Source organism: Cavia porcellus, unplaced genomic scaffold (genome assembly GCF_034190915.1).
Source record: "Cavia porcellus strain 051 isolate PalLab524CR breed Dunkin Hartley unplaced genomic scaffold, mCavPor4.1 scaffold_136, whole genome shotgun sequence".
In the NCBI taxonomy this organism is placed as follows: domain Eukaryota; kingdom Metazoa; phylum Chordata; class Mammalia; order Rodentia; family Caviidae; genus Cavia; species Cavia porcellus.
This window is the reverse complement of record NW_026947619.1, coordinates 563,643-635,731: the sequence shown is the minus strand read 5'-3', so window position 1 is coordinate 635,731 and position 72,089 is coordinate 563,643. Positions and strand designations below refer to the sequence as shown.

The 72,089-nt window shown below is 43.0% G+C and overlaps 1 long non-coding RNA gene across 1 annotated transcript; it reads right to left on the bottom strand.

Moving 5' to 3' along the window:
• Positions 1-36,850: 36,850 nt before the first annotated feature.
• On the bottom strand, positions 36,851-43,274 carry LOC134475141 (uncharacterized). Its single transcript, XR_010046107.1, has 3 exons — positions 42,984-43,274; positions 37,715-38,355; positions 36,851-37,112 (listed from the first exon to the last, which is right to left on the bottom strand). It is a non-coding gene; the product is annotated as an uncharacterized LOC134475141 (long non-coding RNA).
• Positions 43,275-72,089: the final 28,815 nt, after the last annotated feature.

The window sequence follows — 72,089 nt, the reverse complement described above, 5'->3', positions numbered from 1 at the left end:
CAACTGATTCTTATTTTTTCCTATGATAGTATTAATGTTACCAACAACTGTAAAAATCACCTTTTGACTTTACATAATAGTCTAGATATTTCTTGTTATTCAAATTCTTTAATAAATCTTTTTTTACTATTCTACTTCATTTTAACTTGTGTTCCACTTGCCCTTTTCAATCATTTTTGTTATGATAAATTTTTTCAGGTCATTAAATTTCACTATTTTCTAATGTATCCCATTATGTTTTTTCTGCTTTAAGAATTAGTGTCCTTTAAATATGCTGTCCTTTATATATATATATATATATATCCTTTAAATATACTCAATTTTATTTTCATATTTGGTTTTGCATTTCCTTTCTTACAAATCCCTGTTAATACTTATGATATCAAATGCTCATATTTAAAAGGGCAATGAACTGAGTTTATGTGTTAAATTCAGGAAAATTCTGTAGAGTAGTACAGTGAATTTTTATAGCAGTACTTATTGAAATCTTTCTATTTATCTTCTTTAAATCTCATTTTCTAACATGAGACTTATCAATATGTCTTTCTCTTGGTTTTTATTTATTATTATTCACAATATTTTTCTACTGATATTTACACCTGAGCTTTTAGAACTTATTGTTAATGTCAAAACTAATAATTTTGTCTAAAATATTTTAATCCACTCAGTGTTTTATAAGACAGCATTACTTGTTGAATCAAATGACCAAATTTTTGGATCCATACTTGTGTTTTTGAATCCATTATATTTTTATGCATATGATTTGTGATTTTTCACTTGCCTTCTCTATCTTTTGTTTATTTGAGGTTTTCATCATACTGACAACATGCTGTTTTGTTGAAAGATGATCCAGTTCTTGTTGTGAATTCTGCAGAATTTTCATCAGTTCATGGTCAATCTATTTCTTGCCTAGTAATAATTTTGCACACTTATAAATTTAGAAATTTTATTAATACTTAATATTGATTACCATAATGTAATAGCTTAATTGTTCATATTGTGCTGTGTCCACAGTTTTCTTTTTAAAAACAACTTTGAGCATATTTTAATTTAATGTTTCCATATATTATCAGTGAATTTATGAATAGTATTTGTTAACAGTTCCATTCTTGTTGGAGTTTTAACTTTCATACACACTCAGCATTATTTCTGAAATGGAAGGAGGAAATAGATGAAGGAGGTCACTGAATTATTTCATGATTCCTTGTAGTTTTTAAGAGATCTTTCCTTTAAAGATTGCTAGCTGTAATTTTATCTTCAAGGTCTGAAAGTCTGTCTTCAGAATCTTTCAAGCAGTTTTGCCAGCTTTCATTCAAATTTTTAATTTCCTGGATAGTTTTTTGAAGCTTTTTCATGCATTATATACGCTTCCTGTATTGTTCTTTCAAGGTTTGCATGACTTTCCTATACTTCTCTTTTTATCCACCTATTCTTTAGATATGCTCAGTGTTTATTTAAATATGTTTATGACTTCTTTTTTACCTGACACAGTATTCTGATCTCAATACATTTATAGTCTCATGACATTGTTTCTCTACTACACTTGCTCTCCTCTTAGACATTTCATGTATGTGACTTCCACTTTCTTTGATTACTATATCTCCCAGAGTTGTTGTTTGCGGGTTAGATGTCTGACATTGCCTTTTGCTCCTTTGTATTTACCTTCTTCTATGTTCATCCCAAAAGGCTAACTGTGAAGCTCCAGGCAATTCACATACTGGCTGCTGTTCCACAGTGTAGAGGAACGGGACAGGTACTGTGTTTCTCTGATCATAAGCTCCACCGGAGGAATCAAGGTGTGGACAGGCTTTTCCCTATACATACTGCTACACTGAAGTGTGTGGTGGCAGGATTGCTGCCCCTCCCCTCTCTCAGCCTTTGTTTCTACACTGGGAATCCCTTGATGGTGGCAGAGACACAAGAGTGTGTATATCTGATTCTCCTTGTGGTTGATGGCTGGACAAAGGAAGCAAGCATCTCCAGTGGCAACTTTCAGGCACTGGGAATATCTGGCTGCATCTCCTTGCCCTTGCTGGCTATGTGCAGGAAGCAAGCCTTCCAGTGGTGGTGGCTGGTGTGCAGGGGTGGATCTGGTTGTCTGTCCTTGCTTGCCCAGGCATTCTGTCTCCAGGAAACAGGCCTTCTGATTATTCCAGCAGGATCCGAGGGGTGTATCTGGCTGTGTCTCCATGTGCACTGGTAGGCTACAGGAAGACTGCTTGATGTTTTTCATCAGCCACGTCCTGACTGTCCTGCCACAGTTCAACATTTTCTTGAGGAGAAAGAGTAGAAGCAGTCATTGGTAAGACCAGGAGGGTAATTTCTGTCTTCTATTTTTAGCTGTGTTCCAACAAAAGCTTTTATTTTCTTCATCAGTGAACATATCTGTAAAACAATGACCCCCCCCTTCAGAATTTATAAGTTCTGACTCTGTGAGATACTTAACATTACTTGCACCAATATGCACAGATGCATCAATCAGCATCAGTGACATCAAGATGTACATAAACAGGTAGCACTGTTTCATTAATGATTCTCTCATAAACTTACTCAGGGTTGCTTATTTAATAAAGTATATTACTCTCCCTTCTTGCAAAGAAATTTTTAAAAATCACCAGGTATGGGTATGGTGAAACATTCCTGTAATTCCAGCACTTAGGAAGCTAAGAAAGGAGAATCGCCAGGAGTTCCAAGTCAACCTGGGCTATATGTGAGTTCAAGCCAGCCTGGAATACATTCAAGACCCTGTTTTAAAACACCACAATAAACAAATAAAGATTTTTAAGATAGGCCAAGAGTTGAGCTCAACACAAAGCTTTGCTTTCAGTCCCCATACCATAAAGAAACACACAACTATCTTCAGTGGTGTTTTGAATGAAAGCATCCATACTCCATTTTGAAACAACATGGAGAATTTCAGTTTTTTACAGAAAGTAGATATTATCTCACATTATTATTTCAAATATCCTCAATTCACATAATCATATTATGGTTTTAGTTATAAAAGCTAAATGTCCATTTTGATTTTTTTGGGGGGGAGACACAGAAGATGAATCTAGGGCCTCATACGCACCAAGCAGGTGTTCTACCACTGAGCTGTAACTCACCAGTCACTCCTTACTTGTAAGAAATGTGAACTGGGCGTGCTGGACTACACCAGGACTACACATTTCCAGCATTTGAGAGACTGAAGCAAGAAGATTGCTGCAAGTTTGAGGCCAGCTCAGGCTACATAGTGACTCTGAGGCCAGCTTGAACTTTATAATGAGACCCCATTCTCCAAAATACAAACAAAAAATGAATACCAATTATTTAACAGTGAAACATCATATCTGCAATTTATTTTCAATGTTTTAACAGTTCACAATAAAATGTATTTATGGGGGAACCAAGATATATAAAATGTCAAACATAAATGAATATACTATGATGAGCATTCATTGTTATAGGTGTTCAAATTACCTGTAGGTTTAAGAATTTACAAAAGAAAAATGTGTGAAGAAAAACAACACAACAACCTTATTAATGGTGAATTCAATTTTTCAGAGTCATGGGCTGGAGATACAGGTCAGTGGTAAGGCACTTGCCCAGTCCACACACAAAACTGTGTAGAGGAGTTTAATAAAGTCTGTGCTTGTTCTTTCTTTCTGGAGGCTCCATGTTTATTTTGGAGGTAGAGTCTCACTATGCAGGCTGGTCTTGAATTCACTATGCAGCCCAAGCCAGCCTCTAACTTGCAGTGATGTTTCTGCCTCATGCTGCTCAGTATTGGTAGTGCAGGTGTATGGTCAACCATTTTGGAATTCTATGGTGGGGGTAATAGTTGTGGTATAGAGGCCTAGGAACTTCAGATAAAGGAAAAAGCTGAGTATGGCTTCTTTCTCTTTAGTAGAAACATTTGAGGTCTACAACTATATATTATAGTATGCAAACAGAAGAACACTCCCACCATTGTGCCTATAAAATGACCTTTATCTCCATACACCATGTGGCAAACATCAGTATAAGACTAGCAAAGCCAAAATAGAACTGTTGGCATGAGCGGGTTAAGAAAAACCCTCTCCAACGCTCAGCAAAAGCGATTGGAACTGTCAGGTCCTTGAAGCTGAGGGATGCATGCTGAATTCAAGGTGATTAGACTTCTGAAAGTTTTTCTTCTGTGAAAGAAGGGTTTGCAGGAGGGGTTAAATTTTGCTTTTTAGTTTTTGTTTTTGTTTTGCTTTGCTTTTTTGAGTGGTTGGGTGGAACCCTGATTTCATGCATGCTAGATAAAGGCTCTAATAAGGAGCTGCACCCTGATGCTCTGGGAGGCTTTGAAGGTTGGAAGCCCATGGATGCAGGTAGTGGAGGAGGGCACAGGTATAAAGATCACAGCTTAGTGACACCACCACCCCAACTTCTTGAGGGGAACCAGGCCTCCACTGATCCTGCCAGGCTGCTCTGTGGAGACTAGAAGCTCATGGAATCAGTCTTGTCCTTTGTAGCCTCCCAGCCAGACCCGAACCCCCTGCTTCACTTGAGGATCTCAAAGAAAAAACCCACTGGCCCACCCAGGCAAAGCGATCCTTTGACTCTTCAGCTGCTGAAGTGACCAAAGTGATCTCAATGTCACTTCTGGTCTCCTGGAGTTCAGTTTAGAAAGGGGGAGGGGTGAAAACTCTGTTTTCTTTTGGTTAATGGGACCTTGGGACTGGTATGCCACAGGAGTGGAAAGAAACTGGCCAGGGAGTAGAGCTTTAAGATAGAAATAGTTGTGGGAGACAGAAGGGGACAGGCCTGGGCTACACTGGGCAGCTGGGAGATCCATTAGGGGTATTGTACTCTAAGAAAAATAGCTTCATTATATTTGTATTATAGCAAATTACCTGTAATATGACCATACCGTGTATGTTTTCCTTCTCCCTTTGGGTGACCTAATTGATATGTTAATCAATGCCCTCCTCTGTAAAGAATTGCAAAATCTTACCTAATTGATATGTTAACCATTGTTGCCCTCTACAAATAACAGATGTGGTGCTAAAATAAGCTAACAGGTTTTGGTAATTACTGTTAGACTTCTCTATTTTCTGCTGAGGAAACCAGGATGTTTTCCTAATTTAAACTTGTTTGAAGGGTAACTTGCTTGTATGCAGGGAGACTTGCTTGTTAGCACAACCCTTACTTGATCTTGTTCTCCTCCCCTCAAAAGTAATCTCGCCAAGCACTTGGAAACTGAGTCAGGTTATGAAACAAGATAAATTTAGATTGCTAGATTTGGAAGACTTGATTTTAAAATTTTAAAAAAGAAGAGAATGTAAGATATTTGAATAAAAGAATTGATCACATATTAAATAAAAATCAAAGCTTTTCTATAGTTCCTGATCAATTTATCAGCCAGACTTGCAAACCGGCCCAGAATCAAAATGTGAAACACAGTGCTAAAACCATAGCTGTGATGACCGGCCATACTAGCTCAGGAGAGAAAGACAAGTACGATGACCACGACTTACCCCTAGAAACACACTGAAACCCTAGGGGGTGTGGCTCAGTGGTAGAACACTTGTCTAGGTAGCCAAGGCCCTGGGTTCTCCTTCCAGCCTTGAAAAATGAAAAAAAAAAAAAAAAAAAAAAAAAAAAAAGGAGAAGCCTAGGCTGGCCTCAATTGAATAAGTGGAACCTGGTGAATATGGGTGTGAATTCTATCTGCAATCTGCTGTGTGTGTGTGTGTGTGTGTGTGTGTGTGTGTGTGTGTGTGTGTTTTACTGTGGTTTCCATGTAGAGCTCCACACTGAACTAAATTTACAGGTCATTTTAATTTTATCTTGAGAGACAAGACACAGCTAAATTATCAAGTTGGCCAGGCTGAGTTCAAACTTGCAATCCTTCTGCTCAGGCTCCAATCATGCTGGGATTAAAGGTGTGTGCCACCACACTCAGCACCCTAAATTCTTTTCCAAAGAGAGGTCTCTAGTTTCCTTTCCTTTTGTTTCTTGCTGACCTTGTGAGAGAGTTTCCCTTGCTTGCTTTATATGTGTGTGTATGTATGTATGCACTTACATTGGGCACGCTTATATGTGTGCAGGGGATTGAACCTAAGATCTTACACAGGCTAAGCATGCACTTTACCTCTGAGCTATAATTCTATCCTCTTGGAATATGTCTGGAAAAACCTATTGACATTTTCCACCGAATGCAATCCTATATACAACCTATACAAAAAAATCTATGCTCATTAAGAAAAAGACTATTCATAGAAGCTTGATTTGAAAATATCTTTCAGGGAAAAAATCCAAATCACCCTCAAGGAAAGAAAATTAAATTATCCTTATTTAATGAACTATTCTTTGGCAAAGAAAAGCAATCATTTACAGATTGTAACAGTTGCCACTAACTTGGTGGGTTAAAAATAACACACTGAGCTGGGGATGTGGCTCCGTGGTTAAAGACTTTCCTAACATGTGGGAGGCCTTGGATTTGATTCTTGGTGCTACAAGCAAAACAGCAACTTATTCAGTTTCTAAGGATTGCAAATGTGGGCACAGTTTAGCAAAATTCTCTGCTAAGAATACCGTGAGGCTAAAATTACACACAGAACAGGCTATAATATCATCTTTTCTGTCCCTTTTCCATTACAGTGCTGGATCAAATCCAGGGCTTTGTGTGTGTTAGGCAAATGCCCTGACACTGAGCTATACCCAAACCCCACATTCTAACCTTGAGGCTCAAACAATAAAGGATTTCTTTCTAATCTCCTTCAGTGGTTGACAAAATTTATTTCTGTATGACTGGAATTCTGGGCTGCTTATTTCATCAAAGCCAGTAAAAGAAGCTGGGTACCACAAGGTATATTTCTAATCCTAGCTACTGCCTGAATCAGGAGGATAGGGGCCAGTCTGGGCAGCAGACTGAGATCCCATTTACCAAGGGGTAACAAAAACTAGCAATAGAGAGAGTGAACTTGCTGCATTGAGTCTCTGACCCCTATGCCCAATTTTCAGGGCTCACTCCACTGTGTCAGGCCCTCCGCAGGATTGCCTCCTGTCTGATTAAAAATTCAGAGTCCAATGATTAGGAACCCTAATACCATCTGTAAAAGTCTTTTTTTTTGCCATATAGTGTAACCAAAGGAGTGACATCCATCACTTTTGTCCTATTCTGTTACTTACAAAGAAGTTATAAAACCCAATGATGAACTAGGTGTGGTGGCTCATAACTGTAACCATAGCACTTGGAAAGCTGAGGCTGGAGGATCGCTGTGAGTTCAAGACCAACCTGGGCTACAAAGTGAGCTCAATGCCAGCCTTAACTGTGTAGGCAGGCCTTGTCTCAGAAAGACTAAATAAAATAAATAAAATCCACCTACATTCTGCAGGATTAGAGTACACAAAATGTACTGGAGAAAAACAGCAATAATCATTTCCCAATTGTACCTTCTATTCATATGTATGCAGTCAGATAGATAAATCTCATAAATATAATGTAGCATAAGATAACAAACAGATATCTGGGCATAGTAGTATGATTTGTGATCCCAGAACTCATGAGGCTGAGACAGGAGAAACACCATGGATTTGAGGTCAGCCTGGATTACATGATTAATTCAAGACCAACCTGGACTGTCCAGGGAGAGAGACCTTGCCTCCATCAAACCCTAAGATAAAACAAAACAGAACAGAACAGTGAAAACAAAAAAAGAAATTAGATATAGAAAAAGATATTTATTGACAAGATTTCAGTATGTTGCCCAGGTTGTTTTGAAATGAATAGGATCAAACAATACTCCTACCACAGTTTCCTGAATAATTAGACCTACACAAAGCACACCAGGTCCAGCTTACATGATTTTTTAAAATTAATTTTTGAAAAGCAGGCAAAATCATTTCCAGGTTGGGGAAAGGTGTAGCAAGCACATTTTTCAGGTCAGTCTCACTGAACTCAGAATATATGGAGAAATCTGTGTGTGGTGCTGTACACCTCTAATTCCAGTGCACTGGAAAGCTGAGACAAGAGGATCACAAATTCCAGGCAAGTCTGGGCAATTTAGGTGGCTTAGTGAGAACTTGTCTAAAAATAAAATTAAAAGGGTTAGGGATGTAAATCAGTGTTAAGGCACTGGGTTTCCTCTCCAGTGCCCACACACAAAAGAAAGCAAGAGACGGAGAGGGGGGGGGGGAGAAAGAAAGAGAGAGGGAGGGAGGGAGAGAGAGACAGAGACAGAGAGAGAGACACACAGAGAGAGAGAGAGAGACAGACAGAGAGAGAGAGAGAGAAAGGAAGAAAGAAAAAGAAAGAAAGAAAGAAAGAAAGAAAGAAAGAAAGAAAGAAAGAAAGAAAGAAAGAAAGAAAGAAAGAAAGTCTGGGACAGAATACAAACAGCTAAACAGGCATGGTAGTGCACAAATGTAATCCGAGAACCTGGGAGGCTGAGGCAAGAGGGTTGCCGTGAGTTAGGTAGGCTTGAACTTCGTAGTGAGACCCTATCACAAACAAACAAACAAAAATACATGTGGCAGAGGGCCAGGGATATAGCCCAGTGGCACAGTACCTGCCTGGCAAGTGGGTGCCCGCACAACCACGGGAGTTGATCAGGGATACAGTGCCAGGCATGGACCTCCGGTGTGCTCATCTGACTGGCCCACTCTAGGTACAGAATTATTAATAGGAACCTGTGGGCCTTGGGTTAGATCCTGACCTCTCACCCCTAGAGACTGTGCATCTCCATCTAACACTGCAGCTGCAGGTGTGTGATTGGTCACACTACATTCAGTCTTGTGTGATGATTGGTGCAAACACAAGCTGAGCAATATAGTTGTCCTAACTGGTCTAGAACATGCAAAGCTTCTGTATAACGCCCACTGATTGGTCCAAATTTGACTCCTCTGACTGAAGGAAATTCAAACCCACTGTGTCAGGATAGAGTTCTTCCAGGGTGGGGTAGGGCTCATAACAACTCAAATTATGGGCCGTGCTGGACAGCTGTGGTTTCTTGAAAAATGGCAGAAGGAAACGGTACACTTTGAAAAAGACTGGCTGTCTAACATTTTATCAGGCTTGGGGAGTTTGAGATGTTAGTGCTCGGCCCTGTCCCTCCCTGTGCCAGAGACTGGATGGTTGGCTGCACTTCCATCTGAGCCCCGACCCACAAAGGTGCTGGCCATGGGGTGCAGGCCACTCCCTTTCCCATAGATCCCTTCCTGGCTCTGTCCAGAAACCTGTCAGGTCCAGAAACCTGTCAGGTCCAGAACCATGGTCTGCAGTGATGTGCCCGAGTCAGCTATGGGCTCCTAGCTGTAGTTCGGAGCTGTGTATTAGAAGACAGAGCTGCTGCACAGAAGTATGGAGCAGCTACAGCTCCTATTGGTGCCCAAGGTTTCTGCAAGCAGCTCACTCCCGGTGGGCAGTTCCAGGCCAAGTGGCCTCTGCATGCTGCTCCACCTCTGCGCCTCCACACCCCTCAGTGCTGCTTCCCTCTCTTGGTCTGCACCTTCTGCAGGTTCACGCTGCCCAGTTCTGCCCTCCTTGCACACTTGGCCCTCAGGACCCTCAAAGGCGCTGCCTGAAAGAGGAAGCACTGGTGCCTTGCTGGGCAGCAAGCAAGTGTGGCACTTCCTCACGCTTGACTCCTAGGCAGTTTTGGTACTCGAGCTAGGCAGAGTGGCCAAGGGGACCCATCCTGACATTGTACTGGTCAGTGTGGACCCAAGGCAGGTACTGGACAAATCTAGAGCCATGCTGTCACAAGAGTAGAGGTCTTGGGGACAATTCAGCTCCCAGGGTCCCTTGCCATCCAGTCCAATAGAACTTTGTGGCCCAGTACTCAATTTAGCCACCTCTGAGGAAAAGATCGTGGGCCTCCGTCCCGCACCCTCCTGGGCATATGAGGCCCAATGAAGTGCACAGGCTACAGTTGCATCAGATGCCCTGGAAGAACATGAGAAGATCCTGGACAGTGCTTACACATCTCTGTAGTCTAGTTGCAAGTCAGGGATTATGATTTGTGGCCTAGAGCTATTTTTGTTTTTCTAAGTGGCTTCTGGTTCCAAATGAATTTCAGGATTTTTTTTCTCTATTTCTGTGAGCTTTACTAATAGCATCTTGATTGTCATTGCATTAAATCTGTAGAAGTTCTTTGTGAGTTTAGCCATTTTCATTGTGTTGGTGATTCCTATCCAACAGCAAGGGAATATATTTCCATTTGCTGATATCCTCCTGAATCTCCTTTTGCAAAAGGTTGTGCTTTTCAGTGTAGAGGTCTTCTACTTCCTTTGCTCAATTGATTCCAAATATATTTGTGGATGTTATTGTGAAGATGGTTGTTTCCCTAATTTCTCACATTGACTTTGTTATCTGTGCACAGGAATGTCTTTGACTTTTAAATGTTGACTTTGTATCAAGCTATGTGTCTCAACTGGATTATTAAATCTACAACTCTTCTTGTAGAGTTTTTGGCAATGTCTAACAGAGAGCCATTCCCAGACTTTATTTGGGGAATTTATATTTGTAATCCATGGAAAATTTACTGAAATAAGCACTTTCAGTGCTACCCACAATGAGAATAAAGACACTAAAGCATATCCACAGATGTGGGGAGTTGAGGGGTTCCTAAGTTCACCTAGAGTGATGGTTAACCTGAAAAAAAGGCCTCCACTCAGGGATGAAGCCAGATTTTCTTTATTCATAGAGAGAAGTGTGGCTTGAAGATCTGTGACTGTGAGAATGGACCATCCATGCGTTGCTGTGATGAATACTACTAGATCATGGTGAATAATCTTCTTCATTTATTGCATTCTGCTTTCCAGTATCTTATTCGCTACTTCTGTGTGTGTGTCAACATTCAGTATGGAGACTGTTTTATAGTTCTCTTTTTTGTTTGGGTCTTTGTGTGGTTTTGGTATCTTCTTGCTTCGAGGAGTGTCTTCAGTAGTAATATATCTCTTTCACTTTCGTAAAAGATTTTGAGGAATATTGGCATTAGATCTCCAAATTCCTGTGGAATTCAGTTGTGTATCCTGCTTTTTTGTTGGTAAATTTTTAATTGTATCTTCAACTTCAATGATTGATATTGGTTATGTAGAATTTTTAAAATCTTCTTGATTCAGTTTGGCAATTCATATTTATCTACAATCAGTTTCTGATGTTTTAATCTTCTTGAGAGTAAAGGTTCTCAAAGGAGGTATTGATGATTTTCTGGATTTTCCCAGGATTTGTTGTAATTTAACCTTTTCATTCTTAATTGTATAAATTTTTATGTATTTTTCCTTTTGATTTTGTTGGTTAAGGGCTTATCATTTCATTCAGTATTTCAAAAAAGTATCTTCAATTCACTGATTCTTTGTATTTTGTTTTTCTTTGCACTAATTTTTTCTCTCTTTGTAATTTGCTTCCTCCTGGAAGCTTTGATTTTGACTTTTGAACATAATGTTCTAGAAGTTTGAAGTCCAAAATTGGGTTGTTCATTTAAGTGTGTTTGGTTTTCCTTATGTGAAAATTCACTGCTCTACATTTCCAGCTTAAGACTGATTTCACAGTGTACCCTAAATTCTGGTATGTTGCATTAGATTTGTCTTTTGATTGTAAATACTCTTTTGTTTCTTTTAATTTCATGTGTGTCACATTGTGTATTCAAAATGGCTTTGTTTAATTTGTAGCTGTTTATGTAATTTTTTGTTTCTTTTACTTTTGATTACCAATTTTATTGACCTTTGGTTACATTATATGCAATGGAACACTTTGAATTAATTTGCGTTTTCTTAAGAATGTTGCATGGTCTAATATGTGGTCTATTTAGGAGATTGTCCTATGCAAAAATCAGAAGAATGTGTGTTCTGATGTGTGGTGTAACACTGTAGGTACCTACTGAGTCTGCTTGTTCACAGATATGGTTTGGTTCTGATATTTCTTTGTTGATTTATTGACTACTTGACCTATTTGTGACAGTGGAATACTGAGATCCCTACTAGAATTGTGTGTCATTGCTCTTTTAACTTTCCATGTCCATTAGTATTTGTTTTTGTTGGTTGCACCAGTATCTGATATATATATATATATATATATATACATATATATATATATATATATATATTGGTGAATTGAGATCATTTACATCGATGCCTATAACTGGTTTGTAGTGATATATTCCATGCCATATTATTGTCCTGTTCTTGGCATCATGTCTCTCCCTTCTTTGTAATTGCCCTGCCATATGGCTTTGTTCTATTGGTGTTCTTGGAAGTGTGGTCTGCTGAGCTGGATTGAAAGCTGATGGTCAACTTAAATATCAGGTGAACTTAATCAGTGTGGTGCTCGTGTAGTTGGCTTACCTAAGGACTGTGGCCAGTATAAAAAGGAGGCCTGGAGAGGAAGCATACTGTTATTGTTTGAGGTGTTGGTTCTTTTGGAACTGTTGGCTCTCCTAGAAGAGCTTGTCATGTTGGCATTCCCTTATATGAACTCAGCTATTATCCTGGGAGGAGCGTGGCACCTTGTTGCTGACAATGACTGTGGTTCAGGTATGGAGAGTTCTTATCCATTCTTTGAGAATTGTTTCCTGGATTTGGAGGGGGAGTCTTGTGCTGTTCAATCTCCACAGAGAAGCTTGTCACAATGGCTTCCTGCTATGAACTATAGTATTCTCATATTTGGAGAAAATTGGGACTTCATTATTGCTGAAGATGGCAGTGGTATTTTTTGGGGAGCCCTGGTCCTTATTTTGAGTGTCACTTCTTGCTATTATTTCAGAACCCTCAGACTATTAGTACAGATCCTTCTCTCCATTGGCATAGACTTTCTGGCCTCTATTGCTGACCTTTGGGCCTTCCTAGCAGATCTGTGAAACAGATTGTATGTGTTATTATCATGGACTCTATGTCTCCAGTTGGACATGATGGGGGCATCGTCAGGGGTCTAGTTATTCAGCTGCAATTATGAATGACATTGATGTGGGATCCAGGCCCTCACCTGGATTCTCCAGTTCTTTACTGTGTGGAACTTTTGCTGCACTTTTTTTTTGGCTTCTTGGTTATATATAGCATTATATATACTGCTATAAATTATTTGTCCTATATTGCACTCCTCTTTCTTGCTATCCTCTTACAACATCACCTTAAATTTTCTCTCTCTAGAATATACGTTAGATCAAATAGCTGCTTGAAGAGCTGGTGTGATGGCAATGAATCTTATTTGTTGTTTTTCATGAAACTATTTTTCTGCATTAATTTTGAAAGGATTGTGCATCAATCTGAGTTGGGGATATTTTTATTTTACATCTTGAAATGGTTTGCTCCAAGTTGTTATTGACTTGAGGATCTGTGTTGAGAAATCTGCCTCAATTTTTATAGGATTTTCTTTATCCATGATTAATTTCTTTTGTCTAAATATTTTAATATTTTGTTCTTGTGCTGAATTTCTGAAATCTTGTTCACTATATGCCTTAGCATAGATTTATTTTGATCATGGCTCAATGGAGGTCTATAATGCCTTACTTATTTCTAAGTCAAACCCTTTTTCCATGTTTGGTAAGTTTTCTGCCATTACTTCTCTAAATAGTTTTTTACAATGGCATTCATACTCCCTCAACTTCCTCACTGATTCTCAAACTTACGCTGTTCTTTTTTGCTTTGTCTTGTAGCTGTTAGATTGTTTGATCTCCTGAATAGCTTTTTCATGGCTTTCATTTTTTTCTATGTTGGTCATTCTGGGTTTCATCATTTCCCTAAGTTCATGAATTTATCTTTATCCTGTGGAAACTGTGAATTGGTTGTGAATGTTCTTCATTTTGATCACTGATTTTTTTTTTTACCCGAGAGGTCATTTTTTCTATATCCAGCTCCATTTGTGTTTACTTCAGCTACTGTCATCTCAGAAAGTACCAGCTTTTGGCGTCTGATTTCTCTCTCATTTTGCTCTGTATTTGTTCTGGGTCAGCAGGAGGCCTGCGGTTTCATTTTTCTTCTACGTCCTGTCATTCTCTCTTTTTAAATTTCATTTTATTTTCCATATTGGTGCTTGTAGATTGGTTATGGCAGATAGCTTTATCATCAATACTGTGGCTTCCCAGACAATGTCTATTCTACTGAGAAGTATTCTAGTGTAATTAGTTGTTGTTCTTTGTGTGTATCCTGAGAACTTACCCTTCCAATTTACTAAAGATGGAAGATTGAAATCTATTTGGCTCAGCACTCTGTTCCTTCCTACTGGACTGTGGTTATGGTTATATACCCAGATAATCACAGTATTGTCATTGGCAGTAGAGAAACTTATTAGGACATGTATGACATCTTGGCTAAAGTAGAACAATTAGCAATAACAATAATATCTACCACGGCCTAGGCACTGATCACCTGTGGTAACAATGTGCCACTTTTAACCATAGGTGCTAACTCTATGTAGTTGTATAACAAAATCCAACATACAACAGGAACTTGTATGCAATGAGTTTTCCCTTGTGGATTTCTTTTCACCTGCTGGCTCAGTGAGGCCCTCAGGAAACAGCATCCTGTCGTTTCTGAGACACTGTCCCAAGTTCCCCAGGCACTGCTGGGTTGTGCATGGCTGAGCCAGCTCCTACTGGAATACTTTGTTGCACTGGACTGTGGTGGCTCCCACTTGAGCCTCAGTTAATGCTGGGCCACACATTGGTCACACTGGGCCAGTGTGGTCTTCCCCAGTGCTGGAGGTGATGCTGGGTAGAGTTGGACTGGAATGCCACCCACCAGTGTCCTGTGTTCTGCTGGGTTCTGCTGAGCTGAGGCAGCTTCTGCCGACATCCCTAGTGCTGTTAGGTCATGCTGCTTGTGGTCACTTATTTCACTTTTTATGTTCATTGATATTTGTTTTATTTATTTGGTTGCACCTGTATTTTGTGCATATATATTTAGGACAGTTATCTCCTTGGAATTTTCTCTTAACAAGTATGAACTCACTTTCTCTGCCACTTTTTTTCATTCTTGGTTTGAAGTGGGCTTTTCAGCAATTAGAATAGATACTCTGTTAATTTTTGTTTTCTTGTCACCAGAAGTATTGTTTTGCATCCTTTGACTTTTAGTCTATGAATATTTTTTGAGTTAAATGTGTTTCTGTGATAAGAAGGTTAACATGGAAACAAGCTTAGAAAATAGGGAGGGGAAGAGGGATTGAGGAGAGTGGATATTGTTGGAAAACAGAAGAATCCAGATATGTACAGTACTAGCTCCCTATGACAAAATGATATCTAAATCTATCTGTATCTATATCTTTATCATCTATGTCTATATCTATATATAAGTTGTTCTAAGAAACTTACTAAAATATCATTTACATATGCAGCATATTGTTGGATCATATTTTTGATCCATTCTGCATTCAATTTCTGGATCCATTATTTGAACCATTCTGCATTATGATTCTGAAATCTTGTTTATATGCCATGTTGTGAATTTATTTTGGCCATGAATAATTGGAATTGTACATACCTCAATTATGTAAAATTGTCTTCCATACTTTGAAAGTTTTCTGCCGTTACTTTTGTAAACACATTTTTATATAGTTTTGCTGACGCCTGCTTTTTCATTGACTTTGATAAATTTTATGTTGTTATTCCTTGCATCATCTTGTAGGTGTTGGACTTCTTTCTCATGATTCCTTGATATTTGAATGAGATCTCTTTTTTTAGCTTTTTCACTCCACACGTTCTTTTAAATTTTATTTAAAGAAAAAAAAGGGTCAAAACAATACATAATTTCAGAAAAATAAACAGTAGGAAATCACTATTTGATAAATTGCATACTGTCGTCTTAGAAATAGTTGTTCAAGTTTTAAAAGTAAAGCATAAAACAGCAAGACTACAAACACTTCTGTTCAACTATCCAACAAAAACTTAGTAATATGATTATCAATCCTACACGCTTAAACATACATGTAGTTATATACTTTAGAGCATTTCTTTTCCTCTGGTTTTTTACAGTCACAATTACACATTTTGGGTTTTTTTACTCCTACCTTTCTTATTATTTTTTACACTAGAGAAATAATGTGATATTTATAAATATGGTTCTTATTTCACTAATGAGGATAATCTCAAGTTTGCCTATGTAGGCCTCAAAATCGTCATTTTTATAACTGAGTAATATTTCATTTTATAAAAATACCACATCTTTTTTATCCACTCTGTGGTTGATGGGTATCTTGGTTGTTTTCAAGATTTAGCTATTACAAATTGTGCTGCTACGAACATGGGTTCACATATATCTGAAATGACATTTTCAGTCTCTCTTGGAAAATATCCAGGAGGGGAATAGCTGGATGGACTGGAACTTCCAATCCTAGTTTTCTAAGAATTCTCCATACTGATTTTCATAGTGGTTGCACCACTATGTACTCTCTACCAAGATATGATTCTGTACTCTCACCAACAGTGGAAAAGTGTTCGCTTTTCTCCACAGCCTCGCCAACATTTTTTATCATTTGATTTCTTGATAGCAGCTATTCTTGCCAGAGTAAGATGAAATCTCAATGCTGTTTTAATTTGCATTGCATGAATGACCAGTGACGATAAACATTTCTTCATGTATTTATTTGCCATTTGTACGTCTTCACCTGAGAATTGTGTGTTCATCTCAGATGCCCATTTTTGGTCTTTGAATTTGTGGGACTTGATGTTTTTCAGTTCTTTATATGTTCTGGATAGAAGTCCTTTGTCTGGTATGTTGGTGGCTAAAATTCTTTTCCATTATGAGTTTTCTTTTCACTCAGTTGGTGATTTCTTTGGAAGTGCAGAATATTTTCAAAAATAGGAGATACCAGACATTGATTTTTTTGAACTGTTTCACGTGCAGGCTATGTTGTGTTAAAGAATTCTCTGCCTACCCCTACGTCTCTAAGGCTTCTACCTACATTTTCTTTCAGTAGATTTAGTGTTTCTGTTTTAATATTTAGGTATTAGGTCCATATAAACTTTAGTATGTGCAAAGTGATAGGCATGGATCTAGTTTCAGTCATCAGCATGCAGAGAGCCAGTTTTTCCTTTTTTTTTTTTTTTTTTTTTTTTTGTCTTTTTCCTTTTTATCGATACCAGGGATTGAACTCGCGACTGCCTGCTTGCAAGGCAGGTGCTTATGCCGCTGAACTAAATCCCCAGCACTGAGAGCCAGTTTTGCAACACCATTTATTAAACAGGCTATCCTTCCAGTGAACATGTTTAGCCCCTTGCTCAAATATCAGGTGGTGTCTTTGTAGTTGTGCTTGTATCTTCTAATATGTTCCATCGGTCCTCAGGTATATTTCTTTGCCAGTACCATGCTGATTTTATCATTTTGGCTTTGTAGTTTAGTTTCAAGTCAGGAATTGAAATGCCAACTGCCTTGCCTTTTTTACCCAGAATTGCCTTTTCTGTTCAAGGTTTCTTCTGTTTCCAAATGAATTTTAGGAGTGTTTTATTTAGGATTGAATTAAATCTGTATAACAGTTTTGGGAGTATGGCCATTTTCACAATGTTGGCGCTTCATAGCCAAGAGCAAGCAATGCCTTTCTATTTTATAATATCCTGTTCAATCTCCTTTTTTGGCATAGCATAATATTCAGCATATAGGTATCTTACATTCATAGTTAGGTGATTCCTATTTCATTTTTTTAGATGGTATTGTGAAGGATGATGTTTCCATAATTTATCTCCTGGTGAGTTTTTTGTTTGTGCTCAGGAATGCTATTGATTTTTGAGCATTGACTTTATATGCAGCTACATGCTGAATTTGTTTATTAACTCTAGTAGTCTTTTAATCAATTTTTTGTGTCTTCTGTGTAGAGTATCATGTCATCTGCTATAGTGATAATTAAAATTCCTCCTGTGATATCTTTATTTTTTTATTTCTCTCTTTTGTCTGATTTCCCTGAATAGTTTTTCCAGAACTGTATTAAATAAGTGATACTGGACATCTTTGTCTTGTTCTTGACTTTAGAGTGAAAGCTTTCAGTTTCTATCCATTTAGTATAATGTTGGTTGTTCATTTGTTGTAGATGTCTTTTATAAAACTGAGGTAGACACTGTGCATTCAGAGTTTGTGAAGGATTTTTATCATGAACATGTGTTGGACTTTAGTGAAAGATTTTCTGCACCTATTTAGATGACAATGTGGTTTTTGTTTTTATCTCTGTTGATATGCTGCACTACATTTATTGATTTGCATATATTCTGCATTTCTGGAATGAATTCCAGTTGGTCATGATGTGTAATCTTCTTGATAATATGTTGCATTCTATTTGTCAGGATTTTATTGAGAATCTTAGCATCAATGTTCATTTGTGTGATTGGTCTATACTTATCCTTTTTGGATGTGTCTTTCTCTGATTTAAGTATCAGAGTAATACTTGCCTCCAGGAATGACTTAGGGAGGATTGCTTCCTTTTCAATTTTATTGAAGTGTTTAAGGATCATTGACATCAAATCTTCTCTAACTTTCTTTAGAATTCTTCTCTAGAATTCAGTCATGAATCCACCAGGACCTGGACGTTTCTTTGTTGGTAAGATTTAATTACATTTTCAATTTCAATAACTGATATTGGGTAATTTAAAATTGCTATGTCTTCTTGTTGAGCTTTGACAGTTCATATGTTTTTAGAAATATGTCCATTTCCTCTGGGTTTTCCACTCTGCGAGTAGAAATGTTCAAAGTAGGTATTCATGGTCTTTTGAATTTCCATGAGATCTGCAGTAATTTCTCCCTTTTCAGTCCTTACTGCATGAATTTGGGTTTTTTATTTCTTTTTCTTTATAAGGATAACTAGAGGTTTGTCAATTTTGTTTATTCTTTCAAAAAACAGCATTTTGATTCATTCATTCTTTGTATTTTTTTTAATTGATGTCAATTGCATTGATTTCTATTCTAATCTTTACAATTTCCTCTCTTCTATGTGCTTTGGGTTTCACTTGTTCTTTTTTAGAACCTTGAGATGAAGCATTAGGATGCTTATTTGTGCTCTTTCTGTTTTTTTGATATGACAGTTTATAGCTGTATATTTCCCTCTTAAGACCACTTTCATTCCACAGATTACAGTATGTTGTTTCCACATTTTCACTGAGTTGTAGGTATTGCTTTATTTCATCTCTAATTTCATCTGTAGGCCACTGGTTATTCAAAAGGTAACTTAAATTCCATGTATTTCTGCAGGTTTTACAATTGCTTTTGCCACTGATTTCCAATTTCAGTGCACTATGGTCAGATGCAAGTCATGGGATATTTTCAATTCCTTTGCAGTTACTTAAGAATATTTTATGGGATAATATATGGTTTATTTTGGAGAATGTCCCATGTGCAGCTGAGAAGAATGTTCATTCCGATGTGTTTGGGTGGAACACTCTGTAAATATCTACTAAAGTCTAATTGCTAACAGGTATTATTAAGTTCTATTATTTCTTTGCTGACTTTTTATCTGGTTGATCTATCTCTTTGTGACAATTGCTGCTAACATACCCTATTATAACTGAGTCCTTGTGTATTGGATATTTCATGTCCATTACTGTCTGTCTTTTATAATTGGGTGCTCCTATATTTGTTGCATATAGATTTAAAATTGTTAGTTTTTCCTCTTTAATTTTTCCACTAATGAGCGTGTAGTGACCGTTTTTTATCTCTTTTAATCATTTTAGTTTTGAAGTTCACGTTGTCTGCAACTAGAATAGTTACCTCTGCTTTTTTCTAGATTCTTGTTTTATGGAATACTGTTTTCCATCTTTTGGGTCAGATGTGTTTCTTGTATACAGCATATTGTGGGACCATGCTTCTTGATCCATTCCATGAACCTATATCTTTTGATAGGTCAATTGAGAATATTTATATTTATGGGTATCAGTGATACACACCAGCTCATTGCCATGTTATGTTCCAGTTGTGAATCCTTATATACTTCCCAATCAGATGTGGAAGTGTAGAAAAGAGCTATCCCCACATTGGTGATCCAAAATACCTAGGAAGCTCAAAGACCTGGAATTCACAGTAGTGTCACACACAGATGCATCTCACAAGGGCCAAAAGTCTTCAGTGGAACCAGGGGTTTACAAGTAAGAATGGAGATAAAAACTAGGGCCTCTCAGGAAAGAAAAAAAAAAGCATGGAAACAAATGAACATAAACAAACAAAAACCCCAGAAGTGAATTTTTTTTCTTTATTACCCTTTTATTCCATTCAGGCTGAAAACCCATTGGTTGGTACCAGTTACAAACAGGGTGCCTCTGCCATCTTCAGCAAATCCCTTCAGCTTCACCCAGAACTATGGTAATCTGATTAGTTGGGTTTTTATTACTCAAATTGACACAATCAGTTAATTATCACAATTTTATGTAACACATACTGTTCTCAAGCCACTGCATTAATTCAATTATGAAAATTTTATTGATGCTAATCCTAAACGTGGCAGATTCTGTTACAGCCAAGAAGATATGGTATATGAACAAAAACACACAGAAAGTAATTCTGGATCATGAGTCAATCCCAGGAGAAAAAAATTCTGAAACCACCATTTGATTTACATCATTTATGTTCCTAATGAATCTGATGAAAAAAAGACAAATTGAAAACAAAATAAACTCTTTTAATAGAAGCAAAATTGCCTGGAAACATGGTAGATATAAAAAATTTGCTCTACAATTGCTGTCCACAAGTTGTGAGGATACGGACCATCTGCCTCTGATATAGCAAATAATCAAGGGGATGTCATCTGGTCACAGCTAGTGGAAGCCACAAGATCCATGGGGCTGAGGAAGTGGCTCAAGGGAAGACATGTCAGACAGAGGGAGTCGTATGTCTGGCATGCTGTCTGGCATAAGACAATGCACTGGGGATGAAAAGCAACTGAAGGAAGTGGGGCCAATGGCTTGTGGTCAACAGGAAACAGATACTGAGAGAAGGCTGGGGCTAGACAGCAGGACTCTCTACTTTTGTGCCAGGAAGTGGTGGAGAGACCCAAATGGGCGGTGGAGAGAGTGCAGGCAGGTGCCTGTTAGTAGAGAGAAGAGAGAGCCAAGTGCGGTAGTGCAAACTTGTTACCACAGCACTCAGGAGGCTGAGGCAGGAGGAACACCTCAAATTTGCAGCCAACCTGGACTGCACAATGAGACCCTGCTTCAAGGAATAGAAATAAAGACTAGAGTTGCAAGAAAGGAAGACCCTACCTCCAGGGTGGGCTGCCCCAGGGGAGGTGACAGTTGGACACAGCAATCCCAGCCCCATGGGTACATCGTGCATAGCCCATTACTTTGAGTGGTGCAGCCACTTCTCACAGACACAGCCAGACTCAAGCTCTAGGCCTGACCCAGCCAGGTAGGATGAGGGCCCCAGAGGCCATTGGTCTGCTGCCTAGAAGTGGTCTCCAGGGCTGGTTTCCATTAGGGACCAGAGAGGGGAGAGGTGGCTATGTGGATCCCAGGGACACAGGCAAGTGAGTGGGCAGGAGGCCACCATCTCGGGCCAGGGCTGGGGCTACGTGGAAGGAACATATTTGTGTTCCCCTGGCAGTGCCTCTCTCCTAGCTCCTGGTCCACAGTGGCCTCTGGCAGGGCAGGGTGGTGCCTCCAGGGCTGCTTCTGGAGCTTCAAGTAGCCTTGCTGGGTGGGGGGGGGCTGCCTCCCCCTCCCTTTCACATCAGCATCTCCCGTCCTCTCTGCCACTCCCACCTCCCATCCCACCCTGAACATCCAGTGTGTGTGAAGGGGATATCCTGACTGCTAGCCTGGCTCCAGGCCCTTCAGGGATCCCTGAGTAGGTGCAGGAGGGTGACACGCTGAGAGGAGGAAGACAGGCTGCCAGCACTGCAGAACTGGAGACTGCAAGCAGCCTAGAAGGCGGCATGGATACCTGAATTTTCGGGAGGAGCAGCCCTGCGGCCTACACCTTCTGCCTTTCTAGAAGTTTGGAGAGGAAAATGATTGGCTCTGGAGCCAGGCTAGCAGTCAGGATATCCCCTTCACCTAGCCCAACTGTTCTATCAGCAGCACATTCTCAGGCTCTGATGTTGGGACAGGGACATTTTTGGGGGCCACTGCTCCACCCAGCACCTGCCTGGTTTGTATAGTAGGAGAATGAAGCCTGCAAAGCTAGGGCAAGAACCCTGAAGAGAACAGCTCACCAATGAAGGCTGGAGGGTGCATGGGAGTGCCCCGTGGAGGAGGATCACAGGTGATGGTGCAGTAGTAGGGCTCTGGGGCATCCCTCATAGTGGTCCAGTATCTGAGAAGTCAGGGCCCCTTGTGTGGTTGCTGTGCAGGCATGAGGAGGAGGCCAGCCCTGTGTTGGGGCCAGAGGGCCAGGGAAACCAACATAGCACATCCCACTGATTCTCAGGTGGGGTGAAGTGCAGATGTACTGAGGGACATGGCCCTGCACGGCTCTATGATCAGGGAACAGGGGTGTCATCCATCCAGGGGTTGTGTGGGGCAACACAGCTCTTCCTCGGGTCCAAACACAATGATCTCCCCCTTCCTCAAAGACCCCATCCTACATATCATTTTGACTCCTGCTATGAACTATCAGAGTGGAGTTTTATGCTAGAAACTTCACATAAGCATTTTGGTGGCAGGTTAGGATTACTGCAGGGCCCAAGCAGAGGCAGGGCTACCAGAATCTAGCCATTGGAGGGTAGGATGATGCAATGTCTCTGTCCCACTGAAGTCTTTTAGACCTTTCATCTGAGTGCCCACAAACCCATGCTTCACCATTTGAGTCAGGAGATCCAAATTTTGTTGGGTAGATCTCAGAGGTGGTAGGGCCTCAAGTCTCCCAGGCACATGTGCAGGGAAAGATACAAAGTAAGTGGTGGCTTTGTGGAATGTCCCTGAGGGACTTGCCAGGGACAGGGAATGACAGTGGAGTGAGGACCCCACTGCTCCTGCCGAGCTGGCTGAGATGGGCATGCCAAGGCTTTCCTGGTCTTGTGTCACTGCCATGGCTTTCCCGTTTTTTGTGATCCGGTGGCAGGGGCTGCTGACTGTGGGTTGACCAAGGATGGTCCCTCACCGGGTGGCTCTGTGTATCCAGCTGGTTACAGGGGAAATAATGGTTCTCTGAGAATTACCAATTAATTGGCTTTTATTTATGGAACAGCTTGGACCATCACCACCTATTAGGGTGCAGTGTCCCTCACTCCTGTCTTATGCACCCATGTGTTCTGAGTAGCAGGAGACCTCAGGAGGGCTACAAGCCAGAGGCCCCTCTCCAGGAACCCCTCTGAGTACCTTGCCTCCCACAGGAAGGTTGTGGAAGGACCACCAAGGACAGGGACTCTGCAATCATGGTGGGGTCTCTGCTAGGGCTTCTGGAGCCAAGTTATTTCTTGCTGTGGTGGGGCCCTGAAGATACACCAGTTCACCATCTTCCCCCTGGAACCTGAAGAAGACATGTCTTGGGGTACTCAGGGGTGCTCATGAGTAGTTTCTGTACTTTGATACCAGCTGCATGTCCCTGCGAGCTGCAGCCACTGGGGAGTCTTGGGGGGAGGATGTCTAGGGTCACATGTGACTTGTGTCTCCAAATGGAATGAAGGCTCCCAGGGAGACTGGGCCCTGGGGCTCACAGTGGCTTGTGTGGCCAGTGGCCCAGGTGGAGCTCAGTGCATGGGCAGGGCCAGGACCCACTGCTAGGACTCCAGTGTCAACCTGTGAACTCCCAAGCACAGCACCACTCACAGCACACATTTGACACCTGGGCCTGAGCCCCAAGGAAGGTGGCCTCTGTGCTGAGCTCCCTGGAAGCTTGAGGGGGGCACCAACCCGACAGGAAGCAAGCTCCAAGTTGCCTGCTCCTCTACTCGCTTGAGACCTCCATCCCCAGAGAGGCCCCAATGGTGGTGATCAGCTTTGGGACCAGGGTAGCAGAAGCTAACATGTAGGGGCCAGGGCTGTGTGCAGAGAATCCAGTGCCTACCATGGAGTGTGCATTCCTCTGGTTCTGGTGGGGAAGACTGATGGTCAGGAGTGGCCTTCTACAGGACCAGAGTGTCTCTGCAGGCTGGGACTTCTGGCCTCAGCAGTAACCCCAGACCCCTAGCATCCTGGGTGCTTTAGAAACATGGCCTCCCAACCATGTCAGGCCTGCTGTGCAGGCTATGCCCTCCAAAGAGGTGTGGTCTTGCATTTGTCCAAGCAGAGAGAGTGGAACTGTGCATGAAGCAAGTGGCCCTGCCTCGTGAGCTGTAAGCTGCATATGGTGGGTAGAAGGGTCAGGTGAGGGCAAAGGGATCCCTGCGCCCATCTTCCCCCAGTGCCTCATGGGAGGGCTGAGCACCACTTGCCCAGTGCACCTGTCCTGGGTGCTCCCCCTCTGGGTCCCAGGACCTTGCAGGACAGAACTGCAGGGTTCAACTGTGAGCTTCACAGCACATTGCTTCAAATGCAGTCTCCAGCATGGAGCCCCCTTCCCCTGTGGCCAGATGTCTTGAAAGCCCAGTGTTTTGGAGCATCCTGGGGCTGTGCTGGCCAAAGCTATAGGTGTGGAATCTGGCATCCTTGCAGGAGGAGAAGCCAGGTGGCCCCCTCCCTGCTTCAGACCCCAGAATCCTGACCACCACCCCTCTCCCTACAGAGGATGTCAGGGTCAAGCTGCGGCCAGCCAACCTCAGGGGCGAGTGGAAGAAGAAGGGAGTGCCCACTCCCTGCAGCTGCCACTCCAGCTCCTGTGTGCCCACTCACCCCTTTACCCACCCAGGAGGCCCTAAGGCTGCTGCCTCCCCAGAGATCCTGGCTGCCTAGGAGGGCTCCCCCTGCCTACACCCCTAAACATGGTGCCTCTTGAGGTACCTGATGAGAAGCAGGAGGCCAAGCCACGGCCCATCATTCCCATGATGTAAGTGGTGCCCTGGGATTCCAAGCATGACCAGAAGCTTCCATGGGCTGCCCCTATGGAGCTGGCTGGGTCCAAGGATGATGCCAAGTCCTGTGATATCAAGGTGCAGGTAGCAATGGGATCACCTGCTGGACCCTCGCTGACACCACCCTGAAGTGAGCTGTGCTGCCTCAGGCCTCATAAGGGTGCAGTCTGTGTCCCAGGCCCCATCCACCTTCTCCAAGCTAAAGATGGAGATCAAGAGAAGCTGGCACCATTCCTTGGCCAGCCAGCCATGACCTCCCCATTGTCAGTGTTCAAGCAGGAGGCCTCCAGTGAAGAGGGTGTCCATCACTGTCCCCACTTCTTGGCCCTATACCTACCCCTTGGCTCCATTTCTACACCCAGCTCTTGTTGGACCCAGGCCTCCAACACCAAAAGTGCTGTGTCTGGGTGACTCAGTGCCTATGCCTGTTCCCCTCTGAGGATGTCAGGACATACAGGAGTTGGAAGCCTGAATGCCAGGGAGGTATTGAGGGGGCCTTGGGAAGGTGGCTGTAGCCTGTCACCCCTGGTCTGCAGTACTGCAGGGATCCTCTCTTGGCCATTATGGCAGGTCTGCACTGTGCACTCCTGTGCTGGTTAGCCATGGGCAGCAGTGTGGCTACTTGTTCTGGTGTAGAGCTGAGCATAACAGAGCTTGCAACTAAGGCCCTATGGTCCCCATGTCTCCAGGATCATTCCCATGGAAATGGGCCCCTGCCCTGCCCCACTCATCAGCAGAAGGAAACCAGCTCCAAGGCTACCCCAAGGCAATATTCAAAAGCCAGCTAGAGAAAAATTTCTGGGATCCCCCTGGGTGGCCTTGTCAGAGCCACCTCTGGCCTATGCTGCCACCATGAGGCAGACTGTGGAGTTTGCACCTTACATGCCAGGCTGACTGAAAGATGCAGGAGAAAGGATTCTGGAAGTCAAGGCGGGAGTGTGGCACCTTAGCCGAGGGCCCTTTCCAGAAAATATTGCCAGGGTCTCTGGGGGCTGGCAGTGCCATGCCTTACACTGCAGGTCATCTAGGGGTGAGGGCATGGCTCCTCGCTCCTCGGGGCCTGGCCTGGTTCAAGATGGCCAGATTACAGGGCCTGAGTGTTAAACAGGGCACTCTCAGTCCCAAAGCACCCTAAGGCTCCCAGAGGGCCCTTCTAGGACCCCAGACCCAGGACCCAGGCTGTAATGGGGGCTGTTTGGAGGAGGGTTGACCTCGGGAAAAAGAACTCGGCTTCGTAGCCACAGCACCCTAAGTCTGTAGGGCCTGTTGGAGGGTGGAGGGATACTGGAACGGCATCCATCTGGGGACATTGTATAGGAGGAGTGTGTGAGCTGAGGTCTGGGAACTTCAGGAACCATGGGTTGGTCTCTGTCTCCTCCCCAAGTTCCCACTATGTCCCAGCAGCTCCATCAGGCTCAGGGACCTTGGGAGATTTGCAGCTGACTCTAGATGCCCAGTGCTGGTATTAGGAAGTCTGTGCTGGGCTCAGCTTTGGCCTTGGCAGGTTTGTGGGTATGGAGTTTCCATGGGCCCTTGGTGTAGTGATCCAAAAAATGATGGACTCCAAAATTAAAAAAGAAATGCTTTAGTAGTTGAACTCACTCGCAACACAGTCCCAGGAGGCAGTCAGGGAAGTGTGCCCTGAACCAGGAGCTGTAGGGAACTATAAAGCAATAAACTGCAAGGGGAAAAGTTAGGAGGGGTGAGAGTCTTAGGATCAGTTTGTGTCCATAAAAGGTAATTAGGTTTCCTTTTATAGGAATCAAGGGGGGTGGAACATGCAGTTAGAAGAAATAGGAAGATGGGGAGGTGTTACATATGGGCATGCCATAAAATTGAAATTTAACTGGCACTTATACAAGTTTTTAGGAAAAAGTCATTGTTTCACAGGAATAGAATAAGTCGTGAAGGAACACTGAATAATAAGTACAGCATACTGTGGGTTTTTAAGCTCACAACGTTTTCCACTGCTTTTGGTCATTAAGTCAAATCTTTGACTGTCCCATGGTCATATGAAGGTAACTGGTTGTATCCTTTTTCTCTAAGTACAAACATTTTAACAGCTTGGAGTTGGTCCTGTGTGTGATTTAAGAGGCACTTTACAATGCATGGCCTAGTGTTTAAAGCAAGTAGGAAGAGGATTGTTGGTCCTATCAGAGCAGAGAGCAGGGTGGTCAGCCAAGAGGACAGTGAGAACAGTTTTGAAACCAACTCTGGTCAATTTGTCATTGCTGCTCTTGCTCATGGAGTCTTTTTTAAAGCTTGTTTATGTCATCTCCCATGTCTCTAGAACGAGTGGCATGTAAACAGCAAGGCTCTCCTAAAGCTATGCATAAACCACATTTTTTGTTAATAACAGGTCTAAGACCCTATGTTTCTGGAGAACTATTTCTGCTTGCGACCCTAGTGATACTTCCAATTTGGATACAGAATTTTTTAGTGTTACCAAATCTCTGTCTAACAGGGCACTTAGTTTTTGGTGGTTTTGGTCACCAATTATTAAGCTTGTAGCTCCCAATGTTGTGGCGTTAAAGAAACCTAGTCTCATCAAAATTGTTATTAACACAGGGACTGCTTGAACTGTCATAAAGAGGTCAAATTTTAAATTTAAGTATTTTTTTGCTAGTACTAGAATATCAGTAAACTTGGGGAAGTACATGTGAAGAATAAATAGTAAGCCTAGTAATTATAACAATCATGACACAAGGAGTTACACTTGAAATACAAACAAACCAAGATCTTTTAGGGGCTTCCAGGTGTTGACTCACCATGTAAGAGACATTATTTATTAAAATAGAATCAGAGCATAAGTTTGCATAGGAGCTGCAGTTGAGATTATAAGATCTGACACAAGTTTTACTAACTTGAACATTTTCTAAGGTAAGGATGGTTTTTTTTTGTCCACATCAAAAAGGAAAGGAGTCTCCCAAGAAGGAGGAATTTTTAATGTGAAAAGAGGTGTTGGAACCATGAATGCAGTCTGGGCCAAACCTATATGAAAAGGGAGCTTTGGGCCTAAACCCAAAAGAGCAGTCATGTGTGATACTGGGATTACTATGACTGAGTAATTGGAACATTATACTTAGGGGACTATATAAGTCAGAGACAGGCTGATGAGGTCGCAGTAAGGGGTTATCTAAGTTGGTTGCAGGAGTGGTATCAGGAGGATTAGCTCTAGGAGCTCTGGGAGTTTTTCTAAGGGGGGGAGCAGAGAGACTCAGTGGTGCAATGGCTGGTCCAGTAGGGCGGCTCATGGCCCATTCATTATAGATGTGGAAACTTGTCAGGGTCATACCAGGTACATAGTCAAATGCCTCAAGATATTCCCCTGCACCAAGAGTGGTGATGAAGTTGGTTAGTAAGTGTGAGGGGGTTACATTATGAGTCTGTGCAACTAGTGGATTTTGAGGATCTTTTAAGATCTATAAAAAGGTCATTATTTCCCCACAGAGAAATAGATTCACAACTGCAAAAGGCACATGTCATTTGTTATAGACCACGTTATCGCCAAAGTCTCTAGAGGACTGTATTTGGGGTCAAATATAAAATTTTATGTTCTGTAAGGCTTATATTTTATTTTGGGTGTAATAGGCATAGGGGCCAACATATTGGGGCTGGGTCAGTGTACTACTATTTTTTCCTAAGGGTGAAGTTAAATCAATTGATAAAAACGGGGGGTAAGGGGCTGATAATTTCAGGAGGTGGCACAGATCTCTATTTAGGACAGCACGAAGAGTGGTCTTTTTGCTATAACTTCACTGAAAATGCATTAGTTAATTTCCAGGTATAAAGAGTTGGATTATGACTAACTAACAAAGCAATCTGTATGTGATAAGAAAAGAAGATTTTCAAGATCATTTTGACAATATAAGTTTAAGGGGGTTCTCAGTTCATGAGACTGTCTATTTATCTATTTTCTGGGCATCCAGTGAGATAAACTTGATGTGAGAGTGAAGTATTCAAGTAGGTTTTTTTTTTTACTACTTTAACAGCCATAGGGATGATGAGGACAGCATTGTATGGTCCAATCCAGTGAGGTTTAAGAGAAGAGTAGAAGGAAAATGCTTAAGTAGTGCTTGATCTCCCAGATTAGCAAACAGGTAGAGTTTCTATTGTGGGTAGAGATTTGACTCGGTGGTCTTGGAAGAGTTGGAGAATAGAAGTCAGCATAGGTTGAACACCTCAAGAGACTTAAATAAACTGTGGTTAGCAGTCTCTGCTAAATGAGTACTATCAAGATGGGGAATGAAGGGTGGCATAGACTGCCTCAAAAGAGGTTATTCCATTTATATATGGAGTACAAAATGCACACAGGAGGGCAAAAAGGAGAATCACCCAGTTTCTTCCAGACTCTAAGATTAAATTGCTAAGCATTTCTTTCAGAGTTTGGTTTATCCTTTTAACTTGACCTGAACTTTGGGGATGGTATGCACAATGAAATTTCTAATCAATCTGTAATAACTGAGCAACCTTATAAGTGATTGAAACTGTGAAAGCTTGGCCAGTATCAGACCCCATAGATAATGGAAGGCTGAATCTAGAAATTATCTCATATAAAAGTTTTTTTGTCAAAAATTGTGGAAGATTTAGGCTTTGTTGATATGCCTCAGTCCAGTGAAGGTGTCTACCAGAACCAGGAAATACTTATGTCCAAGTAGTCTTGGTTTTTCTATTTCTGGGAAATCAAATTTTCGGTGTTCTCCAGGAAAAGTCCCTCAGTATCTAGTTCTATTTCTGAAATAGCAGTGGTTTTTACATTTACTTGCAGACAGTGTGGACATCTTTGACTGGTTTCCTTTGCCAATTGAGTCATCTTAGAAATGAAGTACTTGTTATGAAGTAATTCAGACAGTTTTTAGTCTCCTAGGTGTGAAGCCTGGTCGATTTAAAGAATCAAGTCACTTTCCATGGCATCAGATATTAAAATTTGTTTGTCTTGCAGTTGCAGTCAATTTTTGGGAGGTTCTTGTTCGCTCTCAGTTGTCTAGTTAGCTCTTGATCTGACTTATAGTATACCAGTTGGGGCAAACAATGGGCTGGGAGTACTGGCAGCTAATGGACCATAGACTGTACAGATGACTTTAGAGCTGCCTCCAAGCACTCCTGTTAGCAAGTGTTTCCTATCAAGATTAGATCTTTTCCCATTTGATGGCCCCTACGATGTACCACTGCTATAGATTTGGGGAGCCAGTTAGCAGCTAACAAGTCCAGGATAAAAAGAGCATTCTTAATATTTGAACCAATAGAGATTAGGAGACCCTCTCTTGGTAGATTTCCCCACGTACATGAATGGTAGTAACAGCATAATGGCCATCTGTGTAGATAGTTGCTTTTAGGTCCTTAGCCAACTTTAGGGCCTCCATGAGAAAAATAAGCTCTGCCCTTTGATTGGAGGTGACTTGATCCAGGGTTTGGGCCCAAATTACTTGTGTTTGAGTGGTTGTAGCCACCCTTGCCACCGTTCACCTTGAAAGAGGAAGCTGCTATCATCAGTGAAATATTTATCATCTGGATTCTCTAATGGATGATCAGTAAGGTCTTGACAGAGATTGGCAGTGGCAGAGAGCAAGTCCATGCAATCATGGATGGATACCTGTGGGTCATCATCTGACAGCAGGGTTGCTGGGTTTAGTACAGTAGTCTCCTTGAATTCAGTAAGGTCAGAGTTAAGCAAGAGGGCCTGATACTGTACAATCCTCACATTTGAGAGCTATCTGTTGGTTTGGGTCCTGAGGAGGATTTTGATTGCACATGGCGCCACAATTTGGACTGTCTGCCCAAAGGTTAACTTATAGGCCTCTTTTACTATCAAGGCAGTGGCTATGATGGCTTGAAGGTAATTTGGCCAGCCCACGGAGACTGAGTCTAGTCTTTCTGAAAGATAAGCAAATGGGCGGCACCATGGCCACAGCATCTGAGGCAGTATCCCCTTTGCTATTCCACACTGCTCTGCAATGAACAGCAGGAAGAGTTAGGTCAAATCTGGCTAAGTCAATGTGGGAGTTTGGGCAAGAGCCAATTTTAGTTTTTGAAATTCTTGGCTTTCCCTTTCAGTCCAGATGTGAATCAGAAGGAGTTCCACCAGTGGCAGCAGGAGGCATGTGCCGACTCAGTGAAGCCCAGTATCCAAAGGTGGCAGTAGTCTGTGGATTCTAAAAACTCCCAAATCCACCTTTTAGTCTGAAATTTAGAAATTTAGAGGATGGCCTGAAATCTTTTATTTGAAATTAGGCAATTTTCTTTAACAAGGATATATCCTAGGTAAGTCACATCTTGAGCATAAAGTTGGGCCTTTTCAGCTGAAACATGGTTAGCCTAGGTATCCAAGCATCTGTAGCAAATCTCAGATGGCCTGTAGACAACCTTTTCAGTTAGGGACGGCCAGCAGCATGTCATCAACATATTGTAACACTGTGACTCCTAGGTGTTCACTACAATATCTCTGGAGGCCCTTGTTCAAGGCCTCATCAAACAAGGTAGGAGTATTTTTGAACTACTGTGGGAGCCTAGTATGAGAACTAGGTGAGAACACCCAATGTCTGAGTCTGTCCATTCAAAGGCAAAACTAGGTAGGTTGACTTACTGGCACAACTGAAAGAGTAAAGAAGGCATCTGTAAGATCTAGAACTGAATACCAAGTCTGGTCTGGAGGCAAAAGACTTAAGATTGTATAAGTATTCAGGATCTTGGTGTGAAGAGTAACAACATGCTTGTTCACCTCTCTCAGGTCCTAGACTGGATGACAGTCTGTAGTTCCAGGCTTTTTGACGGAGACCAGTCTTGTATTCCAGGCTGAAGTACAAAGCATTAGAAAATTTGCTTCTTTTAACCTCCATATGTTTTGAGATCCCCAGTCGAGATTGGAGATTGAGCAGATACTGGCACAGCCTGATGGGAGTCACATGAGGCAAAAGTTTTATCACTAAATGTACATGGTTAATAGCCAGTCTAGTAGGATTAGTCTCATCCCTCATGCATAAAGAGGGCTAACAATTTGGCCCCAAGCTCTGAAGTTACTTTTGGTGGCTCAGCTATCAGTAGGTGTCCCTCAGTAATGGGGCAGGTTATCAGGAGACTTATGGGAGAGTTTCCAGTAGTTTCTGTGCCCTCAAGGTGAACAAGGGAATGTTAATGCTCACCTGAAGCTTATGTGAAGTAAGTCTCAGCCAAGCAGGGGCTAGGGTATTTAGCCACCAGTAGGAAAGAGTGAGTTAAAGTCTGATTTCCTAAGTGGGTGATCTTAGTCCAAGTCCATGGGTAGTACCAGATGTTACCTGTGGACCCTTGAATAGCTAGAGTATTCTTGGACATCTTCCCAAGAGGACACCGTAACACTGAGTAACTTGCTGCAGTACTGACCAGGAAATCTATTAACCAGGGATCAGGGGGAGTTGATGAACCCTGAAAGTGTCAATCTTTTTCCAATAGGACCAAAGGGGAGGTTTCCCCTTCTCCAGTTTGACCTTTAACTTTGGACAATTCTTTTTCCAATGTCCCAATTCTTTAAAAGATGCACATTGATTCTTGTCTAGCAAGTTTTTTTTGTGGTCTTTTCTCTTTCTGCTTTGAGTATGCCCCTCCACCAGTACAGCCAAGATCTTGGTAATTGCTTCTCTTGTAGATCTTCCTGTTGTCAGAAATCTTTTGGGCTATCTCTATTAACTCACCTATCATCATTCCTTCAAAACCCTCTAATTTTTGCAATTTTCTCTTAATATCAGGGGCTGACTGAGAGACAAAAGCTGTATTAATAGTCTGTTTTCTGGTGCCTCCAGATCTACAGGTATACATCTATACCTATATCTATACCTATATCTATATCTATATCCGTATCCGTATCCGTATCCGTATCCGTATCCGTATCCATATCCATATCCATATCTATATCTATATCTATATCTATATCTATATCTATATCTATATCTATATCTATATCTATATCACCTCTAGTAGATGCTAAGCAAAACCAATGGAAACACAGAAGCCATTTGTCTTACCTCAGTTATCTTTGATAGATTAGTCAGCTTCTAGGCAGCAGCTCAGAGTGCCATAAGAAGAGTCTGGAGATACCAATCGAGAGGCTTCTTACCTCCATCTTTTTTGGAGTCCTAGTTAGGTCGGGTCAAAGGAAAAACATCAAGCTTCATTAGATCCGAAGTGGGTTCCCAATTAGTGTCAAGGAAAGATTGACACACCATGATGTGGATTTGTTTGCATTCCTCAGGTGTGAAGAGAGTCTGGAAAAGCTGTTTGCAGTCATCCCAGGTTGGCTGATAGGTGAAACAAAAGGTCTCAAGGAGAGATATTAGAGCCTGAGAGTACTTAGAGAAAGGTGGATTCTGTAATTTACAGTTGTACAAATCCCTGGTAGAGAAAGGGACAGAGATGAAGAAATACCCTTGGAAGAAGTCTGATGGAGGGACTTCTCAAAAAAGCAGAATGGAGGGTAACTCATGGGAGTCAGGGCTGGGTGCAGAAGAGAGTGGTAGGGGACAACAGCTGCAAGTATGAGGTTGACTAGAAAGGGCAGGAGTCTGTGTAGAGGTTTCTGATGAGCTTGAGGAATCAGGGTGATAAGGAGGGGGTCCAGAAAGAGGAGGGGAATCATGAGGAAGGGGTAGGTCACATCTTAGTTTTAATCATTGCCATGAGAGAACATTGCATCTCCCATGGTCCTTCTTATAGGAGTTTTCTTATCCATGAGGGTGGATTCTGCATCAAGTAAATCCAAACTTTGATATAGATGACTTGGTCAGGTTGCATGGCCAGCTTATGAGGAATATGAAAATGACTTGATTGAACTATTCAGAGACTTGTAATTAAGTTCCCTGTGAAGGTCACCTGACAAAAAAGGAAGGCCATTCAAGTTCATAAAATGTTCTTAGCTTCTTAAGATAGACAAGATCTCTGTATCTGCAGCTCAATCCATAAACTCCTTAAAATGATTAAGAACGGGTTGCAGGGATGACAAAGAGGAGAAAACCATCTGACTCAGTGGTAGACATGCAAGACAAGGGTACAGTTAAAAGACAAAGGCAAGATGGTGGAATCCCACCACAAAGATAAAGAATCACCCAAAGAATCACCAAGAATGGCTACAGAGACTGGAGAAGGTCCTCGATTTTGCAAACAAGAGCTGGTTAAAATCACCAGGTGTCCATTTTCCTGTTTGTCTACTGCAGACTGTAAAACTTTTCAATTTAGTAATCCCAATAACCCCACAAAATTATTGAATTTAGTTAACTCGAGTTAGTCATGTATTAAAAAAACCCTAGAAAGTGGTTAAAATTTGCAAGAATTCTCTGTAATGGATGAATCAGGAATATAACAAGAAGACAACAGTGTATTAGATCTAAGTCAAGACTTTGGCAACATCTCACCCAAATGGGATCAAGGTTGAAAACTTGACTCCCCAAGTATATTCAATTCAATGGAAGTCAATTCCTCTCTCAAACAGCAGTAACTGGCCATAATTTTGGTGACATCTTGCCCAAATGGCAACGAGCCTGAAAACTTGACCCAGGTCATAGAAGAGGAAACAATCATGGAGAGAAAATGAAAATAATAAGTACCTCCTAATATAAGGAAGCCACATTCAAAAAGATCCTGATGTCCTCCAAAGTGTAGGAGTCCTGGGACGTTAGGAGCCACAAGGGGGGGTGGTAAATCCTGTGAAAGGTGTAGTCCAAAAGTAGCCCCCAAAATGTAATAATCAGAAAAATTACAGATTCCAAAAAAATTTTTTAAAAAGTGCTTTATTAGCTGAGCTCAGCAGGGACACAGTCCCACAAGAAGTCAGTGAAGTGCGCCCTGAGCCAGGGACTGCAGGGAGCTATAAAGCAATAAGCCACAAGGGGGGGGGTTTAAGAAGGGTTAGGGTCTTAGGATCAGTTTGACTCCATAAAAGGTAATTAGGTTTAGTTTTAGAGGAATCAAGAGGGTGGAACAAGCAGTAACAAGAAACAGGGATGTAGGCAGGGAGTTGCACAAGGATATGCCATAAAATGGTAATTTAACTGGCACTTAAACAAGGTTGCAAGAAGAGGTCATTGTTTCACAGGAATAGAATAAGTCATAAAGGCACATTGAGAATAAGTACAGCACATTGTGGGTTTTTAAGCTTACAACACTTGTCTTGCAGGGCCCTAGCCAAGTGAGCCAGTTTACATGTCCAGGAAGGCCCCTGAGAACAAGGGGGGCCTGAGACCCACAGCTTTGTGGGCACTGGGAGGCCTGGTGTGAACAGGGCTCACCTTGCTGGTGTGAACAGGGCTCACCTTGCTGGTGTGGCCTTACAGAAGACTTGCCCTTCTCCGGTATAGAACAGAACATGAGTGGCCCCAAGGACCTGGGTTCCCTGCTGTCTCTGCAGAGGAAGAACAAGATGGCCAGCTTCCAGGCCAAGCAGTCCCTGAGGTGAGGTTCCTGAACCTGATTGAATGCCACCCCATGGACATGAGTGACATCACTAAGCAGCTGGATGCTGTTAGGTCCTGAGATCCCTCTGGGCAGGGCACCCAGCTCCTGCAAATTTGGTGGTGGGGCTTCTCAGAGCTCTCCAAAAGCATCAGGTATGGAGGCCAGGGACATAAAGGGTGCAATGACCACCATGTTCCTGCTTGGGGGGCTCTGTACAATCTTGCACCCACATGGCAGCAGTATGCATGTGCACAGTGTGCTTGGCATCATGCCAGCCACTTCATTCCCTTCTTGTCATCCCTGCCCCTGTGTATTCATCTGGTGGGAGTTGGGCCAGGGAGTGCTTGGCCCTTGTTTTTGTTTTTTTTTTTTTTTTTTTTTTTTTGCAACGTGGGCAAGCACTCATCATTGTGCAACATGTCTGGCCCTTTTATTTTTATCTTGAGACAAGATTTTTCTAGGCTGCCCAGTCTGGATACCACATGGCACCCTTCTGCCTCAGCCTTGTGGGCTCCTGGTAGGACAGGTTTTGGCCAGTACCCATGAAGATCACTCTCTTTCTGATGGCCAGCATCCTGGCTTGTGGTGGGGCCACATTTTCTTGATCAATTCCTCAGCTGACAGGCACTTGAGGCATCTCTGCACTGGGCTGTGGTGAATGGTGCCCGGGGAGCAGGGAGAATTGCCAGCAGTGAGATCACTGTGGCATGGTTGGAGTGGAGGTTGATTTTCCCAGGCAGCAGTGCAGCATTTCTGTGAGATGGGGCCTTGTATTCCTGTGTCCCAATTCCCATACTCCTTCTGTCCTCTCTGAGTGGACATTCCAGATTGCCACGACGCCATCCCATTATGGTTGAGATTTTCCCTCCCCAGGTGTGACTTGTGTCATCAGCCTTTCATCTTTCTGTTGCCTCTCTGTGTGTCTCTGGGAATGTGTCTCTCCCATCCACTGCTCCTCACAGAGCCAGTGGTCGATCTCTGGCAGGCTCCCTGGGCTCTCAGGTGAGGTTGTCTGGAGGTGGCCCATGGAGCAGCACCACAGCTGCTGTCATGCTGGGTGGCCCTGGGAAGATTCCTGACCACTCTGTGCATTGGCCTTGCTATCCAGGCAGTGGCCAATGAAAGTGCCCCACCCAGACCCCATGTGCACCTGGGCCTCTCTGTGAGCCCCAGCAGCACTGTCTGAGAGCCTGCTTGCCACAGCCCATCCCCCTAGACACCACCACCCTCTGTGTCACTACTTTTCAGCCATGAGAGCTGGTGCTAGGAGGCCTGGAAGCCTGGGGTAAGAACCATGCAATCCAAGCCCACAGGTGTAGAGCCACCTGGATGGGTGTGCCTGTGGCCCTGGTGGCCCATTCACAGGCATGTGGCCACCAGCCCAGCCAGCACAGATGGCAGCTCAGTGTTGTGGATTATGTAGGTGGCCCCCAGGCCTCATGCATTTACATTATGCATCTGTGTTTGGTTCATTGTGTAGTCCTTGGATTGATGGTGTCAGTGCTACACCCACATAGGGGTGGAGTCAGTATATAATGTAATGCCAGAAAGAAGGTGTATCTCGCTCTGTTGTTGTGATAGCTCGGACCCCAGTACAAAATCCAAGGAAGCAAGAGACTGAAATTTGGGGAGCAAAGGCTTTATTTAGGCCAGGCCTGGCGACAAGTCTCCAGGAGCCAATTTGGAGACTGCACGCCAGAGATTGGAGAAGGGGATTTAAAAAGCAGGAGGTGGGGGGACAAAAGAAATCCGCAGAGCCATTAAACTGTTGACCCAAATCTGGAAACTGTAAAGCTGTCCACTTAGTTCTGACAACCTTGGGAGCCTTTGGTGCCTTTCAAGTTACTCCCGTCCTGCAGATAAGCATTATCTTGGAATTGCACATCTGCAATAACATTTGGAAAAGAAAGTAGAAAGTTAATTATCTTAGGAAAGCTCATCACTAACAGGTGCGAAGGGCTTGAAAGTTACAAGAAGCTGAAACCTAAGTTTTTACAAGGATTTGAAACTTAGAAATTTTGATGCATACAGAACAAAATGAGAGCATGGTTGGGGTTTGATCCGGCCTGCAGATCAATCCATGGAGAACTCCTGAAGGGGGATCGGGGATTAAATAAAAGACATGGGGGGAGACAAAGAGAGATGAAAGCAAGTTGAAATAATCCAATCAAGCTTCCATTTATTCAGGAAATGGTCACACCTTTTATAGGCCAAGGGCGGGAGGTGGGACAGGAAGAGGTTAAGGGGTGAATACAACAGGGGCACTGTCACATCCGGATACGTGACATAAGCAGGAGAGGATTATGGTTAATGTAGGCAGACGCAGTGCCCATAGGAGAGAGAGGCAGGGAGGCAGCAATGGGCTGTCACTCAGCTCCCTACATCTCCTCCCTTTTTATATTATTTAATCAAGAGTATGGCAGGCCCTGTCAGACAGCGTCTGTCTTAGGTCAAGGACCTCATTGCATGGACCCAACCAGGCCTTACCTGTCATGGGCTTGCAGAACAACAGTTGGTCCTGTGCCTGTCTTAGGTGGCCATTGGAATTAACATGCATGTCCTAGTTGCCCATCTCTGACTGCCTGTCCATTGCCCCAGGGCAGTTAGGCCACATTGTCATATGGGCCACTCGTGGGAAATCCTTCCTGGTAAGTTTGTTGATCTGCCATCTCCAGCTGACGATAGTGTACCTGAATGGGCTTTGCCATAAATGCATCTATCCAGTTATTAATGAGCATCATAAAATACAAGGACTCTGAAAAATACAAGGACTCACAGAAAGGAGAAGCAATAGGGCAGCTAGGGGACCCAAAAGTGGCACTAGGTAAGGGAAAAACTCCCCCCCCACACTCATATCGAGGAGAAGGGGTTGACAGCCATTTGTCAGTGTCTCTGTTGAAGTCATTCTCCTATGTCTTGGAGCATGCCTTGCATAACATTGGACACAGGCTATTTGGCTGGTGTATGTTCCTCCAGACCAAGAAGAGCCTCTTCCACAGTCACGGGGTTCTATGCATGGCTGTCAGCAGTTGTAGTCTGTTTGGCAGGGGTCGAAATCCACCATGGGTGTGGTATGGCTCAAGAAGAAGGCTGACTAGGCAGCATAAGACTCCAGGGAGTTGTGTCACCTGTAAGAGAACACAGGGGATTGTGCCTCAGGAAATGACATTATTCCTAGGCATTGCATGGGGTCTTTGAAGAACTGTCTACTTGTTTTATGAGGCATTCAGGTAGCCATCTAGCTTCTCTATCTTGTTGAGAGTAAACACATACTAAACCGTGTCCCCAGATAAGGACTGGGTCAGGGCCATTCCACATATTGGTTAGTGGGTCTCTCCATAAAACAGATGCAAACCATGTTTGAGTTTGAGTATGCCAAAATCAAGATGCTGCAGAGCAGCCTGAAGCATCCAGGGTCAGAAAATTTAAAATAAAAAGAGCATGTGAAAGGACATTTCTAGGGGACCCCCGGGTGGGGTACCATGTCTCCCTTTTTATTTTATCTATGGTGAATTTAATGGAATGGTGTGCACATTCAACAATGCCTTGTCCCTGAGGATTATAAGGTATACCTGTGGTATGGAGGATATTAAGACTCTTGCAAAATAGAGCGAAGGAGGTGCTGGTATAGCCAGGGCCATTATCAGTCTTTAGCTGTTGAGGACATCTCAGAACTGAGAAGGCTGACAGCATATGGGCTATAATGTGTCTACCAGCTTCTCCAGTCTGGAGAGTGGCAAAAATGAAGCCACTATATGTGTCAATAATGACATGTACATATTTTAGATTGCCGAACTCATTGAAATGAGTAATGTCCATTTGCCATAAGGCGTTAGGGATTAAACCTCTTGGGTTGACTCCTAGGTGTTGGACAGGTAAGTGGATAGCGCAAGAGGGGCAATTTTTTACAATTTGTCTGGCTTGCTCACGGGTAATTTTGTAGAGGAGGAGGAGGGTGTGAGCATTGAGGTGGTGTAGCTGATGGGCCTGTTGGGCCTCAGACACCTTGGAATCATGAGTCATAAAAATCTGTGCTCGTACAGCAACATCAGCCAAATGATTTCCTCGGGGAAGAGGTCCAGGGAGGTTGGAATGGGCCCACAGATGACCAATAAAGAACTTATGATGGCAAAGCTGTATGAAGCATTGTAATCATTTGAACAGATTTGAAGCCAGGGAAGCATGACAGATGGTATCAACAGTCTCCAATAATGGAACAGACTGAGCAAGGTAAGCACTGTCAGTATACAAATTAAAGAGTCGGTTGAAGTAAGCAGCAAAGGCTGCAAGAATAGCTTGTAACTCTGCTAATTGGGCAGAGGAAGTGTCTGCCTGGAGGGTAGAAACATTGTCTTGGGATACATAAGCGGCCCTTCCAGAGGATGAGCCATCAGTGAATAACACCAGGGCGCCTGGAAGGGGTTATGAAGCTGTGACCTTAGGGAATATAAATGGGTGGCAATTAGCAAAGCTTATTTGGAGGGTTGTGATTGTCAATAGTCCCTGAAAAGGAAGCTAAGGCAATAGGCCACACTTCTGTAGTCTGAAATAGCCAATCTATTTGGTCTTTTGTAAAAGGTTGAATGATAATATCTGGTTCTTGGCCAAAGTAACATTTTCCTTGCTTTCTACCCTGAATTGTTAGGTCTGAAACAGCCTGGAAATAAGGCAGGAGTGTTCTTTTTGGGAGACTGATAAATGGACCCATATGAGGGGAGCTTGTTGCCGGAACACTGCTGTGGGACAAAGCTTTGTATTAAAAATGAGAAACTGTAAAGGCTCATTGTAGCCCATAAAGGAAACAGTTTGTTGAGCAATAGCCTCTTCTACTTTACTGAGCGCTCTCCTGGCATCAGGTATAAGCTCTCGGGGGGAGATTGGATCTATGTCTCCCTGAAGCAGTGCATAAAGGGGCTGTAAATCATGTTTAGTTAGTTTTAAAAATGGTATGAGCCAATTAATGTCTCCCAATAGTTTTTGGAAGTCATGAAGTGTTTTGAGCCCATCAAGCCTCAGCTGGGGCCTTGGAGAGAGTATTTGAGTGCCACGTAATTGAAAACCCAAGTATGTATATGGATCAGTAAGCTATACTTTATCAGGGGCTATTTGAAGTCCAGCCTCTTGTAAGGCAACCTGTAAGTCCTGGTAGCACTTTAGGGTGTGGTTTTGATCATCTCCTGCCAAGAGAATATCGTCCATATAATGAATAATATAGATATGTGGCCAATGATCTCTGACTGGCTGTATTGCAGTGGCTACAAAAGACTGGCATAGCATGGGGGAGTTAGCCATACCTTGTGGCAAAATGCACCATTGAAATCTCTGCATAGGGGCTTTAAAATTAATTGACGGGAGACTGAAGGCAAAACGCTTTTGGTCATTTGGATGTAAAGGAATAGAGAAAAAGCAATCTTTAAGATCTATGGCAATTTAAAAAAATCCCAGGGGAATGGCACTGGGTGAGGGGAGGCCTGGCTGTAGGGGCCCCATTAAGACAATTGTCTTATTTGTTAGACATTTGAGACAAAGGCAATAGCAGCAATTGAGCAAGGCGTTCCCCTGTCCTAACTGGTATGATCCCGACAAGGGGAGAAACCATGACTTTTATTTCTCCTGTGTAATCACTATCTACTATCCCAGGCAGAACTTGTAATCCTTTAAGTGCAGTGCTACTAGGTCCAATAATAAGTGCAAAAGTCCCGGGGGGAGGGGGCCCATAGATTCCCGAGGGCATGATCTGGACACCCATGTCAGGGGTTAATACTGTGTTGGAGGTGGAACAGAAGTCCAACCCTGCACTCCCTGGGGTTGCCCTGAAGAGGTCTGAAATGGATTGTTTTGTGCTGGGACAAACCTTGGACCCCAAGGGTTTGTCCGAAATTGGGGGCCTGGGGCTGGCCCTGTAACCCATTTCCCTGTGGAGGAAGAGGGTTACCATGAACATCTCTTTTGGATCTGCACTCATTAGCCCAGTGGTCTCCTTGCTTACATCTAGGACATAGCCCTGATTTTTTTGTAGAGGACTGATTTTGATTTTTTCTTTTGCAATCACGAGCCGTGTGGCCACTTTGGCCACGTTTGAAACAAGTGGCATCTTTTTTAGAATGAGAGAGGGGTTGTGTAACCATGCAACCTTATTGTGTTGTAGCCATGGCTAGGCCTTGATAAACCGGCCCAATATCTGTACATAAGCAGATATAACCTGATAGGTTCTCTTTTTTGCGATGTGGTCAAATTGCAGCCTGACAATCTGAGGTTGCATTTTCATAAGCCAATTGTTTAACCAGGGAAAAGTTTGTTTCTGTGGAGCAGAAAAGATGCTCTGCCACCTGTAACAGGTGATCAACAAAGTCCGAAAAGGGCTCCTCAGGCTTTTGTTTTATTTGGGTGAGAGATAAGGTAGGCTCGCCTCCTGAGGGGAGCCGTTTCCATGCTCTAATGGCTGCCATATTAACCTGTGCAAAGAGGCCCAAATCAAACCGCATTTGGGTCTCTTTTGTGGCAAAATCTCCTGTTCCTGTAAGCATAGCGAGGATCCAGGGGTTTGTCTGTGCGGCGTTATCTCTGGCTATGCCCTTGCATTGATCAAAAAATTCAGATCTCCATAATAGATAATTGCCTCTGGAGAGGGTGGCTTTTGCTAAGTCTTTCCACTCATTAGGAATAATCCAACCCTGAGTCAAAGAATCTAGAACCGCAATGGTGTAGGTGGCAGTCGGGCCATATTGAGAGACTGCGGCCTTTAACTCTTTTAAGGCTGCCACGGTGAGAGGTGTGTGTATCCTAAAAGCTTGTGGTTCAGTGCCCTCTTCAACATCCCGTGGGGGAGTAAGGGCCTCTGTGACTGGGAAAGCCATTTTAGGCTGGCTTCCAGAGGCAGGCACCATTTTAAGCACGCCACAAGGCATGCCAGAGGCAGGCGCCATCTCAAGGACACTATAAAACTGTGTAGCTAGGAGGGCCTGCAATTGAATTGAAAGATTTTGGCATTCTTTTTCTAGCTGTATCTGTTTTAAAAGATCCATTTTTCTTTGCTCTAATTCTGCTAATGTGCTAGAAGGTTGAGAGCAGATGCTGAGTGCATCATCATAGTCAGGCCTAATAGTGGCTGGTGCTGCAACAGGGTCAGGGCGATATGTAGAGGCTTGTTGTGTTCGTTGTTCCCAGTTGACCTCCTGAGAATCAGAAAGGCCGGGATATAAAGGCTTATATGAATCCCCAATTGGCCATGGAGGCACGGAGAGTGGGACCTGTTGATCATGTCAACAGGAGGAAGTAGTGGCAGATCACAATGTAGGAGGACCTCTAACAGGCCGTCGTCCTCTGCATCTGAGAAATCAGAGGCTTCAGATTTTTCTGAGGATGGTTTTGAGGTGGAATTAACAGAGTCTCACAGGGCAGCCTCACCTAGTGCAACCATCTCCTCAACCTGAGGATCTGCAGGCCACTGAGCAAGCAGCTGAGAGATTAAATTCCAATATATAAAGGTGGTCACAGGAACCTTTTCTGGACAGAAAACTCTATAATAATCTTTTAAAGCATCTCTTCCTCTATTCCACCTCTTGTTATCTATAGAACCCTCTAGGGGGAACCAAGGGCAAACCTTATGAATAAATTGAAAATACTGCAATAATTCTTTTTTTAACTCTTACCCCTCTTGTCTTTAATGCCTTTTTAAGGCCTCCCATGAACAATTCGTGTTCGCTCAATACTTGACCCATGTCCAGGAAAGGAAATGGGGTTGCTGTTCACTCACCGTGACTCAGGCAGGATGTTGGGTAGTCGTCTGCACAGGCCTCAGTACATAATTTAATGTCCTGTTGCTTTAAGGTTTAATCCTTGATTCAGTTTGCTCACTCCTTGCCGCGGTCTTTGGTTCAATTTGCTTTCACTTTCAGTTTAAGCTGTCTGTCTCTCAAACAGCTCCCTCATTAACTCCTCCGTGCCAGGAGCCCCCACACTGAGCGCCACTTGATCCGGCCTGCAGATCAATCCATGGAGAACTCCTGAAGGGGGAACAGGGATTAAATAAAAGACATGAGGGGAGACAAAGAGAGATGAAAGCAAGTCGAAATAATCCAATCAAGCTGCTGTTTATTCAGGCAATGATCATACCTTTTATAGGCCAAGGGTGGGAGGTGGGACAGGAAGAGTTTAAGGGGTGAATACAACAGGGTCACCATCACATCCAGATATGTGACGTAAGCAGGAGAGGATTATGGTTAATGTAGGCAGATGCAGTGCCCATAGGAGTGAGAGGTAGGGAGGCAGCAATGGGCTGTCACTCGGCTCCCTACAGGGTTTAAGCCATAACATTTTCCTGTAATTTCTTTGAAGCTAAGAATTTCTTAAGAAGAGCACAATTAGCACATTTTGTGACAGACTACTACTGGGTAGGGAAAGGGGGGAAGGCAGTGCCGTGCATTACAGAATAGAAAATATGGCAAGATTACATTCCTTGGGGAGAGCGAGGTCAGGTAAGGGTTGTGCTAACAAGCAAGTCTCTCTGCATACAAGCAAGTTACTTTAAACAAGTTTAAATCAGCGAAACATCCTGGTTTTCCTCAGCAGAGAATAGGGAAGCCTAGGAGTAACTAACAACTCCTGTTAGCTTATCTTAGCACCGCATCTGTTATTTGTAGAGGGAAACAATGGTTAATATATCAATTAGGCTAGGATTTTAGGGATTTACAACTCTTTACAGAGGGGAGCATTGATTAACATATCAATTAGGTCACCCAGAAGAAAAGCAAAACCATATATAGAACAGTAGGCCACATTACAGGTATTTTGCTTTTGATACAAATATAATGAAGCTATTTTTCTTAGACTACAACAGTTGTCAGTTTCACTTGCTGTTTGCAGCCACCGTGAACTGACATCCTGCCCTGCCACCCTGTCATGGAGCCAATTTAGTATAGACTAAAACCTCTCAAAACTGTAAGAAATAAACCTTGTAAGTGTCTGTGGTGTGGGCCAGGAGGAGGACCAGAACTCCCCAGATCCAGCCATGGTGGGACTCAGGCAGCTTATTCTTCCACCCTCTTGAAAAGTACCCATGGTGTGGGCCAGGAAGAGAACCATTACCTGTGAGCCTACTGCCTTGTGGGCTGAAAAATCAAGCACTCTTCCCACTTCCCTCCTGCCCATAGCTACTGGGGATAGATGTCTTGGCATCACTTGGTAGGAGGACCATAATACAGTATAGCAAGTATGGTGGATTTCCTTCTATCTTCTGTTTAAAAGTAAAGGTTTTTTTCATTGTTTTGTTTTGCTATGTTTCTTTTCCTCTATTCAGTACTCTCAATTGGTCTTACAATGTTCTATTTTTGGTTTGCTTTTACTATACTTAATTGACTAGACACCGTACAGAGCTATTACTACTATCCCAGTATCCTACTGTGAAATCCTTTAACAATTTCACTGCATTGTCTTGATTGGCTTTGTTCTGTCTTGTGCTGTTGCATTTTTACTACTTTCAAAAAAAAAAAAAGAAATAAACCTTTCCATTCCCAACTTTGGTCCTCTGGTATTTTGTCTCAGCAAAGAGTAAAAGTAACTAAAAGAGAATTTGGTACTGAGGAATGGGGTTATTAGCTGTGACTGTACCTGGCCATGTTTTTCAAGAGACTTCGGAAATGGGTTGTGGGAAGAGTTTGGAAACGTTTGGACATGTCAACTGGATGCCTTGAGCTGGAGAATTTTAGGCTCTTCTGTAGAGGTGATTCTGTTCAAAGCTGAGGAGGCCAGAAGGCTGATAGAAAGGCTGATTGTAGAAACCAATATTCAGAGGTTTCTGCTGGGAAGAAGCACTGCATTGGTTGTTGGACTCCCCATGATGATGCATGTTATGGCTTAGCAGAAAATTTGTCTTCATTTTTCTCATTCCCAGAGACTTTTCCTGAGACTAAAAAAAGGGCAATGGACTGATTAATCTGAAAAGGAAATTTCAAGGCAGTCTAATGTTGAGGCTGTGGCATGGCTATTGTTGGGTGCTTTTAGGCAGATTTGTGTTGCAAATAAAGAGCAAAGGCCCAGCAGGGTAATTCACAATACTGTGAGTTTGGCCAGTAGGAAAACTCCAGTAAATCTGTGGATTGTAAAGTTAAAGTAGACTTTGAGTGCTGAGAAGAAACAGAGAGATAAGAAAGATAGCCCCGGGACATCACAGGAACCAGAGGGTCCCAACCCACTGCAGCCTCAAAACTGCAAAAGTGAAAGAATTTGTTCAAAGGAGAAAGCTGCAGAGCACCATGCTCCAGAATGGTGATGGAGGCCATGTGAGGTTCCAAAATGGTGGCAACAGAGAAGTTTTCTTCACAGTCAGGTTCACAGAGCCCAACAATATAGGCAATTGACCCCCACAGCCAAGAGAGAGAAAAGCCTGGCTACTGCTCCAGCTGGTAGCAAACCTTGGTGACATCCATATGGTGGTGATTTTAGGTGAAAGGAAAGGCACAATTTCTGAGGGTAAGACAGCTTCCACCTCAATTGTAAAGGGCTTGGGCTGCCAATCAGTGTGCCCCTGAGAGGACAATTTGTAAATATGTAAAGGTGAAGCAAAAGATGCAGTGGAGATTCCAGAAGTTTGAAAAAGCCTGGAACGTGGATCATCCAAGCAAAGTTGCAGAAAGCGAGCAGAGAGGATTTAAGGGACACACAGGAGTTGAAATCCTTGAAAGTGCCATGGGGGTGGAATCATACAAGCCTTTTGGAGCTTGCAACCAGATTTCTTCAAATGCTGAACATGAAATTCTAGGACTTAATGTTTGTCCTGCTGGATATTGTATTTGCTTTGTTTCAAATGTTTTATATTCTCCTGTTTGTAACTTTTGAAATGGTAATGTTTATCTTGTGCCTTTGCATTTCAGAAATGTTTAAACTTGTTTCATTTGTACAGGGTGTTACAGTTAAGAGTTTGCCACAGATCTTGAAGGATACTTGGGACTTGGTCTTCTCAGAAATGCTGAAACTGTCAGGACTTTGGCAACTCTTGGAGATGGACTAACTTTCTTTTGTATAAAGGATGTACATGAGTCTTGGGGTCCAGGGATGGAATGTCATGGTTTATTTTGGTGGCCCATAGGCCTCATGTGTTTACATTATGTATTTGTGATTTCTTCATTGTACAGTGTTTTACTTGATGGTGTCAGTGCTACAACCACATAGGGATGGAGCCAGGATGCAGTGTAGTGGCAGGAAGAAGGTGTCTCTCACTCTCTTGATGTTTTTCGCTTGCTGTTTACAGATGCCATGAACTGTGGCTGTGCCATGCCACTCTGCCTTGGACCCAACAGAGTATGGACTGATATCTTCTAAAATTGTAAGAAATAAACCTTTTCTTTCCCATCTTTGGTCATCAGGTATTTTGTCTCAGTGATGGGTAAAAAGTAACTTAAATACTCAGAGTGACAGCTGAAGGTGATGCCTGTACCTGGTGGTAGAGCCTTGATCCACAGACATAGTTTAAAAGGCCTCATTAGTCAGGGGGAAGGATGGCATGCCATCCCATGGGCATTAGGGATCTGCTCACATTTCCAGCAAGCAACCTCTTCACCTTGTAATGATTAATTAAAAATCCCTTTACGGGGCTGGGGATTTAGCTCAACGGCATAAGCACCTGCCTTGTAAGCAGGCAGTTGTGAGTTCGATCCCTGGTACCGATAAAAACAAACAAAAAAAAAAAAAAAAAAAAAAACCAAAAGATCCTTTTACTTGGGTGCATGTGTCCTTCCTAATGGGCCTGTGTGAGAAGCGTACTTATATCCTACCTGCCCAGCATGCTTGCCCAAGGTGGGAGCCCCTCTCCAGGCCCCAGGGACGATGATCTGGTGTGTCCTGACATCCTTGATGTGCTCTGGGAAATCAGAAGTCCTGAATGAGGCTGAGAGCCAAGGTGGAGACTTCTGAAGCTACTCTGCATGGCTTTGGGAGAGCACAGGGCAGATGTCCACCTCCCAGGGACTCCCCCAGGCCATAAGGGCTCATGGTAAGCCAGGCATTGTGGCCTTTGGGGGGTAGTGCATGTGTTCCCAGTGTGCAGCAGGGACCAGGCCTCGAGGCAGATACTTCCAGGCTTCTTGCTGGACCTCAGCACCACCCTATACCATGGCCCGATTATTCGTGGTCTTATAATGAGATCTCATTTCTATCAATCCTGAGAGCCTCATACCACGGCTGCAGCTGGGATTCTGTGGTCTTTGTACATGGTTTGCAGAATGATAGGGCTGCTTATTAAATGCTCGGGGTGACAGCAGACATGGCCTGTTTGTGGCAGCTACCTCAGCTGTGGCTCCAGTGCTCCATGGCCCCCTTTGTCCCATGAGGTGACACCTCTTCCTCTCACATCCTGGCACACCCAAGTCCACTCCTGTATCTAGCATCACCTCTCCTGGTCATTTCCTGTATAGGGAGCCCACACTATATGACCTCTGTATCCGGCATCTCTCACCATGCACAGCATCCTTGAGGTTCCTCCATGCTGTGACGAGTGTCCTGCCAAGAGCCACCTGGCATGGTGGACTTGCCATGCCCAGTAGACCACAGCAGGCACTGAGACATGTCCACCCCCTGACTCTGAGCTTCCCAATGTGTCCATCTGCTTCATGCTGGGTGCTGCCTGGGTCCTCTTTCCTGGCCTGCTCTTAGGCCGGGTAGACAGTGGGATAGTGTTGGGGCTGGTCGTGGATACAGAGCTGTGGTCTGGGGTCAGGAGGGCCCTGTGCCACATGGAAGGCTACACTTTCCACATGACCTGCATGCATGCCACTGGGGTGCTGCTGCTGGAACCTGAAAACTGGCCTTATGACATGGCCATCACCTGCCTCAAGTACCAGGCTGGTGGCCACACCATGAGTTCCCCAGGCTCCCTCACCCCACCCAGCCCTCCAACCACCATACTCCCAGCCCCGATGATGCCTTGCCTGACCCCCACCTACTGCAGTTACAGGTCCTCTGGCTGTGTCCTTGGTCAAGTGGTCATCACCAAGAACTGTAATGGCCTCTATTACCACTGCCATGTCATCAGCACCACCATGGAGTTCTTCTATGAGATGAACTTTGACAAAGGTGAGGGGGTGACAGTGGAGCACCAGTACCAGAAGGCCTCTCCCTGGCCACAGACATGCAGGCTGGTGTTGCTGCATGGCCAGGTGGGGGCCTTGGCCAAGGGTGAGCTCGTGGAGCTGCAATGAAAGAAAGGCAATGTCTACAAGGCCAGGTTTATCTCCATGATGAGTTATATCTACCCATTGAGGGTAAGTGTGGGCTGCAGGCTCTGGGTAGGATGCCTCACAGCTTGATATCATTATCCTGAGCCCTAAACCCTGCAGGCCCAGCTGCATTGCACTAGCCACACCTCAGCCAAGTGTCAGAGCCAGGCCCCCAAATCCAGCAGTGAGACAGAGCCTTGGCCCTAACTCTGTCAAAGCCACATGTGCTGGATGCCACAGCAGCATTGCTGGGTGTCCCTGTCCCTGAGCACATGGCTGCCACACCCCACACATGGGACTTAATGGGACAGCCAAAGAAAGGGAATCACGAAGACCCCAAGTGGTGGACAACTGCAATCAGATTTCCTGAGGCATGGTGCACCCTGTGTACCCAGACCCACTGCTACCCAGAGGAACCTCAAGGCCCCCTACCATCAGTGGTGATGTTATCTCCTGCCTTCCCAATGACCCTGTGCTAGGGTCTTGCTGTGCGGGCCCAGCCTTTGTTCCTTTTGGGAAGCCCTGCCATAGATGCCATGTTTGGCATCGCCCTTATGACTCAGGAGAGCAACAGAGGCCCTGCTTCACAGGGAAGCCCTGCACCAGCCCTGGCACAAATGGGTGAATACATAAATGAAAATCAAAAACCAGAAGTGGGGCATCAATAGGGGTTAGGGATGGCACCCTTGAAGAGAACCCATGGTGCTCCCCAGTAGTGCATCCCCCAAGGAGCCAAGGGTACCAAGACCCTGGACCAGTTGTGTCACCAAACAGCCTTCAGGGCCAGCAGCTGACCAGAGGTAAATGTGATGTGACCTCACAGGAAGTGCAGTGTCCAAGTGTGGGGCCACTGGTGGGGACACACCTGTCACTCACTGGGGCCATGACCCAGGATGGCTTACACAGAGAGAGAGTGGCTGGGTTCTTGTGCACCCATCTGTGTGCAGGTGGGATGCACTGAGGGACTTGTAGGCCCTGGTTGGGCCAAGATGGTGGCCCAGCAGTGACAGGTCTCCTGCTGTGACAAGGAGACCAGGCTGGCTGGGAAGATGAAGGACTCTGCCTGGACAGGACCACCCTCACTCATGTGGCTCAGCACCAACCAGGGCTCTTTCCACACCAAACTTGGTTACCCCTGCCCCTGCCCAGTGGCTTGCTTCAGGTGTCTGGTGTTTGTCACTGTTGTCAATGAAGAGCTAAGCAGAGGTGCTCAGAGCTTGGAACCGACCTGAGCATGGTGTACCCTAGCAGATGGAGTTTGAGGATAGGTTCCAGCTGACTGCAAAGCATGGCAACATATTCACCTTGGAGGAGGAGCTGCCCAATAAGTTGTGTTCCTGTGTGGTGAGCATCACCCTTGATCCTGAGTAGAACATGGATGTCACTAGCCCCTATACTCTGGCTCTGCCATCAAGGTTGGGGGAAGTGTACACTGGCTCCCTGCTAGGCTATGTAAAAGAACTGCAGGGTAGGGTGGCAGAGTGGGCTCAGGGTCGCTGGAGGCCAATGTGGTCCTCTGTGCTCACTGGGCACTTTCAGCATGCTTCAGGGGACCTTGCCATGCTGACCATGTATCCCTCAATCTCTGCAGTTGCTGCACACACAAGAGCTCCACAGAAAGCTGCCTTCAGGGGTGAGGAGGTGAAGGCTTCCAAGCACCTGCTGGTGGGCACACCCACTCACTGCTGCTGCATCTTCTGAAGACTCTGATCACAGCCCAGACTATCCGGCCTTTGGGGAGAGCCTGCTTCAGGCACAGGCCCAGTCTGGATCCCCGGTCCCGTCTCCACCCAAAGTTACAGGCACCATCAGGGCCTCCTTGGCTGAGGCCACCTCACACTGTAGGCATCCCCTGCCAGGGAGGTGCAGTAGCAAATGACAGCATGGCCTGGACTCAGGGGCAGGGCCTCAGACCCATCACCCACATCCCTCAGATCAGACTCTAGGCCCTGTTCTCCTAATTGTGCTACTTCCCTGCCATGCACTGAGCAGCCTCAGGATGAGGCTGTGTGCGAAGTCACATTTCTGAAGTTCTTTCTATTAATATATATTGTTTAAAAATTGAGAAACTTCCCTATTGTCTGGTCTTCAAGACCTAAAATGCGTTCTTATTTGGATCAGTTTTATACTATGTTGTTTTGTATAAATAAACTGTTGGTGAAGATATGGACAACTATTTGGAAGAAAACAAGAGACAATAAGAGAGATAGTGAAGATCTCCAGTTGTCTTGCTTTGAAATTTATGTCTCTTACATTGCTTTCTTATGTTGTATTTTGTTGTGTTTAATTTTACCCTCTTTAAAGTTAAAAAAATTGAGAAACACAGGAAATGGGGCAAGTAGAAGCCCCCAAAGTAGTAATTTTATTTTAGAGTTGTGGTTTTAATATCAATGCATTTTTTTCTGCAGCCCTGATGTGCCAGGGATGAGGTTCCCATGTTACTGTTCATGTTTGTTGTTTCAGAACCCTTCAGAAGCTGGGTATGGTGGTGCATGTCTGTCATTAGAGCACTCAGGAGGCTAAGGCACGGGGATTGATGCAAGCTCAAGACTAGCCTGGTGTACAAAGTGAACTTAAGGCGAGCTTGAACTGCATAGTGAAGCCTTGTCTCCAAAAGATTAAAAGAAAAACAACAAAACAAAATAAAATCCCATGGACCACTGGGAAAGCTGAGGGGAGTGCTGTCCCACCATGTCTGGGAGACCCAGAAACCTAAGGGAATCAGAGGGCTGTCTCCCCAGATGACCACGACAGCCCTTTTGCTGCCACTCATTTCCAGCCTGCCTGACCATGTGGGTGCTCTGATATCCATGCTCTACACAATGGTGATCCCTAGCATCTAGGGACCGCCCTGGCCTTGGCAGAGATTCACAAATGAATAGCCTCAATTCACTGCATTTCTGTTGTTTCCCAGTCTCTCCCAGGCCAAGTAGGCAGCAGTTTTATGTGCCTGTGAAGCTGGGGCCCCTCCACCCTGTCACATGTGGTGACATTGGTTCCCAGGAAGATGAGGACTAGTTTGGGTGGGCCCTCAAGGAGCCCATGTCTGCGTACATAAGACAAAGATGCAGTTCCATGGCCCAGAATCCCCTGTGTTGCCATTTACCTGGGATGCAGATGTCAGGAGAAGATGGGAGCCCTGGGTTAAAAAGATGGCACCAATCACCCTGAAGAGTCTGGCAGAGGCCTTTGGGAGGGTGGTTGGTGTCCCCGCCCTCGGCCACCATGCCACTCAGCTTAACCTGCTCAGGGACATGGGTCCAGGGGACACTAGCCTGTGCCAGGAGCACTCAATGCATGTCTGGCATCTGCCAAGAGAAGAGGACTGCAGACACAGCAGCACCCAGAGCAAAGGGCTTTGGGATCTAGGATCTGGGATCTGGGTGTAGTGGGTGCCAGTAGAGCTGGTCCCATGCACAGAGCTGCTACTCGCATGGTGCAGTCACTGCCCCATACGTGTCATGAAATGCAATTTATATTGTATGAGAGAAGAAGCAGGTGAATGCCCAGGAAGCAGGCAGGTGGTGCAACTTCTCCAGAGAATCACTGTGCCTAATGGTGTGGACAGGATGGTCTCCATTCCTACTTGTGTTAACAGATGGACAGAAGGACAAAAGGACAGCCTCACATGCTGTATCCTTCCCTAAACTACCTGCCTTGGGGTCCCTGGCAAATTAAAGGCTCTGAGCACTTCAGCCATGTGCAGCCTCACAGGAGGTTTCTTCATTTCCTCCATCCCCCTGGAGGGCATTGCGGGGGGCAGAAGGTGGATCCCAGAGGGCGGGGCTGAGTTGGGCTGCCTCAGGTGATTCAATGATGGTGCTGAGCTGTACCCCACATATATACTTGTCCTGGCCCAGCTGTTTCCCACCCCCATCCAATGCCATCCTGTATTCTCTTCCAAGCCCACTTCTGGTCCAAACCGTAGAGTGCAGCTGAGACCCAGGTACCCAGCTCTTACCTGCCTTGCATCCTGAACCCAGGAGTCAGAAGCACTGCTGGATACAAAGGAAGGCAGAGATTTGCAGTGAATATTGCAGGTGCCACTGGGGCTGCTGTTGCAGTTTCCACAGGGAGACCTCAGAGGATGTGGGAGAAGCCATGCAAAGGCCCTGGGGCACCATAGAGCTGAGCAAGGTGCAGGAGCAGTGAAAAACCTGTGTGGCTGGTGTGAAGGGTATAGGGGTGGAGAGGGGACAGGCAGGCCATGCAGGGCTCTACAGGTTGCAGAAGGACTTAGGCTTTGACCCAGGCAGATAGGAGCTACAGAGGGCAGAAGGGAGAGGACTGGACTATGCACTCACAATGCCTTCTGCCTTCAGTGGGTGTTGAGGCCAGAGGTCAGAGTGCAACTCAGTAATTAGTGGAGACAGCAGGGCTCGGTCAGGGGATTGGGACAGCAGCAGAGCCAGGTGTGCTTGGGGGAAGACAATGGGCTCTGCTGTCAGAAATAGCAGGGGCAGGGACACAGGATGTGTGGGCAGCCATGTGAGCTAAGCAGCCTGTGTCCAGGCACATAGGCATCTGGGGAGGGATCAGCAGGGGTGGCCTCTGCCATGACAAATTATCCTATGTGGGGACAAGCCCCCGTGCCCCTTACCTGGGCTCCCAGGAGCTGGCCTGAGGAGGCTTTGGCCAGGGGCCACCCTGTCTCTCTGTCCCCAGAGGACCTGGTCTCCAGCTTTGGACCCGAGGAGCCGGGCTTCTGGTCCCTGCAAAGCACTCACCCTCTGCAGACCCTGCTGCACCCTGGACTGGCAGAAAGGAGGGGGCTGGAGTTGGCCTCACTCCACCTCTGAGGCTCTGGCTTTAGTCCCACCCTGGTCACAACTCTTGGCTTTCCAGATGTTGCTAAATCCTGTGCCTGCCTGTGCCCCTCACCACTGCCAATGGCCACCCAGAAGCCATCCCTTCTGATGCTCTTCTTCCTGCCTGGCCCATCAGGCTGCCCTGGGGACAGGGACACAGTCCTCTCCTCAAGACAGAGAAGGGGAGAGTAATTTATGGATTAGGTTTACTTCACAATTCTTTTCTGTTAGTGGAAAAAATCAGAATTATTTGCTGCCACCAGTGGTTCAGGGGTGGAGGGGATACACAGAGGCTGCAACACAGAAAGTGTCAATGCCTCAGTACCTGCCTGGAGCAGCATCCATCTTCAGCTGCTCACAGGGTGACAGAGACAAATGTCCTCTCCCTCCCATGGCTTCTGATGCTTGGAGGAAGGCTTTCCCACCCCAGCGACTCCCTCCCTGGCCCCTGGACCTTTTAGTTCTGCAAACATTACTTGGGCACTTTGCAACTGGTGTGTGACACCATTCCTGCCTGAGGTCCCTGCTGGCCTCAGGTGTATCACGTGTGGTTGTATCTGCATTTCCCATGGCCATTGAGAAGGAATCCTTCTGGGGCTGAAAACACAGAGGATTTGACTCTTGCATCCTGCATGCTGCAGATCCAAAATCTCTTCTGAGATTGGAGGAAAACACTTACCTGTAAGCCCTTGTGCAAATAAAAAGATATGCAAAGGCACAAGTAGACTTCCTCATTGTCTTAGTTACTTTTTACTCCTCACTGAGACAAATACATGATGCACAAATTTTGGAACAGAAAGGTTTATTTCTTAAAGTTTTTTGCAGGTTTTAGTCTATACTTAGTTGGCTCCAAGGCAGGCTGGCATGGCAAGGCTGCAGTACAAGGCAGCTGTAAATGGCAAGGCAGAAACCAGCAAGACAGAGACACACCATTTTCCTGACATTACATTATATCATGACTCTACCACCTTGCCAGTATAGCACTCACCGTGAATCCAAGCTCTAGACAATGAACCAATCACAAATGCACAATGCAAACACAGGAGGCCTGGGGGCCATCAACATAAACTATGGCACTTTACCCCTGGCCCCCAGGCCTCATGTATATCTTTTATACAAAAGACATTTAGTCTACCTCCAAGAGTTGCCAATGTCCTAATAGTTTTAGCATTGCTGAAAAGTCTAAGTGTCAAGTCTCCTCCTAGACCTCTGGCAAACTCTTAACTGTAAACCTGTGTACAAATGAGACAATTTTAAACTTTCTGAAATCCAAAGACACAAGACAAACATTACAATTTCAAAAGTTACAAACAGGAGAATATAAACATTGGAAAGACAGCAAATCCAACATCCTGCAGGGTAAAGATTAAATAGTATAGTTACATGCTCAGCATTTGAAGCAATCTGCTTGCAAGTTCCAAAAGACTGGGGTGATTCTACCCCCATGGAACTCACAGGGATTGTAGCTCCCACAACTTTTCTCTTAAAATCCTCTTTCCTTCTTTTTGCAGCTTTCCTTGGATCATCCAGGTTTCTGGCTTTTTTGGGGAGGTCTCCATTGCACCTTTGGCTTTATCCATGTATCTTTACAAATTGCCCTCTCAGGAGTACACTGATTGGCCTAACAGGCTCTTTGCAGTCAAGGCAAAAGTCATCTTACCCTCATAATTTGTGCATTTGCCTTGCACTTAAAATCAGCACCATGTGGATGCCACTAAGGTTTGCTCCCAGCTGGAGCAGTAGCCAGGCGTTTTTCTCTCTTGACTGCAGGGGCAGATTGCCTGAATCACTGGGCTCTGTGAACCTGATTGTGAAGAAAACCTTCTCTATGTTGCTGCTATTTTGGAACCTCATGTGTCCTTTGTCACCATTTTGGAAACTCATGTGGCCTCATTCGCCATTCTGGAGCATGATGATCTGCAGCTTTTTCCTCTGAGCAAATTCTTTCAGTTTTGCAGTTTTAAGGCTACAAAGACTGGAGACCTGATGCTTCCTGGGATGCCTTGGGCCATCTTTCTTATCTCTCTGTTTCTCCTCAGCAATCAAAGTCTTAACTCTATCATTATAATCCACAGCTTTTCTGGAATTTTCTTTCTGGCCAAACTCACAGTATTGTAAATTACCCTGCTGGGCTCATTGCTCTTGATTTGCAACATAAAGGTGGCTAAAAGTCCCTAACATTAGTCATTCCACAGCCTTAACATTTGACTGTGTGTAATTTCCTATTCCAGATTCCTGGACTGATTGCTCTTAGGCTCAGTCTCAGGCAAAAAGTCTCTGGGCATGAACAAAATGCAGACAAACTTTCTTTCAAGCCATAACACACATCAGAGGGAGTCCAACAACCAAGGCAGTACTTCTTCCCAGCAGAAACCTCCCAAGCCTGGTCTTTACCATCGGGCCTTCTATCAGCCTTTTGGTCTCATGACCTCTGAACTGAATCTCCTCTACAGATCAGCCTAAGCTGCTCCAGCTGTATGCATCCAGGTGACACGTCCAAACCTTTCCAGACTCTGCCCACAAACCATTTGCAAAGTCTCTCAAAAAACATGGTCAAGTGTAGTCACAGCAAATGATCCCACTCTCAGTACCAATTTTTGTCTTAGTTAGTTTTTACTCCTTCCTGAGACAAAATGCCTTATTCACTAAGTTGGGAAAGAAAAAGTGTATTTCTTAGAGTTTTTGGAGGTTTCTGTGCATACTCCGTTGGCTGTGAGGCAATATGGCATGGTGAGGCCACAGTTTGTGGAGGCGGCAAACAGCAAGGCAAGACAGAAAGACACACCTTTTTCCTGCCATTACATTATATCCTGACTCTACCCATAGGCCAGTGTAGCACACCCACCCCCAATCCAACTCTAAACATTAAACCAATCACAAATGCATAATGTAAATGCATGAGGCATGGGGGCCACCAACATAAACCATGACACTTATCCTAAAAAAGAATAACCTGAGGTAGGCTGTGGGCTGTGGGCTGTGAGCTCCTGCAGGTTTGGGCAGCCCTATCCCTGTGGCTTTACTGGTGGCAGCCTGTGTGGCCTCTCTCATGGGCTAGCTCTTCTCACTGTCTGCTGTTTTCCTCAGTTGTCCACATTGCTGCTCTGACTTCCTGGTGTCTCCACTGTAACTTTGGTTTTAGTCTCAGAACTTCAAGCGTCATCTTCTTGGGAGCTTCCAGGAGGGACTGTCACCCTGTCACATATTTTTGCCTGGTCTCCTAGCCCTTCTTCTGAAATTTGAGTGGAAGCCTCCTTGACCCTGCAAATGCTGCAATCTGCACTCCTGAAAAACTAACACCCTGTGGATGACACCAAATATAGCACTGACTGAGCAGTTTCCATACCTCCTTAGACCATGGATGCAGCAGCCTCTGAGCCCTTGGATGGCTTAACTTAGGAAGTATTTCTGTAGGTGACTCTGAGTGAGCTTTCAGCTACTATACTCTTTTGGGCTCCAACTAAAACATCTGAGTCTGGCCTTCCTGGCCAAATTCGTATCAGCATTCCAGTCCTCTGATCTTTAACCAGAATGAACCATCAGGCTGTGTTTCAGCTTCTATAGCTTCAGCAGCTAGCATCTCCAAACCTTCCCAAGCTCCTGCCACAAACTAGGTCCAAAGTCTTGTGAACCACCAGGTCAGGCTCCAGCACAGAATGGGCCAATTTCTGGCACCAATTCCTCACAATAGCTTCCTTGCCACTGGGATGTAATAGCTGATACCGAGCCAAGGGAAGATGCTAGGTATTATTGGCTCACAGTTTTAGAGGGCTCAGTCCATGGTGTAATAGCCTACTCAACCCACAGCAGCAAGGAAGCAGAGATGCAGGAAGAGCCAGGAACAAGATTACCCTCTTCCACGTCACTATCCAGTAGCTGGACTGGAGCCAGGCCCCACATTCAATGATGATGCATCAGCAGCATGGATAGGGAGGACCTTGTCCATATGAGACTTCTGGGACATTTGAAACCCAGTTACAGAGGCTAGGCCCAAGGCCATAGCTGCACTTACTATGGGTACAGGGCCTCTACAGAGTCTGAATCTCACCAGAGCAGGGGTCATCCAAACCTAGAGCTGGCACAGATGTTGCCGGCCACACTACTGGGTTCTCATCCACCCCATAGAAGCTGGAAGTGCCTGCCCTGCACTGATTTCCCAGCACAATCCAGCCCTTGTGAATTACGGATCCAACTGATAAGTGACAGAATTTCCTGCCCCATAGAGACCACACCTTGTGTAAGATGAGAATTTCTGCTTCCCTGGGACCAGGTCTTCAGAAGCTGGGAGAAAGTTGGGCATGGTGGTGCACACCAATGATCCAAGCTACTTGGGAGGCTGAGGCAAGAGGATCTTAAATATGAGGCCAGTCCTAGCCAGCCTAATAATACCACAGGCTGGAGATGAACCTTCCATAGTTGGGCCTTTTGGAAGGGTGTATTTAAGATCCAAGCTGTAAGATACAGCATACAGGAGGCTCCCAAGCTTTGAGCTAACAGTTGGTACTGTCCAGTGGTAAGGAATTTCTCAGAGGCAGAGGATAATGTGACAGGTTTTTACTTCAAAGGAAAGGCGTCATTGAGGGGGATCCAGCACCCTGGGTCCCTCTTGTCTTCCTTTTCTGCTCTCTGACCATGAGGTAAGCAGCTTCACACCACAACTGACCCTTGCCTTTCTGGCTATCTTGGGCCCAGAGCAATGCCCATTGGTCATGGACAGAAAGTGTGAGCCATGGGAAAATCTTCCTCCTGGAGAGCTGATTCTTCAAGGTTTTTATTACCATCTCAGGGCACTGACCTGCATAGGGTGAGGTAGCTTCTTGGTTGATCCCACAATGGAACTCACAACCCAGGCCACCTGTGCAGTTCAGAGGTCTGACTCTCAGCATTTCAGAGACCAGAAGTCTGAGCCTGGGACTCTCCTGTGGACTGATCACACCTTATAAAGTTTATTTCTTTTTTGCAACTCTGAGCGTTAAATGTAGGGCTGCATTCCTAGCCCATTTTTAATTTTTTTTTTTGTTTTGAGACAGACACTTGCTAAGTCACCTGTCCATCAAATGCTAATGGGGTTCTAGAGGGAAGACAGTTGTACAAAGGCACTGGGGTGGGAAGGAGTTTGTTGCATTGCAGGAGCCTTGAGAAGCCTTGTGGCTGAAGGAGAAGAACCAAAGCCCATTAAGGAAGCAAGGAGGGAGAGAGGGGGACAGATAAGCTGTGCGGGGGGGGGGGTGTACTGAGGGCTGCAAAAAGGACTTGGACCTTGACCTGGCTCAGTGCTCCCAGCACCCCCTGGTGGCTGCTTGAAAGCACAGACTGTGAGGTGTGGGAACCAGGGTTTAGTACAGCATATGCTAACCACTAGTGGGCATGTGTGCATGTATGGGCCTAAGGACAGAACTGATGGCCTAATTTGTACCCAAACCCAGGCCTGCCTATCTCTCCAGGAGAGCTCACTCAGTTTTGTGATCTAGGTCTGCAAGGTGTGTTCAGAAAATACGGTGCACGTTTACAATTTTGAAAATTGCTGTGTAAGCCTGGTTGCTCTCTTGTGATCCCAGCCCTTGGGAGGCTGAAGCAGGAGGATCACCGTGAGTTTGAGGCCACATTGTACTGCATGGCGAATCTGTCAAAAAATTGCTACAGTAGAAGATATAGCCATGAAACCCCTCAAAGTCCATCCTCTCTGGGGTTAGGGATTTAGCATCGTGCATCACCTGCTAGGCAAATAGTAGGTTGTGAGTTACACTCTTGGCATCTACTCCCTCAGTTCCCCCACATGAGTCCCATCATTCTGTGCATTTCCTGCCACAACTCTGGAGCCCTATTTCATGAGGGTCTTTAGCTAAGCTGTTCCTGCTGTTTGATGTCTGGATGGATCCAAAACATCTCCCATCCATAGTCGTCTTGACTTTGGGGAAGAGCTGAAAGTCACAAGGTGCTATATCCAGTAGCATCGTGCTTTTGTATGCTGCTTTTTAATTGCCTGGCTCTGGGCAACTGCAGTCAGTGTTTCACTCACTTCCTGACTCTTAGCAAAGAGGATTCTAGAGCTCTGCATAAAGAAGCAAGATGATGAGATTGCAAGTTCAAAGCAAGAGGAAGGCTTGGACAGAGATTCATGGCAGTGTGTCTTTTACTGTAATATATTTTCAAATTTCTTTTTTCAGTCAAGGTCTTGCCATGCAATTCAAGCTGTCCTTGAACTCACTCTGTTGCTCAAGATGGACTCAAACTTACGAGGATACTCCTGCCTCGGCCTCTCAGGTGCTGGGATCACAGGTGTGCACCAACACACCTGGCAGTGTTCACCGTATTTTTGATTGCTCTCATATCTTCTACATGATGAGTGACATTTGAGCTCTCATGGCCTCCTTCCACATGATCAGAGACCATTTCTGTCCAAATTTTCAGGAAATAGTGCTTTTTAAATTCCCCAGTGACAGTTTGTCATTGCCATTGCTGGGAGTGTCTTGCTCTGTCTGGTATTTCGCCACCTCCGTCCCACTCTGCCTGAGTCCTTTGGCCCGGTGCTATGGTCACCATGGGCTGCCACCACTGAGTTAGAAAAATGGAATGCATAGTGACCACAGCCTTATGGGGTGCGAGATGGTAATGGCTGATATCATTGCCCAAGCTCTTCGCACACTGGAGTAGCATAAAATTTCTGCCCACAGAGGCAGCCAGATCCTGCCCTGATTTAAGTTGTGTTTTCTCTAAAGAACCCCAGGATTTGTTTGTTTGTTGTTGTTCTGGGGATGGAATCCAGGGCCTTTACTGTGGCCTACATCCCTGGTGTTTTTTAGATTCTATTTTAAAACAAGTTCTCACTAAGAATTGCTAAGTTGCTCAGACTGAAGTAGAACTTGTAATCCTCCTGCCTCAGCCTCCCAGAGTGTTCCAGATGACTGATGTGTGTCATGCCTTGGGCTCCATGTCTTATTCTTCATTTTTGTTTTGATTTGAGGTTTTCTTTTTCTTTTTTTTTTTTTTTTGAGACAGGATCTCACTGTGCAATTCAGGCTTGTTTTGAACTGTGTAGCCCAGGCTGACCTGGAACTCACAGCAATCCTCTGCCTGAGCCTCCAGAGTGCTGGGATGACAGATGTTCTCTGCTACACCCAACTGTCAGTCTCTTAGCTCTTAGCTTTCCAGGGAAGAGAAAAGGCTAGGCCTGCCCTCGCTGCCTACATAAAGGCTTCATTGCCCAAGGCCAGTTACTAAACCCATCCTACCCCAGTCCTCTGTCTACCTTTAGATGTGGGTCCCAGTACCTCCATGTCCCTGCTGAGACTCCTTGGGCACAGTCTGTACTTGGGACTAAGTGAATAATAATTGGTAACTGATCCCTTGTTTCTGTCCCTAGCAGCACGCACACAGACAGACAGACAGACAGACACACACACACACACACACACACACACACACACACACACACAATTACTATATGCCCAGCCATGGTGGTATATGCCTGTAATCCTAGCACTCAAGAGACTGAAGCATGAGGATCCCTGAAAGTTTAAGGCCAGATTGGGCTACAAAATGAGACTCTTACTGCAAAGAAAACATCACACAAAGAGATGAGCGTGTAACTCCATATGAGCAGGGAACCCATGATGCCACACACAAACCCAGAAGTTGAGATAATAAATACAGATTTACACTCCTACATCTTGGGCTAATTTGTTACCTGGCATGAAATAACCCACACAATGCATGAATATTTCCCCTACAAAATGAGAACATTTTGGTGATAACTGTTTTTGTGAGCTGCCTGTGTCACTTGAAATGAGACTGTGGTTATTTTTCATATCATGAAATAGTGATGCTCCTAATTTGAGTGCTGTGGACTGTTTTCAGTTCTTAATTGGGGCTAGTTTTCATGATGTGGCATCAACATTTCTTTGTGTGCAGTTCTCTAAATTTGACAGATGAAGAGCCTTGAAGAGCTGAAACAAGACATTGAGTGAAACCCTACCTCCAGGATAGGTCCTCACCAACCCTCCTTACTCACAGGAGGTGACAATATGTTTTCTGTCCCTATGCCTTAGCATGGTCCATCCTATTTCTCTGTATAAATCAAACCATACAAAAAGTAGTACTCACTATCTGGCTTTTTTTTTCCTTTGGTACAAAGTCCTTGAGAGTTGATTATATCCTCTGTGTGTCTTTGCAGCATAATCACTTTGTTTCTGTATAGGATTCCATTCACTCACAGCTTACTGATGCATTCATTGACGGGCATCTATGGTCTTGCACTCACAGGTAAGTAAGGCTTTTGGAAGGGGATCAGCTAATAGAGAAACTACAGCTAACCTATTAGGAGGTTGGGCTTGTGGAGGGAAGTAGACAGGGGGTGTGTCCTGGAAGTATCCATCTTCCAGGTGCCCCTATTTCCTGACCACCATGATGTGAGCAGCTTTCTCCCAGCCAGGCCTTTACACCGAGTGACTCCTGTCTTTCAACTTGCTGGACATGGATTGAAACTCTTGAATGTGAACTCAGATTTCTTTTCCTCTAAAAATAGGAGTTGAGTATTCTGTGCCATGATGAAAAAATGACCAAGTCTGATTATGGTAACAGGAGTGGGGTTACTGCTGTGATGCTACCTGGCCACCTGGTTATTAACTGACTGGGTTCTGTCCTCAGTCTGCATACATCCTATAAATGACATTAATACAACAGTAATGTAAACCACACATTTTGTAGTTAAATTGTGAAGGCAAAAAAAAGGGCTGGGGATTTAGCTCAGTGGCATAAACACCTGACTGGTAAGTGTGAGGTCCTGAGTTCGATCCCCGGTACCACAAAAAAAAAATTGTGAAGGCAAATGCCACAGCTGAATACTCCTTGTGACTCCTTCTACCAGATATGCTACATGTCCCTGCTAATACAAAACACTCAGAAAAATAAATATCAGCAATCAAGTATGGGAAAGAAGCGTATATCTGAAATAATTTTAAGAAGTGCTGGATTATAAATACAAAACAAATAGAAATTTATGATTGATCATAGTGGTAATGGAACATAAAATGAACAATAATCTATTTATATAGAGTAGTAATTACCCATTGAAAGATGATATTCTACCTATTTAACAGATCTTAATAAATTGGTGATATAAAACTAATAAGCACTCTGAAAGATATCACATATAAGTGCAGAAAAAATTCTGAAATAATTGGTTAAAGAAAGCATGTTCATGGTTGAAAATGGTGAACAATGGGAGGAAATTATCACTGAAGAAATCTGTAAAACATGAATTTACAGAGGTTAACTATAGATACATATAAACCTTATTGTCCTGTGAAAATACAGAACTCAAAATTAAATGCCTGGATTGATTGGGAAACAGTAAATATAATGGTACTTTGTTTTATGTTTAGAAAATCAAAAGAAAAACTGGGCATGTTGATGCAGACCTGAAATACAGGAACTCTAAGAGGCTGAGATACGAGATCACAAACTTGAGTGCAGCCTGCATAATGTTGCGACTTAAGGCTATTTCCAAATGCAAAATGTTTGAAACGAGTGGTCATGTAACTCAGAATGAAGGTCTTGAATTCTAGATTCATGTCCAGAAATTGAAATAAAAATTTTTAAATGGAAAACAAACAAGAAACAGAAACAAAAGAACACTTTTTTTCCATAGCACTACCTATGAAATTCTGTCAATGGATGAGGGAGTAGGGGAGAATTACTGAACTTGACAGAATGACAATTTGTATTTCTTAATAGATCTGGGGCAGTGAGTAAAGTGTCCTGATGACCAGTATGCCACAATACTACAAGACCACTGACTCCAAAATTCGGTGACTTTCCTGGCTCAGGAGGACACAGTGGAGATGATTTTGGCTTCCACAGCACAGAGTCTCACTGTCCTCTCAGTTGTTGTTCTTGGGTTCTTTGTGAAGAATCAAGACACTCCCATCGTCAAGCCAACCACTAGGCTCTTACCTACACCCTGCTCAGCTCCCTCACCTTCTGTTTACTCTTCTCTTTACCATTCATTGGCCATCCCAACATAGCCACCTGCTTCCTCCAGCAGACCACATATGCAGTTATCTTCACTGTGGTTGTTTCCACTGTCTTGGCCAAAACCATTACACTTGTAAGTTCAATGCTAGAGGAAGAAGGATGAGGCAGTTGCTAGTATCAGGGGCACCAAACTACACCAACTCCATCTGCTCACTGATACAACAGAGTTACCTGCATCCTCCAACAAATAACAATTGCACTCTTTGTGTTCACCATGACTCTAATTGCTGTCTTGGCCAAAATCATTACTGTGGTGCTGATCTTTAAGTTCATTGCTCCAGGCAGAAGGATGTGGCAGTTGCTGGTGTCAGGAATGCCAAACTACATCATTACCATCAGCCCCCTGGTCCATCTCACTCTCTGTGGTGTCTGGATGGGGACAGACATGTCAGCATGTCTTTCTCTTGGTTTATATTTGATACACACAAATTATTATACACAAAATATTTCTACTCATTTATTCCTGAGTTTTTTAGGACTTATCATTAATGTAAAAACAAATAATTTTATCTACCATATTTGAATGTACTCAATGTTTTATAAGGGAGTAATTTTTGTTGAAACAATTGAGCAAATTTTTGGCTCCATGCTTCTGTTTTTGAATCTCTTGTTTTTAAATGCATATGATCTTGTGATTCTTTACTTTTCCTCCTACTTTACTTTTTTAGTTTATTTGAGATTTTCCTTGCACTGCTAACATGGCGTTTTGTTCAAAGATAAGCTGACACTTGTGAATTCTGCAGAATTTTATTGCCTAGTAATACATTTTTCAGAACTTGTAAATTTAGAAAATTTATAAATAGTATTTAATACTGATTACTCAAACTTAATACCTTAATTATTTACAGTGTGCTGTGTTCACAGTGTTCTTTTCTAAAACAACTTTGGAGACATTTGAGTTTAATGTTTGCAAATATTGTTAGTGAATGGATGAATAGTATTTGTTTATAGTTCCTTTCTTGTTGGAGTTTTAATTTTCATATACAGTCAAAATAAATTTTGAACTGGAATGATTAACTAGATGGACAAGATAGTTGAAGGCATAATGGATTTGTAGTTGTAAGGAATGGTAAGTATTAGAGATAAAACAATGGGAGGGGCCTACAGTTAAGTGAATAGAAGTAGGTGGGAAACAGTACACAGAAAGTAAAGTAGAGAAACAGAATTTTCTTTTTTTAGCTCAGCAGCATAAGTGCCTCCTTGGCAAAACACTGGTCATAAGTTCAATCCCTGGTACAAAAAAATGAGAGCATTTTCTTGTTTTATTGTAAATTTTTAATGCTCATTATTAATCTCTCAACTTTTTAATTCATTTACCATTTGAAAAATAATCACTTTCTTTTTGCTGTATTTGACAAAGTAAAACTGTCCTTGTTTTCTGCTAAATCCTACTAAGCTCTCAGCATATGTTCTGGCCTGACAGGTTCATCTGTGGGAAATAAATTTTGTATTACTTAAAAATTTATCATCTACTCTTTTACCTATTGCTATTTTCTTCTTGTCAGAATATAAGCACGCTGTTTGCATTAACTCAAAATTTTAATTATATTTTTCACAGCACACTTGTCTTAGGAGGAAAAAGCAAAGAGAAATCACATCAGTCCAGCATATTTTTAATTTGGCTTAGCTCCAATCAATACAAATTTCAAGAAGCTGTCTATGTCAATCACCAATACTCATCAGAGCACGCTGGGGAATCTTGGTAGGAACACAGATTTATAAATACATTTTGGGGACATTGGATGATTTAGGTCAAGTGAAGAAAATTGTCCATGTGTTGGCAGTAGAGGTCATTTAAAGACAAGGTCCCTTCTTTCTGGGGAGTTCATCGTGAAGAACACATCTACATCCAACTTCATCTGCCTGACTCAAAGTAGGCAGAGCTGACAAAGGAGGAATAACTAATGTCCAGTCTTGAATAATTCCAAACATGTGTTATAATTTCCCAAAAGTCTTCAGAGACTGATCCCTCCAATTCTGTGCAGATGTTCTTCAGATTGTTCAGAAAATCAGAGGAATCCTTCTTCTCTTCCACCTTCAAAATTCACACATTTTTCCCATTGCTCATAAACAACATACTCATCCATGCGTTGTTCAGGTTTCAGTCACAGTCCCTAGTGATGCTGAGAGAGGAGAATCTGGTGCTGGAGACCAAGATAGGCAACATATTGACAGTTGGTCTCAATTCTTTTAAAAAAAATAACCAAAACAACCAGAGAAACAACAAAAATATATAGTTCAGTGGTAAAGTGCCCTTCAGTCTTAACATTCCTACCTCCAAAAATATGTATCAGTATGCTACTTTTTCATTTAAAGAAATGAAAATATCTGTGTTTTTCTTTCTCTTACTGTTCAATCATTCTTCCTGTCACCTGGGATAACCTGTTATATGTGGCACATAGACTTTTCTCTCCTAATTTAAGAAGTCACTTTCCATTTTTAAATGTTCATTTACAATTGGATGGATATTAAATCAACTTACTCATTCTAGAGGCTCAGAGCCTCACATGCTGCAGTGTTTTTTTTAATACAATTAACTTTAGTCATTTCATCTCTTTGAGGTAAGACATTTACACAATGTCAATACATACATATTGACATCTACAGTCTGTCTGAAGATTTACACCCAGGCCATAGAGAGTATGTGTAAGGTTAGGTGGAGTGTGTTGGAGAAATTAGCACTCTTATGGGGCTACTATCACTTCAAAAGATGTCGTCTGGCAAAGTCACAGGTGTAGCCAGGTCACAAAGCCAGTGGTGTCTTGTGTGTGGCATGATGCTGAGTAGCAAAAGCATTACAGAGCACAGAGAAAAGAAGTCCAGAGGCAGTTCCATGTATCCATGTGATTTACTAGTAAAGTAGCATTGTAATCTGCCCTTTAATAAATCCAGGGAAGAAGCAATGTCCGTTACAGCACACTAGTGTGTCTTAGACATTTGTAAGCTATGGTTTCAACAGGGTTAATAATTAAATATGCTGCATGGATAAATATTTAATGCTTAAGTTCAAGAAATAAAAACATAGATTATTATAGTAATTAATAATATATTCATATTTTACACAGAGGGAATATTTAAAATACAACACAAAGGCTGTCTTAAGCATTAGTCACCTAATTAAAATGAGGATTCCTACAATATTCTAATTTTAGCACAGACTGATATTCATCAATAAGTTATGACTGAATATGATCACTGCCATGCTGAGGCAAGGCAAGCATGTGCTGGTGACTAGCATGGGCAACTGAGTCCCACTCTCAAATTCAAAGAAAATTAGAGCTGATGTAGATCTATTGTAGAGTGCTCCTGAGTATTATATTTAGCACCTAGAAACATTATATATTTGTATCACCATTTTACACAAAAGAAACGTAAAATATACATTTAGGCAGTAATTATTTTGTTTTCAACCATTCCTCTTTACACTAAGTCTTAGGATACACTGACATGTGGCATTTAGACTGTTCTCCAAACGAAAGAAGGAACTTTCAATTTTTGCTCTTCTAGTTGGCTGCACAAAAAAGAAGTTTTCCCTTCACTCATTCAAGAAATTTAGACGTTGGCACACTCTCCACACTTGAGTGTTTTTGAGAATAACTTGTTTCAGTCATTTTAATTTTCAGGTAAAACATGCAGGCAATGTTGAGAGCTCATATTTGGTGTGGTTCCCACAATTACTGCACATGACTCATTTTGGTCACTCATTTTGAGCACAAGGAAACTGCCATCTTCAGTCTCATCTTCCCCTCATTTCTACTCTCCTGCTTACACTGGTTACTCATTATGATTGTGAGATATGACTGAAATACACAGGGAATATTTATGTTAAAACAATTTATTAGCATGCAAGAAACATTGCCACTGTTACACCTAAAATACTTGCTTCTCCTTTAAATGGTCTTCTGTGATCATAATTGCCACCTTCTGCATAACTCCAAAAGTCCTTTATTCTGAGTGCCTTTATAAGGTGTGATAAAATAAAGTGAATGTTACTGCTTAGTGCCAGGAAATGGAAATGCAATCTCAAAAAATTTACTGTTCCCAGCACAAATGAGCTGCTATGGACCAGTGCCCTGGGCCTGCCCCGTGACCCAGAACAACTGGGAAACCCCCATACACACCTGAGCTGCCTCAGACTACCACTGTGGGCCTGCCCCTTGGCTAGCATGTCCACGATGGCCCTGAATGCCACTGCAGCCCACCCCTTGGGTAGTCCACATGCCTCCTGGTAGATCCAGGTTCATTGGGAGATCTTTGAATTCAACCCCTTCTCTCAGTGCCTTGGTCTACAGCAGATTACCTTGATGGCTGGATGGGAAACTCAGGTAGCCCTCACCCAAACAGAAGCCCTCAGAAGGATCCAGTAAGCGTGGTGAGTTTACTCCTAAAACAGAGGTATACAGTGGGTAAATAGGAGCAGAAGTGAAGCTCCCTCCAACTGTAAGACCTTGGCAAACCTGGCAAGAGTGTGGGTAATTCCCTTCTCCACACAGATAGGTTGAAGAATGCACCAATAAACTCCCCTCAACTTGGATAAAATTAAAAGAGCTTATGAGATCCCAGTGACACAGCAGGGTCTTAGCTGACACAAGCACTAGAGACAGGGAAATCTGGTGACCTGAAACAACCTTAAGATACAGTTATAGAAGGAACTAAGAGTTAATACTTCTAATCTAGTTAACCAAAAAACAACAGATGACTTACCCAACAGGCCCTGTAGGTGGAATTCAGGTGACTGGCTCTCCTCTTCATTCTGGTATCCAGCAACTGGACAAACATCAACCACAGAATAGGTTCCTAATGTTCACCCTACTGACAGTTCAGACTGTTGGGATTTAAAGACCAAATATTTACCCAAAAGGTGAAAATGATAGAACAAAAAGGCAAAATTCAATCTCAAACATCTAGTCCACCAGAAGCAAGTACAGGCAACATTTAAATAGAGGACTTTAAAAGTCATGCCCCAAGAATCTCTGAAAAGATAGCAAGTGAAGTAAAGAGACAAATCCATGAGGCTACAGAGGAAATCAAATTAGAAATAATGTCTTACATAAAGACAGATATAACAGCCTTAGTAAATAAGTTGCTTAATATAGCTAGAGAAGAAATAAATAAAAAATACAGGAGCAAGGGAAATTGATTGAAACTTTGAATGAACAATGTAGAAAACAAGAAGAATCCATGAAACAAATTAAAAGAGATGTCAGAGCAACAAAAATTCTGTTGAAAGCTGGCAAAAACATTTAAATAAATCTGAGGATAGAATTTCATACCTAGAAGACCGGATTGCACATAGTAATCATGAAAGTCCAACACATATTCATGAAAAAAAGCCCTTCAGAAACTTGGAATACATGGTGTCTATCACAATCTCATAAAGGCCGTTTATGACAAACCAACAGCCAACATTATACTAAATCAACAAACCTGAAAGCTTTCACTCTAAAATCAGGAACAAGACAAGGATGTCCATTGTCACACCTATTCAACATAGTTCTGAAAATTCTGGCCAGGAAAACCAGAAGAGAGAGACAAATAAAAGGAATAAGCATAGGAAAGGAAGTAGTTAAATTGTCACTATTTGCAAATGACACAATATTCTTGTATAGAAGACCCAAAAAACTCCATTAAAAGACTACTAGAAGTAATAAATTCAGTAGTGTATCTGAATACAAAGTCATCACTCAAAAATCAATATCATTCCTGTACACAAACAAAAAGCTCACTGAAAGAGAAATTATGGAAATATTGTCTTTCACAATAGCATCTAAAAAATGAAATACTTAGGAATCAACCTAACCAAGAATGTAAAAGACTTATATGCTGAAAATTTGGCTACACTAAAAAAGGAGATTAAAGAGCATATTAGAAAATGTAATGATAATCCTTGCTCTTGGCTAGGAAGTACAAACATTATGAAAATGGCCATACTCCCAAAACTATTATACAGTTTTAATACAGTCCCAGTCAAAATACCATTTTCATACCTCACAGATCTAGAGAAAACACTCCTAAAATTCACTTGGAAAGAAGAAGAAACCTATAATAGCAAAGGCAATTCTAGGGAACAAAGGCAAGGCAGTAGGCATCTCAATTCCTGAGTTGAAACTATGCTACCAACAGTCATAAAATCAGCATGGTACTGGCAAAAAATAGAGCTGAGGATCGTGGAACAGATCAGAAGGTGCAAACACTACTACAAAGACACTCAGCCCCTGACAAAGGATCTAAACATGTTCACTGGAAGATGATTGCCTCTTTAATAAATGGTGTCAGAAAATTTGCTTTCCATATGCTGAGGACCAAAACTAAATCCATGCCTACCACATGCACAAAACTAAAATCTAAATGGATCAAAAATCTAAATATTAAAACAGAAACACTAAATATACTAAATAACAAGTTAGAGAAGTCTTTGAGACATAGGAATAGGCAGTGAATTTATGAACAAAATGAAAAGTGCACAGGAAACACTTCAAAGAATCAACAACTGGCATCTCATATTATTGAAAAGTTTCACTTCCAAAAAATCACCAACAGAGTGAAAAGAAAACCCACAGAATTGGAAAGAGTGTTAGCCAGTAACCCCTCAGACAGAGGACTTATATCCAGAACATATAAAGAAGTGTAAAACATCAAGCCCCCCAAATGCAAAGACCTTCTATAAAAATGAGCATCTGAGATGAAAACACAGTTCTCAGATGAAGATATACAAATGGCAAACAAATACATGAAGAAATGTTCACAATCACTGGTCATTTGAGAAATGAAAATTAAAACAGCTTTGAGATTTCATCTCACTTCGGAAAGAATAACTGCCATCAAGAAATCTCAACTGATAACAAATGTTATCAAGGCTGTGAGGAAAAAGAAACACAGCTCCAGTGTTGGTAGGAGTGTAGACTGGTGTAGCCACTATGGAAACCAGTATGGAGATTTCTCAGAAGACTAAGAGCGGAAGTTCCATTCAATCCATCTATTCCCATCCTGAGTATGTTCCCAGAAAAACTGAAAAGAAAGGTCAAGTCACAGTGATATATGTTCACCCATGTTAAAGAAAGCACAATTTGTAATAGCTCAATCTTGGAAATAACCAAAATGCCCATCAACCACAGAATAGATGAAAAAAGATGTAGTATTTTTATGCAATGGAATATTACACAGCTATAAAAAGAATGGTCTTGAGGTCTTCCTACGTAAATGGAGACAACTTGATTCTATCCTTATAAGAGAAAGAAGAATCTTATTTATAGTCTTCACATGGTGTCTGTACTGTAAAAAGTAATAACTGTATGGTAACAATACTCAAAATTTGTAATTTATAATGTAATAAGAGAAGAAAAAATTGCTGTAAACAATACAACTGCATGTATGTTTAAGTGTGCAAGATAGAGAACCATATTACTAAGTTTTTGCTTGATCATTGAACAGAACTGTTTGCAGTCTCTCTGTTTGAATGTCAACTTTGTATGCTTTATTTTGTAACTTGAACAAATATTTCTATGATGACAATATGTAATTTATCAGCTAGTGATTTCTTACTTTTTATTTTTTTGAAATACTATATTATTTTTATCCTTTTTTCTGTTTTGCTTTTTTTCTCTTTAAATAAAATTTTTAAAATAAACTATTGTCTCACATTTCATTGCCTCAGGAGGTTTAGTAGATGAGCATGAGATGCTGTTGTGTACATTTAGATTTCACAAATGGTACTCTTTTTTCATGTTTGAATCCTTATATCATTTATTTTTATAATTTATAAGTGCCTATTACTTTTACAAAATATTGGGATTTCATATTGCACTTTTCTACATGTATATAATATATATTCAGTCTGTGCATAAAATATTTTTCACTACCTATTCCTCTGTTCTGCTTACTTCTGCTTTTTCCCTTCCTCTTTTCTAGTAATATTGTTCCTTCTATTTCATAGCATCCATTTTTGTCCCTCATATTTGGGAGAACATGCAGTACTTTCTGAAATATTTCCCTTAACGTGAGCATTTTCAGGTTCATTATTTTCTTAAGAATGTTATAATTACATTTTTATTTGTGACTGAATACTTCAGTGTGTGTATATACTGTATTTTTGTAGCCATTTACCTGCCTATAGCAGCTGAGACTGATACCATATCTTACATATTATGCGTTGCTTTCAATGAAGATATTTACTCAGATCTCAATTGACTGTTAACTAATTCCTTCATAGATGAATAATATAACTGAGTATATAATGTTATTATTTTTAATAATCTATATAACAATTCTGGGAGATATTAAACTAAGGACTCATTTCTTAGCATATCAATTTATTTTATATTTCATTTTTAAATTAACTTCATTTATATAGTTTAAATTGCATACTGTTCAATTCACCATGTTTAACTTATAAGTGTACTTGATATGTCTTGATGTGTCCTTTTATCACCTCCTTCACTTCAGTCCCACTTCCTTTATTTAAAAATATTTTCCTGTATTTTATCTTTAATTTCACATATTTGTTCCTTTCCATTCCTTCATTCCTCTCTCCACTTTCAAATTCCCATTCTCATTAATCAACTTTTATCTTTTCCATGTATTTATATATTTTGGTTCTTACTTGTGCTTTTGATTTCTCACACCAGAAAGACAAAGCTATATTTACACATGGGCATTTGGCAAGTTTCACTTAAGATTATGGTCTCAAGCTCCATCCATTTAGCTAGACGTTTATCATTCTTTATCACTGACTAGAACCCCATTGTGTAAAACCATAATAACTTTATCCATTCATAAGTTGATGTACATTTGGCCTGTGTCTAAATTTTA